Source organism: Strix aluco, chromosome Z, assembly GCF_031877795.1.
Source record: "Strix aluco isolate bStrAlu1 chromosome Z, bStrAlu1.hap1, whole genome shotgun sequence".
NCBI classification, from domain to species: Eukaryota; Metazoa; Chordata; class Aves; order Strigiformes; family Strigidae; genus Strix; species Strix aluco.
In genome coordinates, this window is record NC_133971.1 from 47,177,350 (window position 1) to 47,249,438 (window position 72,089).

General features: G+C 38.4%; 1 protein-coding gene across 1 annotated transcript; it reads right to left on the reverse strand.

The window, feature by feature from the left end:
- Nucleotides 1-579: 579 nt before the first annotated feature.
- Nucleotides 580-35,559, reverse strand: SNX2 (sorting nexin 2). Its single transcript, XM_074813826.1, has 15 exons — nt 35,405-35,559; nt 27,294-27,411; nt 18,678-18,841; nt 17,322-17,388; nt 17,076-17,119; nt 16,843-16,984; nt 13,457-13,535; nt 9,671-9,746; nt 8,270-8,383; nt 7,949-8,042; nt 5,971-6,176; nt 4,807-4,950; nt 2,038-2,118; nt 1,859-1,930; nt 580-1,064 (listed from the first exon to the last, which is right to left on the reverse strand). The coding sequence occupies exons 1-15, from the start codon at nt 35,510-35,512 to the stop codon at nt 1,014-1,016; spliced, it is 1,560 nt and encodes a 519-aa protein (XP_074669927.1). The 5' UTR covers nt 35,513-35,559; the 3' UTR covers nt 580-1,013.
- Nucleotides 35,560-72,089: the final 36,530 nt, after the last annotated feature.

Genomic DNA, 72,089 nt, shown 5'->3' on the forward strand with positions numbered 1-72,089 from the left:
ATTTCAGAAAAATGTTTTAGCTGCTCTGATTTCTTACAGAGGATATAATCAGTCCCCGCAAATGTATTTGCTCCAAGTAGAATGCTAGACCTTACAACTAGCTCACATTCAGCTGAATTACCTACTTTATTCTTCCCCGATTACCAGAATTATTGCAAGATTCTTTTTCTTTTTGTATCCTGAGACCATCGAAGACAATTCATGAAATTTATCAGTCCAGTAGGACATCACTGTGTGACCATGCAGGTAATCTTAACCCTTCAGAAGCTTTGTAAAACACCTCAAAGATATCTTGGTTTATGCCTGTCCACTGCCCAAGCACGAGTCTTTTGACCCTATGAGTATTAACGCATTACAGTATACCAAGGCAGTGATAACTTCAGGTGAAAAGACTACCCGTAACAGAGAGATTCAGAATTAAAACCAGAATAATTTACCACAAATACTCGTTTGTGGATTTTTAATACCATCTCCAGCATTCTTTACTAAATGTTGTTTCTGCCTTTATATAATCTCAATTTATTCTAAATTCTACTTCTGAGAACACCAGTGAATATCTACAGACACAAAACCAGAGCATTTAATGTTTCACAAGGTACATCCCTTTATTACTGTAATCACAAAAACATGATTTTGTACAGGAATGTTTAAGTGAACATTAATCGATGCAATTAAATTTGTTTCATAAAGATCAGATAAACATACTACAGAACATTGTATTGTAAAGAACAAAAATATCAGCTTTCTGGCCTTGCAGTGCACATTTTAGTGCAAGTATTAAGACACAATAGTGTTCAATTCAGCAATGTATTGCAGAACATCATGCCACAGTCCACTTCAAAGAGGGTCAGGACATGCAGCTTGTTAATAAAATGCTGTAGTATATAAAAAAGCCACATGTTAATTCATAAAATATATAGTGGTTTATTTGGATGATTTAAAATGATTTCACTGTGGAATTTAGTTTTATCCAGGACAAACATCCAGACTGTCTTGTCTTTTGGAATATTCTTTTAGGCAATGGCTTTGGCTTCAGGTAGGAATGCCTCCCAGTATTTTATTAGCTTAAAGAGAAGGGAAAAACACTCATTATTAAGTACTAAATGTTGAAAAAGAAACATATATACTTTCCTCCTCTTGTAAACTTGTCTCCACCAGACAAAGAACATAGGTGCTTTGTATCATCTATCCACATTATTACATAATGCAAGAAAAAATACAAATAATAAATACACAAATCTGCTCACAGCAACGGAGTTGTTACCACACATTGAACACAATGCTACAGAATACAGTTACACAGAATTTGTTTGTTAGCTCAGTTTACTATTCTTACCTCCAAGGTCACCTTTTTTTATTTTTTAATTAAGCAAAGCCAGAGGGGTTATATTCCCAGAAATGAACAAAGGAAAGACTCCAGACAGTCTATTGGGAACAAGGTTTACTTCTGAGTCACTGGAAACTGTTTTACTGCTTTAAAATATTCAGTAAAATTTTATACTTTTTAAAAAGATCAGTAAAGATTTAAGTATTCAAGTTTCTCCAGTAAGTCTAAGTACATATTCTTTACAATTTACTCCAATCTATAAGTGAAAGTATTACTTCAGTTTCAGAAGACAAGATCCTCCACTTGCCCATATACCTCAGGGAGCTTTACCCTTGCTTCCCTGAATTAGAGCTGTGCAAGGGAGCACAGCAATAGCTAGGAAACTGCAATCACTATGTTATTCTCCAATATAGTACAGACTAGAAATAGTTTATATAAGAAACTGCTATACTTAAATCCTGTCTTTTTTTAACTAACCTAATATTGAACATATTAAATATTAACTTGTACAAAACTTAAAATTTATCTTACCTGCTGTTGTGTTTGCACTAATGACTCTAAGTACTCGATAATAACAGTTTTAAAGTCTTTCACTCGTTCCTTCTGTTAATAAATAAATCACGGCATATTAACCTCTTAACCAATGTTACTTGGAATGTCAATATCATCTAAAGTAAAAGTGTCATTTACTTGGACAAAATTATACGTGCCTCAAATCTTCCCACTTCCTTGCGAATGGTTTTGGAGATCTGTTCAAAATCTTTTTCCCCTTGCTGAACTTTTGTCTCCCACTGGCAAAGGAAAGACATGCAGATATAAGACTTTGTGTTGTCCATTCAGTCTACCAGTATCTGAACTTTAGTATATCAGTGGTAGTCATTCAAGAACTGAAAAGGATCTATTTGGTTTTTCAGCATACTCAAGGGAAAATCTTACAATAACAATTTCAAAGTAACAACTTGCATAGTAGGATATGATCAGATTAGTTAAAATAATGGTATCTCTAAGGTAAAGCTATCTCTAGTTCAAATGTAAAAATATCTTAGTAATGCTATTAAGGAACACTTAATAACATTTTTAAAAGATTCTTTAGAAAAAGGATCTCTAAAGCTGTACCAGCTATTCGGTTTACAAACCCCACTATGAAAGAAATCTAAATCTGAAAGCTTTCTGTGACTACCTGACCAACCAAGTGTGGAAAAGTCTCAAAAGTTAGTTTCCTAATCCCAGAAGAGATGACTAAATCTTCATATCTGGCTATGGTAAAGTATATGATTATCTCTATCATATTTCTGTTGCAGATGATAAGCTACTGAGGACTTGTTTATTGGCTTTCCAGGAAGAACGAATGTTGCTTAAGTGAGCCAAAGCACATGCTTTCCTGTTCAGTGGGATCTGTTTTCATAGAAAGTGGGAGTAGAGAAGTTACTGCAGGTAAAATGAGCACAGAAGGAAAATTCAGAGGAAGCAATGTTGCTTGTGGGGTTTTGCCATATTCAGAGCATGGCATTCATGTAACAATACATGACACTAGGTTATGTTTCTCCTCAGTTTATGGGAAAAGATATCCAGCTATGCAATAATAGATATCATCATCATCTACATTATCTTATAACTATTTTACACACATTATATTGTTAGATTTAAGCTAGCTGTGTAGATATACTATGAAAAAAAAGCTATCAGCCTCACACTTCAGATGCGTTCAGGCTAACAGATATTTAAAATGCAATTTTATCTGTTAATCTCAACATACTGAGTCACGCAGTCAATATATCCAGTAACACTTATTTTTCTCAGAAAAAGGCAGCAGGGAAGCAACATATTTCAATATAGCATATTCCTGTTAGCAACCCAGTGGTGCTATTTACTCACAAAAGCATTTTGTGGTGCAGTGTCAAGTTACTATGGTGATAAGAGATGAACATCATCTATGTTCCAACAAATTTCTCTATATTTTTTAGTTGATATTTATTCAAAGTCCTCTTATTGCCTTTTCAGATACACATTATGAAGCTATCCAATAAGTCATAATAGGATGTCCTTCACAGAACAGCCCGAAGAGTTATCTATTAACTGAAACAATACAAAACTCAGCCAAGGGAAGGGTAGATTAAGACTGCCTCTGTGCCCTCCCTACCTCAGCAACTAGAGGTGCCTGAGACTTTAGCGAAAGCCTCTACAGGCCTAATAGATCTAACATCCCAGTTTCATCACGCCCAAATGCCAGGACCCATACAAATTATCACTGGATAATAGTCTGCCATGTTATAGTTTCTGACAAGGATAAATTCCTCCTTATTCAATAAGGTATTTCTAGGACTGTTCTTTGGCCTTTTATCTGCAAAATGCAAGCGAGTCATGGACAAAGCTCAAGCTGGGTAGGCTTCTACTCTGCAATTTCTCTGCCAGAAGGACTACTACTACAGAATTCAGCAACTCTGAACATGTTTCAATGGCAGCAATAACTTTCAATCACATTCAAATTGTGGGTTTACTAACAACCTTCTCTAATTATCCAATAAAGTAGGAAAAATAAATCCTTCAGGAACAACATAATTAATTCTTTTAATATTGGGACTGAGAAAGGATCACTATTTTTCTACTACATCCAACACTCAGGAAGTATTTTCAACAAGGAGTTCCAGCTCACTTGTATTGTGGATGGATGGGTGACATCAAGAGAGGCAACCAGCAAGAATGTGGTCACACAAGATTGACACTAAGTTTCCCAGTCAACAAAGGCCTTTCTTAAGAAAAAGAAAGCCAAGTTAATGAGTAACTTCAACACCAGATGCAAAATATATTGAAGGGCAGAAAGAACAAAGCAGCATGTGGTTAGTGATCAATGAGGAAGCCAAACAAAGTAACTGCGTAAGAGCTTGAAATCTACAATGATGTTCTCCCATTATTTAATGGAAGAATACTGGTGCATAATTAGAATGCATTAATGTTAAATAATTAAGTTGTCCTACCTCTTGAATTTCCTTAGTGAAGCATGATAGAAAAAGTGTATAAATTATGACACTTCAACATGTTAAGATTTATTTTTACTGAAATTACACCATATATACACTCATATATATATATATGGGTAGATATGCTGTATAATTAAGCAAAACATGGGAACAGTTCTCTATTAGTTGTCTTAGCTGGATTTTAGCTTTAGAAGCCAAGAGATGCTCCTCTGCCTACCCAAGTGATCTGTTAACAGTTAAAAGCATTAACTTGCCCGTGTTCCCCTCCTCCCATCTCCCAGACTCTGTAGAGACAGCATTAACTGCCTTACAGATCTTACAATGAGTAACAATTGCACACATTTAATATTTTAAATAAACTCCTTTTAACAATTTCAGTAAATATGGAAAACAGCAAATGAGTGATTTGTAAATAAAAATGGTATAAAGTAGTGCATTAAAGCAGAATGAATGACTTAATGCAGAAAGTCTGACCTCCAAAATAATGTTTGATAACATTACCTCTTTTATCTCATCTTTAGCTTGCTGCAATTTATCAGGTTTGTTGGCAAGTTGGAGCTTTGCTTCAGCTTCACGTTTTTTTTGTAAAGTGACTTGAGCATCTTGCCACTTCTGCCAGCATTTCATTCGGTGATCAAACACACCCTGTAAGGATACACAAACTTATTAAACAACTGGAATTGTTAGAGCTATCTAAATTTCTAGTAAGAAAAGGTAATTCTGGATAAAACTGGAACAGGTACAACTCAAAGAAACCTCACTGTGTCTACCACGTCTTTTTACATTTCATTTGACAGCATGCTTGCACAGCTCAGTATCTTTCAACAAATAACAGTATTCAAGAAGCATTTTCAGAGCAGACATCTTAGCGGCCCAAACCATTATGGTCCTCGTTTCATCAAAACACAACCAGAACAACCACTAGAAAGTGCTCTATTGTGCCAATACTTCTCTAAATGCAGATTCTAGCAAACCTTTCATGCATATGGATTACAGGCATATTCAGCAATACATTTTCATTAGCCATGGACTAAGGTAGTAGAATTAAAGTATAGATATTAAAATAAAAAGAAAGAAAGAAAATAAAAAGAAAAATATATACTCCCACCAACTTGGCAAGTTCAAAGATATTTCTGGATAAAATTCATAGATACCCCTTGCCGTGTCAAAACATAATTATGCTGTGCAGCATGACTTAAACCAAAACTGAGTATTTTCTTTAATGAGATGCAGATCCACAAACTGTATTTGTTTCTTATTTACAGAAACTACTGGCTATCTATCAAATATGGTCAAATTATGTTCTAAAAGATTGATAAGCATACTGTAAAAATAAGTAACCTGAAAGAAACAAGTACAGTATAGACACAGTAGCGTATGGTGTCCCAAATACTGTACACAATTAGTACTGCTCAAAGTAGATGACATTCACCATTTACATTTTGTCTCTTATACTAATCCATTCCCATTTTTCATCACAACCATTTTTATCATTGGAATAACTGATCATGGATACATTCATTTTACTCAGCTGGAACTTCAGGCAAAATCTTAGTCTTCTCTGTATTATGACCTGAAAATGCACACATTCATTTACACTAAATCTACAAGTTGAGGAATGTGACTTTAAATACAAAAATCAGTATTTTTCCTAGTAGTACTCACTTTTACTGCAGCAATGAGACGAATGTAGTCACCAAGCAGTTCTGAGAACACATAGAAATCAGCAAAAGCTTGTTCTTGATGCAATTGATCTATCTTCTCCTCAACCTCTGCAAGCTGAGACAAAGCTCTAGATAGAGCAGTGTGGTCCTCAGAGTTACCTAACATGGCAGCACTTTTAGCAAACGCAGCTGTGTTGGCTGAAAGCTCTGAAACACAGGAGTAATACTCAGTACAATGTAATTTGTTATGTTACTCTGCAGCACAGATCAGTAGAGCAGAGACCTCTGCCCTATTTCAGCCCTAACTTCACCAACTGAAAAATATATGCTGTATTTCCTAAAGCTCATGGTAAGATACACAAGGACATCACTGTGAACCCACATTTAGGGAGACAAACTCCTGCACAAAATAACCCTCTCCATCAGTAAATGTTTTGCTGAGTCTGTTAATGCTTCCTCTGTCTAGCAAAAGACATGGAAAAAACTGTCACTTCAGTATTATCCAACTGCCTGGTTCAGAGAAAATGCAAGCCCACAAAACAAAAGCTAAGTCACCTACAGAGCAAATTCAAAACAATTTTAACAGGTCTGTAGCACAGTTGTTCCATGCTTCAGAGTGGAAAAAACCCCAACTACTTCACAAAACCACCACCCCCATAAGGGGAATTTATTTCTGTTGGACTGCTCTGTTGACTAAAGTACCTTTAAATGTAATGTATTGCCACATTCTGACATGCCTTAAAAGAGGAATAAAACCACAATACACATACCAGTATGGCTGGCACCTATGAAGGTAAAGTTTTGAGCTTATTTATTAACAAATACTAGGGCAATTGTCTCATCAAATCCCATGTAAGTCATCCTGTAAAAAATTAAGTCCTATGAAGGACCCTTGAACGAGTATTTAATCCAAATTACGTCAGGATTAAAAGTGCAGATTTGTTTGGAACTGTGTCACTTCTGTGGAATCATCAGAACACCAGAAATGTTTGTAGAAGCAAAATGTCTTCAGATATTTAAAACCCTTACACAACTCTTTAAAAACAAACAAATAAAAACTTCTTCAAATCTATGAGCAGGTGTCAAATCAACAGTAAACGAACACTTCTGTTTTCCATTACTTCTTAAAATACTTTTTAATCTTGAGGACATCTGGCCAAAGATTTTTTTACTACAGAGAGTACTTCCTGATAGAGTTATGAGAAACCATATTGTACACCATCATGTACTTTTGAAAGTAGAGCTGAAAGGTGACCCCCTATTTTCACATAATACAGTAGTGTCAGAAGGCACATTTATGGTCTTCCTTGAAGTACAAATCAAAGTTTTGGTGTTTTGTTTTTTTAAAAAATCATCTGATGGAAAACAATCTTTGACAAAAGAGCAACACAGGTGACTAAAGTATAAACTTACAGGCTTTACTTCTTTCTAAAATAAGTAAAACAAAAGCTGATATCCTGAGACTATGTATCCTTCCAGAAAAGTTTACCTTAACAGTAGCTTGATGATGTATCATTATGTGGACCGAATTAAGAATAGTAAATTCCTGTTTAAGAGCTCAAACTCAGTTAACAGAGCAATACTAAGACAAAAGATGTTTAAATGGATATATGCAGCCACTTTTTGTTCAGGAAATAACTCTTGCCATGAGACCTAGAGATACATCTATGGATATCTACTGTAGTAGAATCACTTGCTATGTATGATATTCAATCTCTGCAAGAAAAAAAAATTATGATAAATCAATATGGTAACTTCAGGAATGATAGATATTCTGGTTAAAATTAAGATTAAAACCAGGTATACAAAAATGCTAGAGCAGTTTAAACTAAAAGGTACAATTAGAAGATTTTTGCATTAAAATATACTGTATAACTATTAAATAGGTAAGAGCTCTGGCATACTAAGCTCTTGTTTCACCACCATTTCCTAAAGTTCTAAGCACCTCAGTTCATGCAGCCACATAAAAGTAAAGTTACCTTTTCTGTGGCAGACTAATGCTTCAACACTGGCATGAAGTTTTCTAAGTTGCTGATCCAGATTCTCAAATTGTTGCTGTTTTTCTTCAAACCACTGACAAAAGATGAAAGACTCAAGCATTACAAATTAGATTACTGACAACATTTCTGATTTTAAAGAAGCAAATTATCCACATACTGCCAGGGTGGTCAACTGATATAGCTAAGAATTCAAGACAATAAGCAAATTAATAACCCATTTTCTACTTCTACAGCTTTAAAATGCAATTGTTGAGGTTCATTAATTCGTCTCATTATTCAAGCCAAAAAATCAGCTCTTACTGCATCCGATTCATTCATCTTGATTGTCATTTTGTTGACAGCGTCGGCAGCCTTGTTCACCATCCTCAATATTCCTGCTCCACTCAGAGCCTGGGTGTTAACCGCTCTCGGCAGCTGGAATTGAATGACAAATAAGGGCAAACAGACTGCTTAAAAGGATGGAGGTTTAACTGCGCACAAGGGGGAAAGAAAAGGATATAGTGTTTTCTTTACTCCTATGTGTTTCAATATAGTGGAATCTAATTTCTCAGATTTACTACTTTTACATTCTCAAGAGGAAAACTTAAAAATATAGACTATTTACTTTTCTTCTATATCCCTACAGCTAAATGGAACAAACAACCCACTTGTCCAAAGTTATTATGAACTAGCCAAAGGTCCTAACTAGCCACCTATATGCTACAGAGAACAAAGTGCCACTACAAGAACAGAAAAGCTTAGATTTACAACAAATTAAATGAAAGAAATTCTGCAAAACATTTAATTGTAATGCAAGATTTGCACTGTGTGCTGATTATAAAAGGTTGATGTCTTTTTGCTTTTTAGTATAGGGCAGATTTCAAAACCTAACTCATGCGTATCAAGAGAACTGTGTATTTGTTTAGGTACTTAGAAATCCTCTGGGGTAAGTTAACAAACTTTAAATTTAATTGATATTTTTACTCAGGCTAGTCTGGATATGTCATACAAGGTGGTCCCTGTGTCTGACCATCTACCCTTCATGTGATGTTTTGTCTGTCAGCAGCATTGACAAATCCACTGAAAGTTATCTACCAACGATGCTTTTGTCAGTAGTGAGGTCTCTGTGACTTATTAGTATAACCAAGATCTTGACATTGGTCAAAAACCAGTTCAGTATTACAGTGAATCCACTATGCACATGTATAAAGAGATATTATGTATCTTTAACAATATATTTAATACTGTGAAAGGTGCCAGATTACTAGCACGGATAGCTGAAGTTGTCTATTCACAAAACATCTAGCCTGACCACCAGCATTGCTAGCGTTTTCACATTATCCTACCAATACACCTCAAGTTGGACTCCTAGAGGCAAGAGAGATGCTTCCAAGCCAGTTTAATTCTGGATCTTACTTAACAATCAGTAACATCAATTATGGATTTTCACCATGTATGACAAGCTTCACTCTGAACTGGACAGACCAACTCACTGGAGAAGTCACTGAACAGCAAGCAATTAGGCTTTGGTCACTACTACTCTAAGTTTTATCAGAGGCAGTGGCACACCATTAAGTAGCCTCTGCCATTCTGTCCCATGAAAGGTACAATCCAATTTAATTTCATATGAATTTAGAGGATTAGATCTCAATACAAAGAGAATATATTGCTTTGTAGGTTACCCTATCTAAAAACAAATAGAACTTAAAAGAACTTAAATACCTCAGAACTTTCCAAGAACTGTCTTAAATCTGGATCCTGTAACAAAGTTGGGTGCTTTACTGTTCGCTGTAGATACCTATGATATTAAAATTAAAGTATTAGGTAACAAAACAGATTTAATATGACTGACAACATTGAAAAGTGTCCTTCATCTAAAGAACAGGTACAATGCAGCGCATAACCTCCCTCATTATCTAATGGGGCTTGAACACTCTTAAAAAGTCATTTCTGAAGGGTCAGATGATAGTTCAGTCTCCATACCCCTTCAATCCTTTGCCTCTCTGCTGACTCCTCAAACCAGATTTACGCATTCTGTCACCTTCCTCCAACAAACACTCAGGCTAAGTCTTACACAGTTACAAGCTAGGACCACTAAGTCATTGAAACATTCACTGAAGCCTTACTCCAGTAAGGCTGCCACAAAACCTGGAACTTCTGGCTGAAAGTAAATACCATGCGTACCATACCACAACATAACAAAGGTGTGAGCAGTGGTTTCTAACATCATTTGATTACACCAGAAACTCCTTAAGGTGGGACGTGGCATAACTGTACACTGCACAGTGATAAAATATTATACTTCATATTTTCAACAGCTGAGTGAAGTTCTCCTCCTCTAATAACAGCCAATTTACAGCAGAAAAAAAATAGATGACCTTGTTTAAACATTCTTGTACAGTGCAGTGGACAGGCTTTTTGTTACAGATAATTCTGGCTGACTTATTTTAAGATTAAAGAAAATCTTGAAGAGGTGAGCTGATTATGTTGTAGATATGACTTATTTGTTTGCTGGCTAGACTAAAGCCTTCAATCCATATTAATTCTAAAGGAGTCATCCACCCAAAAAAAAAAACCACCCCACCAAAAAACAATGCAACTCCTTCCCTTCACAATTTTTTATGTTTCTGCTTAGATCCAAAAACTGCTGATTGAACAAATATGGGTCAAAGAGAGAAATTTCAATTCCATTCTTCCCCTAAAAACTGCTGCAAGTTGGTCATAACTGATTTTAACATTACATATTAACAGAAAGTATGACATTTACATGAATGCTTTATAGAAATCCAGTACCTCAAAAGATCACAGGAATATAACAAAGTATGTGTTATTACCAGTTAAGATGCAGTGACAGAATACTATCAACAGCAAAATCTACTACTTGCAAAGCTTTAGTTTTGCTTAAGCCTCAGCTGCGAAATACCAGAATAGCCCTGTCACATTCACCAATTGCTTAGAAACTGTCCTAGAAAGTGATGTGGGCTGGAACTTTTAACTGAAAGTCTGAGTATATTGATATTGTAAATGTAATGTATTTTTTCCATCCTCCACTAGGTATGGCCACCAGATCCTTATTTTTCCTTCTATTCTTCTGAAACTATTTCATACATTAGATTGCTCAACTCTTCCTTGCTTGTTCTATACTCAGTAGCAAGTACAAGTTAAAGTTAACGTGGCAAGTAGCCAAAGAGATTTTTCTTTGGAAATCTGCCTTTACTCCAAGGGAGACTTCTAACTTTTTCACTGGAGACAACCGGCAATGTGCTTGAGGACAACTGGCAGGCAGACCTGTAGCATGCAAGTTCACTATTTTAGAGCATAAATTTTAGTGAACTCGATTAACAAGGTACGTTGCTTTCCTGCCCACTTTCCTCATAGTTCTCTGTTCAATAAAGAGCAAATTGAACCAAATTTCTTTGGTCTGACTTTCTGGGGAACATTAATATGTTTTCCTCAGGTTTAGGCAAGAGCAACAGGACCTAAAATACCTCTAAATACCATTTGACCATCTTGGTAGGTAGGTAATTTTTTCATTCTGAAAAGACAGCTAAAGTTGTCATGATGAAAAAGTTGCTCTTTGACAGATAAGATATAGTCTTTCTGAAAAAAACAAATGGAATATACTGTGAAGCCTTCCCAACATTGCCAAAAGTCCCGAGAGTTCCATTCCCCAGTATGGGAGGAGTGCTCAACATCCACTAGAAGTGGTACGCTAATGAACTCCTTTAACAAATAAATGAAAAAGCAGCACTTAATGCACGCACACAAGCTTGTGAATTAAACTTTTTCTAATTCAAGTAAGCAACCAAGAGAGAAACCAGACATCTCTATTACAGAAAAAGACCTGAAGTTCTGTGGAAGTATCTCTTAGTTATCTAAGCCCAATTACTCTAATCCCACCTGTTATTCCAAGCCTTGTATCTGACAGCACCACTCCTTTAGCGATAGACTTGTTGTATAACGAAAACATGTTTCACAGTTTCACTCCAAGTGACAGAACAACTTCAGTAACTTCCGTGCACAAGTTTAAGGGGCAAATGTTAAGCTATATGCCAATTTTCAGTAAAAGATAACTAAGACAGAATAACCTATCAGTATTTTGGGGTTCAATATAATTTCAGATGTTCTTCTGTTACTTAGGAAATGGAAAGATACTAGCAACGGAATTCTGAAGTGATATTTTTTGTTTAAGATTGGCTCTGGAATTCCAGAAGTTCAAGAGCTTCATACATTATCTGTTAGATACGTCTTTCAACATACAATCTAAAACCTTTGACTTCTGTTAATTTTCTAGTTTAACTGAAACTGTTATGTGGTGTATTGTTCTCATATGATGCAAGTGTATCACAGCAACGGGCATTTTATAAAATCATAACAAAATTAAGGCGGTATACTTGTGTAAGTTCTACTAGTTGCTTTCTAAAGGCTTTACTAGTCATGTCAACAGCAGGAAAAGATGTAGCATATCAGTGACAGTACCCTTCCACGGCAAAGATATTTGAACAATATTAGTTGTACGGCAGTGCTGGGTACAGAGATACATCTCTTGTATCAAAATTCACCTAGTTACATCAAGGTACTGTAAGACGTTAGAAGGCCATTTTACTTTCAAGTGACTAAAGGTCTCCTTCACCCATCTCCCTACCCAACAGCTGATTTTCTAAGGAACAGGTATACTGCTGAAGTGCCTTAATTCCTTAAACCCTAAATGCCCAAGTAAGCTGATGAAGAAATTTTTACTTACTGAATCTCTGCAATCTTAATTTTAAGCATCAGCCAGTTTGAAAAGAATTAGCTCTAGAATCCTCTCTATGAATAAGGCTACATTTCCCATTATTAATGGAAACTACTCAATTACTGTGTTCAGTTTTGGGCCCCTCACTACAAAAAGGACATTGAATGACTCGAGCGTGTCCAGAGAAGGGCAACGAAGCTGGTGAAGGGTCTGGAGCACATGTCGTACGAGGAGCAACTGAGGGAACTGGGGTTGTTTAGTCTGGAGAAGAGGAGGCTGACGGGAGACCTCAGCGCCCTCTACAACTACCTGAAAGGAGGTTGCAGAGAGCTGGGGATGAGTCTCTTTAACCAAGTAACAAGCGATACTACAGGAGGTAATGGCCTCGAGTTGCACCAGGGAAGGTTTAGACTGGATATCAAGAAGCATTTCTTTCCAGAATGGGTTGTTAGGCGTTGGAATGGGCTGCTCAGGGAGGTGGTGGAGTCCCCATCCCTGGAGATGTTTAAGAGTAGGGTCGACATAGCGCTTAGGGACATGGTGTAGTTGAGAAAGGTCAGTGTTAGGTTAATGGTTGGACTAGATGATCTTCAAGGTCTTTTCCAACGTAGATGATTCTGTGATACTCCGTTTCTACACAAATATTTGGCAGTTCCATACAGTCTCCAGAATTCAGCTAAGTCTAGATGACCCAGACACCAATTACAGAGCCCATGTAGTATATTACAAGTCATTATGAGGTTAAACAAGTTTTAGTGAGATACATACATTACCTTTCTAAAGCTGCTCTTCTTTTCTCTACAAATTCAGTAGATGAAGAATCTTCCTTGCCTACTTTAACCTTGGTCATGCCTTTGAAGAAAATAGCATCATACTGATTTTATTTTATCATAAATAAATCATTAACATAACTGATGTGATTAGAAGATAAAGCTCACCTAATTTTATGTATTCAAGTCAAATTACAATGAAAAACACTACAAAGGAATACAAAAAACATCAACATTACTTGCTGCATGGTTTTGTGGAAGCAGCTCTGTGAAATATGAAATTTCCTGTAATATATTAATTGTGACTAAAAGTTACACAAAACTACTTTAATTTGCATTTATGAAGATAATCTAAATGAAGATCAGAGTCTTACTGGTCACTCATGTTCAGAAGAAAGGAGTTACCCAAATAAAGCAGAAAGGAAAATTAATCTCAGGTTTTAAGCCTATGAACTGATAAGTTTATTACCAATATTTTCATTCTATTTTTTTTAAAAAGTTCTAAGACTAAGAGGAGGTTTTCAGTCAACTAAGGCAAACTAACCAGCTATGGAAATTCTGAAGCATACAAACAACTACAAACTGAATGGAAAATAAAATGTATGCAGCTTTATATCACTTCCTCTGTCCAAGTCAAGAGCAGCCAAAAAATTACGATAGGAGAGCCAGAGCTACATATCATAGTATGGGAAATAATTCAGCAACAGAATAGCTCTAAAACTGCCAGACTGAGGTCAGTATTTTTCACACTAAAGACCCAAACTTAAGGGATTTTAGGAACCTGAGTCCTATCAAACACACCATGAAACACTGAACATTCATAATCATTCTTATTTTCTAAAACATAGGAGAGGTATGTTATGATGCAGTCCAAACATCTTATTTCCACCTATAACATATTCCTGCTCTCTTAGTTCTGTGCCTCTGCAGCTAAAAGTCTGAGACGCTGAGTATGTACTCTGTGACCTGCCAGGTCAACATCCCCCAAAGTTGTTCCTCACCCGATCTCCCTTCTGTCTTTGGAAGTTTCACACAGTAACCCACGGAGGGGACAAACAGCATCTTTACAGGAACAAGGAGGGACCCTTAACCTCTTAGTGAAGTCTTAGTTTTTCCCTTCTCTGTAACGTGATGAAAATAAATCTGACCAGCATTTTTTTCAAAGGTATACTATACAGTCTAACGTAACTGTAAATCCACAAGTTTATCTGTAAAATTGAATATGTATTTAAGTACAAGGATTCAAGTATTCAAACAAAGGTGAGGTAATTCACATGCCTCATCTTTTTGCATTAGAGTACTACTACTCATTAATATTTCAATGCAGAAAGCATGAAATGCTGCAGTTTAAAACAAAAGATCCTTCACATTTGATTACTACAGATATTCATAGAGAAAAAAATGAATATGTAATCAAATGACCAATATGAGCAATTCCCAACTTGTCATATTGCCAGTTATTTCTAGATATCATGTCAGGTTTCTTTCTCTGCTAATATAAGCCTATTTAAAAGCAAGTGTAAAGGCACTTTCTGTAGCCCAAGTGCTCTAATCCTTCACAGGAAATGATCTATGACTTCATAGATTATTTTCTTAGAAACAGAAAGCGTGATTTTCCAGCAAACATATTAAGTAATGAGGCTGTTTGGATGAATGTCCAACTCTAGGTCACCACTGACTCAGTTTTATTCTGTTCCACAGTCAGTAACTGACCACTTCAATTTGTGGCTAGAGTCTGAAATGTCAGCTCCTCCCACCCATCACCAAAATGAAGTTGGACCTTAAAACTCCAGGTGTTATCAACAGTGTAACAGAATGAACAGACTAAGGACTTTTGTACAATACACACTGCATAACACTGAATGTATGATATTTTGTATTAAGACTTTAAAATAAACACATGTAATGTAAACACAATATGTCATCTTACTTTCAGCCGTTTTGACAGATCTCTGCTTTAAGATGCCTCATTTTAAATCATCCTAGAATCCCTTATTTTCTCCAGAATTAGAAATGTATGGACTACATATTTTTGGACAGAACTAAACGCCACCTGTGCAGTGAAGTTCAAGTTTAAAGCAAGAATTTCATGCTCTTTAGAAAATGTGCTACACAGTCCGTGAGTTTTCCCCACTTACTGCAGCTTAACTAAGTCTCTATGCAAGGATCTGGTGACAGCCAGTGCTTGCTTACACTGCAATAAGTCCCACCATTTCACACACTTCCAGGTGTATCAATATTTATGCTGTTTTTGTTCAAGTGGTACCTCAAACCAGTCTAAGCTTTGTCTTACAGATGAATTTGACTGTGATGCAAGTACTATATTTCCATGTAACTGCACACTGCCATAAATGTCTTAAATGTTGTATCATCCAAAAGACTTGACTAGAAGTCTCATTCTATCTTTATAAGCCCTGTTAGCATTTATAATTAAACTTATTTTTGTTACATGAAAAATTGGTTACTACAGAATCATACATTACTTTCAAGAACTACTAAAAATTCAGATCAAATTTCAATCTTACAGACTGAAAAATGCAGTGCTTTTTCACAGAATTAAAAGCATGATTTTCCAAAGCTTTCTGCTGCCTACATCTACTGCCGATGCCTACTTATATCAAAAGCTGCTGCTCTGATTAGCTTTACAGACTGCTAAACTACTGAAGAAAAAGTCCTGCCATTCCCTACATATCAAACAGCATTTTAGAGTCCAATCACTTATTCATATGGGTAAGCCATAAGACTTCAACAGGTTTTACTGTTTTAAATGTTTAGCTATTTTGAAAGAACCTCTACTACTTAGAGCTCATAAAACTGAAGGTCCTTCAGTGCATCAGGCATGCTTCTTACTTCATGAAGAAAGATTCTGATCCTTCACAGCATCACTCAAAAGTGTTTTCTGAATTAGAACTTCGAAGAATTGACTAGAGGTTTTAGTGTTCACCATGACCAAAAGAAACACTAAAGTATTAGAGAGGTGGAGTACGTATGAAGCTCTGTATATTGCAGGCAACTGATAACAGCACAAGTTAAAAATATGCTTTCATTTAAGTTCTTTGTTTTGATAGACTAATCAGCTCTTGAAGGGCAACAGTGAAGAAAGAATGACAGATAAGAAACAGAAGGCTATGTATCAAGACAAATGTCCTTCTTATTATCAACACTGGTTTGAGTTAGGAAGAGGCCAGTACATATGTTTCCAATTTAACCTGAACTTTTTTAAAATACAGAACAGGAAGAATATTTAATAGGTTGGACCAACAGATAAGAAGTAATACTTATGCAGAAAAGTATTTCTTTTACAAGCCAAACAGATATTAAGATACTTAATTTGTATTACAGTACTTAAATGACATGCTGAAATTCAACCTTACAGGAACTACACTTACCTACAATGCTTTTTTCTGGAGCTGGAGGCACAATGTAACCAATATGCATGTACTTTGTTGCTAATTTGCTGTGCAAACCAAGAAAATCACTGAATCTTCTTTTAACAGAGAATTCATTTTTGTGGAACATGGAAAGTGATGTCTTAAAAAAAAAAAAACATTGTTATGCATTATTGATCCATCTACTCAGCTATGATACAAAGTTATCTGTAAATATTTGTTGCACTAGTTACCTTTGTTGTTACTCTGTATGCCATATAAGCATTCATGCCATCTCCTGTAAGAAAATTAAGATACTTATCCTAAAGCAAGTTACTTTAATCCCTCCACACGCTTTTTGTTCCAAAACATACATTAAACAGCTTTCCATTTTATATACTAAAAACTGCCAAAAGATACCTAAATAAGAAATCATGCTAAAATAGTCTTCAAGGGAAAAGACAGTCTACCATCTGACTTACTAGGCTCAAAGAACTTACCAACTTTCTCTGGGTCTGATACATTGATTTCTATATCAAACAAATCTCCATTTGCTTCCTCTTCAATCTAGGAAAAAGATATGCCGTATTTAACATGGTAACATGCATTCATACTATGTATGGTTACAAGGGTAAGGGTATAAGAGGAAGGAGAAGGAAAAGTCAGTATGTTTGTATGATTAAAAACCCCTTTCAGACTCACCATCCAATGTTAAATGAATATAATATCTAACATTGATTGTCACTGCAACAAAATTCATGTGATGGACTTGGCACTGTTAGGTTTACGGTTGGATTCAATGATCTTAAAGGCCTTTTCTAACCTAAATGAGCCTATTCTATGATTTTAGTTTTAAGTCTTCCTGCAAAAGCTTTTAGTATGGCAGACTTTTCTCAGGACTTGCTGGCCTCAAAATTTTAGAAATACTTACCTTAGGGGTATGTTCATTGTATCTCCTACAATGCCAGCAGATACTATGGTTCAAAACCCACTTTCATTTGCAATGTTTCTATATGCCTCTAATCAAAGGATAGATATTCCTTTTTATTAATATCATCTGTAGCAGAAGAACTTGGGAACAGAAAAGTAACAGATAGAGAATTTTCTGATACTTGCCTGAGCTCTAATCATGCAGAGTTTTTAAATCTTTCATATAATAATCATAAGTTTGATAAAAACAGAGATCTTAAGAAACACCATGGCAGAAGGGACCGTGTACCAGGGCTGAAGGGGGTAAAACTCAGAATAAAATGCCATCTTGTGGTATCTGGGGAAGCAGCCATCGACTCACAGACAAGTCTTGTTTGCAAACTCATTTAGCAGAACCACTGTCTAGTAAGAGAACAGTCCAGAATGAATGGCATTTAGCAATGCCCAGGCTTTGAATGGAATGCCAAATGTAAATAGCAATGTTAAAAGTACCATTAGCCTCAGCTGTTTGTTAGCGTGCAGGATAATGCTAAAAACTGCTTTCTCCATTTACCTACTAACAACAGCTTCAGAAATCCAAGTTAAAACCTGTAACATGCTAACATGAGTAGTTATACATGATTAACAATTCTCTTGTATCAAGTTCACTGCTTGCTCCTACATACACTTTTACAGTATCTATTCTGAAGGAATGGAACTTCTTACTCCTTACACTACAGGTCTCCAGTATAATCACCAAAGTAATGAATTGTTATGGTATTTTCATGAGTCAAATTCACACTAAACTTTATACGCAAAGTAAACAGATTTCTTTTACATCCTTCTCCTTAGCAAAGGATGATCCCATGAGTCAACATTTAAGTACTGTAATTTTAAAAGAAAAAATTTCAAAAAACAAACAAGGAATTTAGAAGTTCACTACATACCTCTTCTCTGGATCTATCAAAAATCACAGGGGCTGTTACACTTTTTGATTCCATTCTGGGAGCTACTAACGTAGTAGGTGTTATAGGAGTGATTGCGGGAGTAGGTTCCGGTGAAAGTATTGGATCTCTCTCTGGACTGTCCAGTGAAACTTCTTCTGTTGCTTCTAGATAAACATTCTGAGTTAGCAAAGCAGCTTTTGTGCAGTAGAGGTAGATATGCATCACAAAGATAACAAACACACACAATAAAAGATGACAATATACAAGTTTAATAAGATCACCTGTAAATAGCACCCATCTGTGCCAGATAATTTCTTTCAATACATAGCTAAAACTAGATGTGACATTTGAGCTTCTAGCGCATAGTGGGTTAAAGTAAGATTAATATTGCCTTTTTTTTTAAGTATACTGTTTGATAAAGAGTCTTTCAAAGTAGTCATAAGTGATAAGTCATTTATTTCTGCATGTGATATTATGAAAACTAATGAAATTTCTTTTATCACAGCAGCTCTTTTTCAGCACCTGTACCAATTTTAGTTTTTGCACTCTGAACAACAGCTGATTCAGTCATATAAACCAGTAACTGAACAAACTAAGACATGTGTTAAATGAAGTTACATGACCACAATACACTCTCACCACTGCCAAAAGCCCACAACCTGTAAAATATTAGAACATGAGACACTCTGACTAGTAAGACTTTAGTCTCTATTTATCTTCAGTCTTTTTGGGGCTTAAAACAGTTCACTAGAAACTGAATACTTTGTTCAGATTGTAGCCAGTTGATCTATCATTAAAAGGGAATGTAAACCTCTGCTCTACAAATACCACACGCTTTCCTCCACTAACTGGTTTTGACCACTGGCAAACTACTTCCTGGGTATAGAGAAGTACCCATTCTAGTTTAAATAACAAATGCTGTGGTTCTTGCTAAACATGCATTTTCAAGAATTCTAGTTCCTTAATAGGTAACACTGACCACAGGACAGACATTTGATACCAAAATTGACTTCCCAACTGGTCTCACATCTTGTTACAAACTAGACTTCCCGTAGCAAGTACTTTACCAAGCAAGTAAAAAGGCACTAAAACAGATCCACTCTGAGTTATACAAAGTTACCAAAAACATTCACTACGCAATTTGGAAGAGACCTATGCTTGCAACTTCTGTCTATATGAACCGCTGAATTTTTGAAAGAAAATATACCATCTTTCTTCCAAACTTTTTAAACCCTGGTGCATATAATGAATGTAACTAGTCCTTACTCAACAGCTAAGAAAAGAGAAGTTTTAAAGATCAGATCTACTTTAAAATTTATGAAATAGTTACACTGTGTGTGAAAAAAAAAAAGTCTCATTTTTGTCCCATGTAGGATTGTTTGCTTCTCCAGAACAGCCTCTAATCTACTAGCAACATAAAAATAGAACTGGAAATAGCATCCAATGAACCATATCATTTACTGCTGCAAAAAGTAATATTATGATCTTTCATAAGCAACATATCAAAACCATTCAGCTTTATCCTTGCTGCCACTTAGAAATATTCTATTAGTCAATTCCGTTTCCCATTCTTCTATAAAACTTTTTTTGCCAACCCTTGATGTTTTTCATAAATGAACAAAACCACACTTCTCTACCTCAGAGTTGAAAATGACTGTGTGCCTAAATTGTTTGATACTGCAGCTCAAAATAAATTGAAAAAACAAACTTCAAGGTCACTATGCCTTAACCTGGTTTGAAGCCTCATTCTGGCTTGAGGCTGACCAGGTTTGCTGTTATCACATGTTCTGGAGTGTATCACAGAATTGCTGAGCATCCAGATGGGTTTTGAGCATCTTCAAGGATGGAGAAAGCACCTCCTCCTTGGACAACACATGCAGTCCTTGACCACCCTCACCATTAAAATAAAACCAAACCAACACAAACCTCAACTTTTTTTCTGTCCTGGGTTTGGCTGGGATAGAGTTAATGTTCACAAGAAGCTGACAAGGGGCACAGCCAGGATAACTGACCTGAACTAGCCCAGGGGATATTTGATAACATATGATGTCATGCTCAGTATATAACTGGGGGAACTGGTAGGGTTGGATGCAGAGGGATCACGTCTTGGAAATGGGCTGAGCATCAGGTTCCAAGCGTTGTGCATCACTCGCTTTATATACTCTTTTTTTAGCATTACCATTATTATTCTTCTCTCCTCGTGTTGTCTGTCCTATTAAACTGTCCTTATCTCAACCCATGAGTTTTTACCTTTTTCTTCTGATTCTCTCCCCAACCCACCAGGGCTGGGAGAAGTGAGTGAGCAAGCAGCCATGTGGTCCTTAGTTGCTGGCTGGGCTTAAGCCACAACATTTTCTTATATATCATCTGTATTTTAATTTGTGCCCATTGCCTCTTGTCCTGTCAGCTGGCACCACTGAGAAGTCTGGCTCCTTCTTCTCCATTCCCTCCCATCAGGGAGGATTCTGTAGGATTCCCTCCAAGCCTGCTCTTCTCCAGCTGAAGAGCCCCAGCTCTCTCAGTCTCTACTCTACTCTATATTGTACATTTTATGACCTTAATCATCTTCATGGCTTTGCACTGGACTCAACTGCAGTCTGTCCATGTCTCTTGTATTAGGCAGCTGAGACCTGGACTCAGCACTCCAGATGTGGTCTCACCAGGGCTGAGCAGAGTGGAATGATCACTTCCCTCAACCTGCTGGCAACGCTCTTCCCAATTTCAAATTACAGATTTCCACAGTATTTTCAAACTAAACCTAAAAGCAAGCACTTTTTGGTATTTCCCATTTTTAATATGAACAAAGATTATCTAAAAGCTTTCTTTGAAAACTTTTTTTCCTACCATTGCTTTGTTCTTAAAGCTAAATCTTTCTCAAGAATCCTGATGATGCCTCCTGCCCTCAAATGCCACAGGAAGGATACTGCATCTTAAACTAATAAAGATCTTTAATTCAAAACCTCAGATCAGGTGGGAAGTTACACTGAGGCAGTTGCAAAAAAAACCCTTTTAGATTGGTAGAAGAACAACATAAACATGGAAAAGAGGTAGTCCTCTCCTTCAGTGGCTAACAGCATTCAACATGTATGTTATATGTTACACAAATGACTATTTCACAGAAATATTTCTCAGAACATATATATACATATGTAACTTAACATGATATAGTATAAAATATAAAAAAATTATAAAATGAAGCCACTCCGATCAATTATTAATTTTTCTATCACCAGCTATATTCCAGCACATGTGTTTAGAAAACAAACCACTAATCATCATTAAGCACTTCTCTGTACCTTCAAATTTTAGACAGGCTTACAAAATAAATCATGAAACAATTCAAAGCACACAGTTTTCTCTTTCATCAGCTCAGAAAACATTCCTGTTACCACAGAAGTATGAATTCATGAAAAAGGTGTGAATTCAACGTAAGAAACCAGCACTGCTATCAGATGAAACAGGAGCCTACTCCTTCCCAGCACTCCTCTTTTTCAGGCTTGTATCCACACATCCATTAGTATCATGAACTCCAACCAGGACTAGCCCCCTTGCTACTGTTCAGCAGATATCTGAAGCTACTGCTAAGCTGGTGCATTATTTCTGTAGAAGAGAAAGCAGCAGGAACAATCAGCTGGAAAATCAAGGAGGTTTCCTTTCAGTAAAGCCAGCAACACTAGACTTCATCCACACCAGTATTTCTAAAGCTGTGCAACCTCAGGTTGGTTGGACATGAGCAAATTTTTAAAGGTGCTGCCTACTAGCCCTCCTTTTCTACTTTCCTGGAGGAATTTACCCAGAGAAAATAGTATCTGTTTGATAGCAGCAGGTCAGTTCTTTTAGGAAGAAAGGACAATTTGTGCCATCCTCCCTCCCACTACCTCTCACCCTCAGCTTTGCATGCATCCTGCACATTACATAAATCTAGAAGAGTGAAAAGGAAAAGACAGTAGAAGGGAGTGATGGGACAGAGCAGAACAGAGACAAGGATGTTGTACTTTTTATTTAAAACAAAAGTATTTAAAAAGAAGTATTAGCTTTACATAAAACAGCAGGTTCTTACACTTTCTAGCTATTTTTCTCCCCTCAGAAAAGCAGTCTTTGATTAGTATATAAACTGAAGATCTATTTCCCAAGAAACAGATTTGTGCTGATGAACTCTGGCATTTATGCTTCTCACATACATTCTTTCACTTTGAGAAATCCAATGACGTGGTCTAGATTAAAAGATTCATTGACAATTCTTCTGTTTGTTTTGTGGCTTTTTTTTCATGGAAAGGTTCATTTGCGACATTTCAGAGTAGAAACTATGGCACTTTCAGAAACATTTACTTGATTTATTCATTTTATGTTTTCCCCTGAAAACTTAGGTAATAGGTTGTGGTTCTGTGTGAGATTTTTGGTGGGGTTTTTTGTTGGGTTTTGTTTTTTTTTTTTTTTTTCAATATTCTGTAATAGTATTTGTATGAAAAATGAAATCTACACGTATTGGTTTCCTGGGAAGTTCTCAAATGCATAAGTTATTCTTGCACAAAGAGAGGCAACTGCTCTGCCCAATTTTTAGAAGGAAAACATTGAGATCCAACATTCACATCAGCTAAGGCAGTTACCAGTACATATTAAGCACTCCCACCAATCTAATGCTCTAAGACTTCTACACATAAATACCTACTTTATAATCCATAAACAGTCTTTGTTATGGATCACTGTCAAGATGCTTAACTCCAGAAGAACATGAAAACATCTCATCCTGCTGCCGAAGACATTTATGCTTAATTAACATTCTACAGCCAACTACGCAATGTTTCTATCAGCACTAGAGCACAGGGCTCAATCTCAGCATTAGACAGCTCTTGTTTCTTTACTTTTCACTACTAGCATTTGTCAAACATCATCTTAGAAAGTGCAAGTTTGCAACTCCTCACTAGCAGCTCACTTCAGCTGAGTAAGTTATTTTTCTAAATTTCAGACCTCTGTAACATCCTGACATGACTTGAGTGCTTAAATTGGCTTATCATCTTTGAAAGTTTACTCAGGTAATCACATAAACATGGAAGTAAACTAAAGTAGAAACTGCTGTCCACGACAGGGATCAAACTATTAAAAAAGGCTTCTCCAAGTGTAGCAGTATTTCCGAGACAGGTACCCTAACAGAACTGAGAGAACTACTACACCTAAGCCAAAGCCCATGACCCTTACTGTTATACCAGCAGTACTAAGAATACTCTTAATGAGAGCAGAAATAGTTTTAACAGAACAGTCAGCCACTAATAAGGCCTTCTTCTGACTTCAAAACTGTAGGTTCACATGCTTTTGTGCATTTGTTTTTTGCAGAAGAGACTCAGAACTGAACAATCAGCTTCTAAAAAGCAGCAAGGCATCTGCATCAAACTCTTCGGATCAGACACACCACATGACAACAGCCTGACAGACACCATCAGCTGGTAACTTCTGCTGTTCAGCTAGGCTTAAAGTACATATCTTGTCTGGTCCACAGAATTAGCATCTCCTTTTCTGTATCAACTCCCAGGAAAAAAGTCTAAGACGAACCTATCACAACATGAAGAAAAGCAAAACAAAAACCCAATAAAAACAAACGTCATGCCCCCACCCCTCAATGCATCGATTTTTCTCCAGGACACAGTAGCTAGATGCTTGCATAAGATGATCCATTCCCAAACACCTTTCAGAGCTGAAAAAGCAAAAGAATATAAAAAGTAATCTTTTATCAGACTGAGAGGAAAAATTGTGATTTTTCCATTTTTCTGAAAATGGTGACACAGCACTGATACAACTTCACAGACATGCTCATCATCTATGAGCACTAGAGGCAAAGGGCACAGATAGCTATATCCTACACAGGCAGTCCACAGCACGTTTCTGCAGCTACACACAGAATTTTAGGCCAACATTTTGGAAGACTAATTCAGTATCTAGTTCTTCACTCTACAGTAAAAGCTTATGGACAGGCAAGTTTTAAGACACACCCCAAAGCTCCTCAGGATACTCTTAATGCTACCCAGTTTGGAGCACTGACCATTATGGTCTCCACACGCAAGAGTTCTACAAGGTAAGATAAACTAATTCTTTTTTGGCCAAACAATCAACACACTGACTTCTATTCTAAGGGTGAAAGGGCTTAAGCGGGTTTAGCAAGACAGTTTGCTTTTTTACAGAACCAAGAATCACAATACTAATGACTGCAGCAGCAAAATTTACTGGTCTCCAATGACAGCTGGTAAACTCACGGACTTCCACCTTTGAAACCCAGTTTTAATAGTTCATTTATGAGTCACCACAAAGTAATGAACATAAACTATCCTGTAACTGCTGCAGAAGCACAAAGAGGTTTTAGGTATAGTCAAAAAAGCCTAAAAAACTCCCAGGTTCTGAACTGCAGTAAAACAGCACAGGAAATCATACAATTTGTTCTCCCTCACCTCCTTTTCCATTAGGTTGCATTATTAGATGGAACAATGAAGATATATCAAGCCTACAATAGGCACACCATCACAGTTTTTACAAATATGTCTGGAAAACTAGAATTGTTTAAGGCCTCCTCCTTTCAGAAGCCACCCATAGGATTTCCTTTACCTGGATTTTACAGTGTCTAATAATTCAACATAGAGTAACAACGTAAATTAGAAAGCTGTAGAACTTCATTCTCTTCCTCTTCAGTTAAGTGTTCTTATAAGCTGTGACAAGATAGGTTTCTTTGGAATTGTAGCATGTTGAAGAAAAAAAGCCCAGTCACACTCACTTGTAAATTAAGTCCTGCTTTCATAGAAAACCAGGCTTATGCAATCATGCTGGAAGCAATAAAATAGATATCTCATGTTGCCTTCTCACATTTTCTATTTATTGCAAATCAGTATCAGAAAGTTAATCATATGGATTAACATAATTGTCTAGCAAAACAGTCCTAAGAGAGAAAAAAATAATTATACTTCTGAGTACACAAATCAGACATAGTACAAGAATGCCTATGCTGACAGCGATACAAAGACAGAAGTTCACCAGTAGGGTACAACTGTATTACGCAAACTTCCTGTGTAGAACAGGACACTGCGAAAGATCTTGTCTTAGGCTCCATAAATCACACTTTTTTTCCCCCTATTTGAGTTTGTACTAGCCTCAGTCTGTATATAAATTGACCTTTTAAAGACCAGTATTAGGTGTGTTAGACATGCAGTATGTTAGATGCTTTCAGTTCAGTGCTGCATGCATTTAAGAGAATGTCTTCCATAGCAATACTCAAACTCATTAAATCAGTTCTGGGTGTTTTTCTCACAGCATTCATTTCATTTGAAACAATCTGGCTGCTAACATTTGTTCCTTCTGTCTGGTTCCCCTCAATATTTACTCCAGCCACCTTTTTTCTCAATATTATCAAAAGGAGAGTTGGCTTTCCTAAAATATCCATTCCAGATAGCTCTATGGTTACAAAAAGCCGCTTTATACACTGAAGCTAAATAACCAAATTACTAGAACTAGAAAGCTTCATTACTAAAGCACTGCTGGTCTCTATAAGTCATAAGATCAGGTAATACAAATACAAAAAAAGAAAGACTACGTCTCTACTCTTTATTCTCTCTCTTCATACACTTTTAGAGTTAGTAAACTAGTCAATACATTCTAACACTGTCATGAGCAAATATAAGTTCAAGTATATGCAAACAGAAATTTAGCAAATTCAGAACAAATGTAATGGCCATGCGTATACATGTATCTATACAAAACAGTCCAGAACTAAAGGCTATAAAGTTTCTTTTTGAATGATTACATCAGGGAATCAATGAAGATGAGATGAGGAGTGTATTCTAAGCAGACTGCCAGCTGCCAACTCAGTATGTGGCAATAGCAAAAGTGTTAGTATTAAGAAGCAGCATTCAGAACCACCTTTTGATGTACATAATATACTCCAAATATTACACCTCCTTTCCTGAATAGTTAATGCTCCTACATGTGTAATTGACAACAACCCTAACACATGTTAGGACAGTCAAAAACTAACAGTGACTGATTAATGAAGCATTAGAAATCTGTCACCTATTGACTGATTACTTATCAGAACTTTCACACACCTTTCTCCAAAACATGCAGTACTGTCAAGTATCAGAGACAGAATCATTCACTAGTGAAACAATAGGACTGGTCCCATGTGTCAGTTTGTTACCTTTTCATTATGACAAAAGAGTCTTAAGAGAAAGGAAATACCCTCCAGCTTGCTATATGATCTGAATTATTTCTCCTTATAATTGTAAAAGACTGGGACAGCTTATGTATGGTTATTGAGTAGAAAACAAGGATGCAACTTAAATCATGTTTTTATACACAGATTTGAATATTGTTAATTACATAATGATAAATACTGTTATTACTGTCAGCAGAACACGTTACTAACCAGCTAACACTGCCACACTATGCTCTGACAGTACACATCACTAAGAAACTTGTATTTAATAAACAAACTTATGTTATACAGTACCACAACAAAAACCTGTACATAACTGTCAAACAACTTAAAAGGCTTTAACCCTCCTTCCCAGAAAAGCAAGTTTCTTTCAGCCCAAGAGCAAAAGAGTTTATGCTGACACATTAGAAGAAGAAAGCAATTACCAGCAAAGAGGTCTTCTCTGTCATCATCTAACATGATTTCTGCTGGCTTTGGACCATTGGAATTTGTGCTGAGGTCTTCTGCAGGAAGACTTGCTGGCTCTGGAGATGAAGGACTTGACTGTTAAAAAAAAAAAAGTGAAATAATTAGCAGAGAACCAGTTGCCATGTGTCATTATATAAGAATTATTGCAACAAACATTCTTTCATTGCAAAGAAACAAGGCAAGATATACAGAAAGGAAACCCTGTCAGCTATTCCATTTCCTACTCCTAGCATGGGAACAATGAACAAAGGATACAAGCTAGTCAACAGCTCTTTTCATTTCTTTGTCAGAGAAAAAAAAAGTCATCCATTTCCTCAGGTTTAATTAACATGAAAACAAAAACTGCTACAGAAATACCTAGAGTAAGTTTATTAGTATTGCAAACTGTAATTTGATTATTAAGTTCCTTTTGGAAAGGCCTGGATTTAAATCTGAATTTGTATACAGAAAAAAAACCTAACAAAGAAATCTCCAAGTGCTTTATACTAGTTTTTTCAGAGATTAAAAGAATGCATTAATGCTATCCAAACAATTCAAGGCTGCTTGCAGCCATCAGAAATTTTGATAGCTTTGCAACAGGTTGAATTTGGAGATTATTGCCACAGCGGGTCACACTGTACTGTACATGGAAGCTAGGCTTGCCATAGATACAGTTTCTTTAGTTTACTGAAGACTGAAAATTGCCCTGTGAAGGAGAAACACTTAAAGACACTCAGGAAAATTAAAGCAATCTGAAACTGGGCTACCAAATATACAGCTCACAAAATAAATACACACCTAACTGAAGATCAGTGCTTCAGCTAGAAAATCCTTGTTGAGTAAGTATCAACTATGTTTACTGCCATAGTACTAGAAAATTTGCAAGACTCACTTCTCAAAGTCATCCAAAATACCTAGCTAAGCAGTTTTCAACAACAGCATATTTATTTATGAATGCATGCACTTTAAAAGGAGCATCTGTAAATTGTGTCACTACTTGCTTCCGAGTTTTTGCATACAGTCATAATTTAAGTTCAGAACCACAATTCAAAACAGATAGTAAACATTTCAGGCTACATTTCAACAAATGCCACAGGCTACAAAAGACTTTAAAAAGCCTGAAAAATACTCAAAAGCCACTGAAAAAGACCATCCAGATTGTATTTTCACATTCATAAATGTAGCAGAGGCAACAGTTCCATGGGAGAAGCCTTCCTTATAGCTTGCTTTTACTTCAAGCAGCACAGAGCAAGACCCCAGCTCCCATATCTATCCACACTTCAGTCACCTGAAATTCTGGTACAGAGGAAGTAAGCAAGAAACAGTAAAAATGCTGCCAGACAAATTCAGACACAATACAAAATAGTTTTTCAGGGGACATATGAAATCAAGACTCTCTCGACCCAGAAAAGGTGTTAGCTCAAGGTTTTCCCTGCTGAAGACAGATGGAAGATGAAAGCAAATACAAGAATACTAAAAATTTATATTCCTATAAACCAGATTATGGTTGCAACAAGGAACTGCTCCATTCAGATGGCAGAATAAGTTATATCCCCTTCACTTTGCCAAAGACTGTCACTCTGAAAAGGCCACATATAATGTGGGGAAACCAATAAACAAACCAAAGTGATGAGCAGCAAAAGGAGCAGCCTTTCAAAGTGCTTGTTGGATTTTGCCCTAGAGCCTGCAGAGAAAGTCAAAGCAGAAGCACTCAGGAACTGTATGCAGGTAGCAGAGTTTATAACCTTACAAGGAACCAATCCGCTAAGTCACACGTACACTTCTCATCTCATACTAAACCAATGCCAAAATGATTCCACAGCAAATAAAAGTGCCCAGGGGTAATAAAGGTGTACTTGTTCACTCTGTGAAGCATGATCCTGAAGTTGTATCACAAGACTTGCAACTAATTTAGACAAAATTAACTATGAAATTTAAGAAAACCTCACTGCTTGACATGCTTCATTCTTCTACAAATGATAGTATAGACAGTATGTGTCACACATAATAGCAATTTTAAGTGATTTCAGAAGTAGCATATGCTGGAAGAAATGGTCTGTCTCTCCAGGCAGCACTGCGTAGAGCTGCGAGTTCAAGATCCTTTACTTCAGCTAGAAGAGCAGAGCACAGAAATGCTTGATAAGGTTCAAGTAGTTTAAAGTTTTGTCAGCAAAAGCAATTCTTCATGAAAATACTACAGATACTCATTCCAAAACATTTTTGCTGCTACTCAACTTCAAACAGCAACCCACTTACATTTTGATAGATCTGAGGTTTAGGACATAGTGAGGAGCCCACAATACCACAGATACAGAATGGCACGCAGTTCATGTTTTCAATTCACCTCCATGAAAAACAGCTGTAATATGGCCAGGTACAGGGAACAAAAGCCTTCCAGAACATTTGCTGCACATAGCAGAGGGCTTTCCACTTTATTCCTTAATTGTCCTCTTGGTTAATGAATGAGTGGAAAAGAGCTCTTTGAGAATACTCACATCTTCAAGCTATTTCCTCAGTCTATCTTCTCAGTTTTATCTGAGGTAGCTAATTTAATTATTGATGGTTACTTTTGACTATACCTGGCTTCGAATCACAAAAAGAAACCCTACCAGACACAAAATTCACCCTGAACGCTTAAACCTGATCAACTTACATCATGATATGAAAAACCAAGTACTTACATGCCCAGAGCAACAAGTTAACCAGAAGTCAATACAAAGCTATTCCCACTTTGAAGAAAGTAACAGATTCTTCCTAGGATAGCTATAAATACATGCCATCAAGTCCTAGTAGGATTATGGATCTCTTCCTGAGCTGGGAAAGATCCTGTCCATTGCCACTGCTAAAGAAAGCCAAGCACTCTGCACTGGATAACAACTTTCACAGCTGTAGTTAGAGTACCAGTTACAGACAGCTTTCTCCAAATTTCATATAACCTGGTTTCCACTAACCACAGCTGGAGAATACCTGCAAAAGAAGACTCAAACAAACCTTAGGGGCACCTCAGAAAGCTCAAGAAGCAAAGTTTATTCATGCAGGTGGTATAATGTGTATACAAGACACAGAGTCTAGAAGTGACTCTTATAGGAAGATTTCCAGTGAAACACAAGTTCTGTCTGGGTGTTATTTTATAAAGATATAATAAAATCATATTTACTATAAATGACAAGTTCTATTTTTAAGAACGGTTGAAATTAAAGTGAAGTTTTGTGGATGATTTACAGGTAAAACGTCTTTTCTTTAAAATAACCTTTCAGCTATGTGCTGGTTTGGCATTTTCTTAATAATGGGTTGTATAGTTCCATGGTTTGGATTTGTGACCAAAACAGTGTTGGCAACACAGGGATGTTTTAGTTATTGCTGAACAGTGCTTATACAGCATGAAGGCCTTCTCTGTTTCTCACTGCCCTGCAAAAAATCAACAAATTGTCCAGACACACAGACAGCATAGCTGTTCAGAAATTTTAAACTTACTTGATGTCAGCAATTCACAAAATGTCACAAACATGTCCGTTTCCTGAAAGCTGTGTGCCTGTGAAATTTCTGAGTGACTTCTAGGCTGAAAGAGTCAGGCAAAGCATCCAACAACCAAGATGGTCAGGACATTCAGGTATGCAGGATAGTCAGGATTCTGCTTTACTTGTTTTCTAAAAAACAAGTTTCTGATGAGAGGCCTATGGGTCCATTTTAATTTGCAATGGCAATAACAAGCTCAATTTTCTCCTCTTTTATTGTGCATTATGTTTAGTGGCAATAACTAAGTATTTCATAGCTTTGATTTAGGAAGAATCAAAAACAAGTTCCCATGTTTTCTGTTGGCTGAAATTATAGTCCTAGATGTTTGGACATCCTCCCTTCTCTTAATAGTAGGGTCCCCCCCAAACCAGTTCAACTATTTGTCTGAGCCCCTCCTAGCCTCCTTCAGTCAGAATACAATAGGTTGACAAAAGTTGACCATCAAGTTAACCCAGCTAGTTGTCTGAAATAGGGTTACAAAATCTCATAAATCACAGCATGGGCAGAGAGAATAGACTCAAAATAGGACAGTAACATTTCCAGCAGAAAGTAAGAGGACACAAGCAACCACACTAGAATGAACATTCACATGCTTCCATTACAGCCTGGATTTAACACCAAGGAACAAGACACACATTTCCAGTAGAATTACACCAATTAATCTTGGATACAGACTTAGTTTTCTGCAAAGGTGTAGTACAACATAGAAGGACTTAATATTTTCCTCTCAATGGGCTCTTTATTGCTTCCTCTATAAATGTCACTGTTAAATTCAATGGATATCATTAAAGACATCTGGACTTCTGTGCCTATCTAATGTTTTGCCTTCTGTGTAAAAAACAAATGCATATTGCAGAGCTTTGACATAAACTGATAAACTGGCAATGAGATTATATACACACCCTGACCCAAATGACAGTCTTTACTACATTACCTCATCCTCTGCTTACTCATTGTTTCCAAGTGCCTCCATGTATTCTTCCATTACAAAAAAAAAAAAACCAGGAATATAAATACTGGTTGAAATGAATAGATACTTTTCATTAGCTACATGTTCACACGGCACCTGCTTTACAAAACACAGAGACAGGCAATACAGAAATAAGTGAGAAGTTTAGGGGAAATGAAGAAGTGGCACAACAGATAAACAAGGAAGGTGGTAGATAAACAGACTAGGGCAAGGAGAAAGGAGGATGAAATGATGAAATGAGAGTAACACTAACCATACCATTTTTCAGAAAATCTAATGTGCACTTTTTTCATATATGTTGCCAAAAGTGACTTTCATACAGTTGTTTGCAGTCTCCCCTAATAGAGGCAGAGGACACCGACAGCAAATTAGCAATTCATTGATTACAAACTTACAACAAGGGAGGATTTGTCTCATAATGCACAGTTAACTTCCAGAACTTCTTGTTGTGTGTATCAGGGACACTTTAAAAAAAAAAAAAATAAACAAAAAAAATGCATTTGGAAATTTAGCAGCTAGCTAAGTCCACAGAAGATCATTCATACTGTAATGATACCTAGAGCTCAGAAAGTCCTTGAGCTACAAAAACCTGGTAGCTGGGAGAGCACTGCAGATGACTATCAGCACACAGATATAATCATCAGCAATATTAATCACACAGCATCCACCACTGAGTATAGCTGTAAACGCAGTCTTGGCTTAGACCATTTGTCTGATTCAGTCTGGCTGTTCTCATTGATGAAAGCAATTCTGGCAGCCAAACGGAGACCACTCAGTGACCATGAATTTCATGGAAGCAGCTCTCCAGACATTGCAGTATGGTTGGCACAATGAAAACAAATAATCATTCTACTGCTCTCAGGCACTGTGGATATGCGATGAGGAAATGAGCACCCCACTAGCTCAGACAAACTGCTGCTCAGCCCAGTGCCCAGAGTTCATAGGTGCCCGGTGCTCACAGAAAGGGCAGCATTCTCACTCTCTGCCACCCAGCAAGTTTTCAAGTCCTAGAACGTGTTCCCACCACACCCCAGAAATGCTAGGTGTTACAGTTCAGTGTGATCTTTTAACATCCTACATTCTAGAATTAAAAGGGCTTAATTCAAGGCATTAACTGTATGTGCACAAAGAAAGTTAAAACTCCAGCTTCTTCACATCAGAGAATTCAACTTGAAATAAACAGTAGTCTTAATTTAATTATACAGATAAGTCACTGAAGTCAGTAAGCCTTCTTGTATTCAAATATTTCATATTTGTCATTCATAATATACACTGAATTTATATTTTGTCAGAAGAAACTTAGATGAGTTAGCATGTGTTTTCTAACTTGAGACTTTGTTAACATGGAAGCTATTTGGAAGACCTATTAGAAATCTTACAGCTTCTCCACTGCACAATCAAATCAAAGGTAGGAAAGGTATAGCACGCCTTTTGTGAGTTGCAAAGAGAATGAAAGCAAGAAAAAATAGGAAGGACATTGAAATTAATCATGCAAAAAGCAAATGGACAGCTCCAAGATAAAGCAGTTGGGAATGCTTTCAAAGTACCACAGCCTCCGTAAGTTGGCTTTGGACCTCACTGTCCCTTGCTGTGCTCTATCCTCTGGTATCAGCAAACAAATACATGACCAACTATAAAAAGCATGAAGCCATTCTATTGTTACTATAAAACTTCCACGGGCATTTAGAGACAGCTACTTCATAACTACTTACAGGATTAAAACAATACTCACGACAAAAGTTAACGAGGCCCACACCATGAGATAATTGTTCCTCTCTGGACTAAGGTGTCCTATACACTTGAGTTAAATGATCTATGTTCAAGCTAGTGAGAAGTTCAAAGTCAATTTTCATGACCTCTTCCTTCCAAGTTTGCAGGAAAATCACAAGATTAAGGCTCCTCCCTAAATGCTGTAGCTGATTAGATGTCAAAAAAAGCTTTACTTGACAAAGCTTTTCAAAGCTTCTCTTTAAGCAAAGAGGCTTCCTCTTTCTACTTACCTACTTTCTTCCAAATAGACTGTCTACAAAAGCAAGCAGAACCATCAGACAAACCACCCCTTACAAAGTTAGAAGACTTTTCAGTAAATATTTTTAAGCATTAAGGTGACGATTTCTTTTTGTAACTGTGATTTAGACACTAAATCTATTTCATCTCTTGCAGCTTTAATTCTAGACTGTATCAGTAAAGACCTTATTTATGTTATACTGCAGTCTTTCTTAGTGCACAGAACAAGACTCAAATAATACACACTGTATCACACAGAGATGCCCAGAAGTATATTAATACAATTCTCATCAACTGTAGGTTCACATCATTTGCTATTCCTTCACAGCATTTTTCCACAGATCTTTTTCTACCAATGCCCAGATTATGCATCTATAAAAAGAAAAAAATAAAGTGACTCAAGAGAAGGCAAATGACTTTAAAATACATTTAAGAGCCTCTTTGTACACTGGCCTTTCTTGTTAAGGACAAGCAACAGCCAGAGCAAAACAAAGAAATATGCACTGATCCTATTACCGTAAAGGTCAGGGACAGGAAAGTCTTCAGGGAAAGAGGAACAGGAATAATTTTCTTTTTCAATGCGTAACTGTGTACAGGAAGAACAAAGTTCTTCCAGAAGATACTGACAAAACACACAAGTGAAACATAACGAAAACAACGCAGGAGGAAAAGCTCCCACTATAATGAATGAATACATAAGCATTTTTCAGAATGAGGGCCTATTTATGCATTCAGTTGTTCTGGGTTTGCGGTTTGTTTTGAGTTGGGTTGTTTTTTGTGGTTTTTTTTTTTTTTTTTCCCCCATTAGACTCCTGACATGAAAAGCAAGCACGGTTTAGAGATGTATCTCCTACAAGTTTTCAGATCCTCCAGACTCTGATTTCTCTGAACAACTGCAGGTTTCGCAACGCCTTGCACGCATGCATGCCTCCCGCCTTCGGTCGCCCGTAACTGCTCGTCACGCTGGGAGGCGAGCGCCGGACGGCGCTGGGCAGGCAGGGTCCCGGCAGCCGCGGGGCGCCAGGAGCCCCCCGAGCCCCCGCAGCCGAGCACCGCGCCGGCTCCGGGGGAAGAAGGCTTAGAGAGAAGTAACTTTCTCAAGGTTTTTGCAAACTAGAAGGGGGTGAAGCCTCAGAAAGAGGCCAAAGAAAGGAAAAGGGTTGTTACTTATCTACGCAAAGTCTAAGAGGGGGAGGACCAGCGAAACTGGCGTCGTGACAAGACGAAAGGTGTAAATACTTAGTACCCCGGCAGTACAAGAGGGAGGTAAGACGAGGGAAAGCGACGACCTGGTATAGCGGTACTTGGAAAAAGAGTTTTCGGTTTCTTTTGGCAGGAGAAGACCTCAGGGCAACCACCAAGCCCCCTCGGAGCCGAGGCCACTTGCCCGTCAGGAAGGAAGCGCCGAGGAGCCGTCGCTCCCGAAACAGAGGCAGGTGGCGGGACCGCAGCTGGGGGCCGGGCCGCTAAGGGCCCGCGGCCGGGTGGGGGGCCGGGGGCCCCGGTCAGGAGCGCGGCCTGGCGGGGAGGGGAGGGCCCGGTGAGAGCCGACCCGGCCGCGGGGCTCGGAGCCGGCGGTGGTGGGCGGGCTCTCACCTCCAGAGTGGACACGGTGCTGGTGAAAAGGTCCTCGCCGTCCTCCAGCTCCTCGAAGTCGGCGGGCCGCGTCTCCCCCAGCGGCGGGGGATCCCTCTCCGCCGCCATCTTACCCTCCAGCCCGGCCGCCAGCCCCGGCCCCCCGCACTCACGTGACGACCGCTCCGCCCTCTCCCGCCACGTGACTGGAGGGGGACGGGAAGGCAGCGGCGGCGGCGGCGGCTGGAGCGCGCGCGCACGCACCCTGCCTCGCCGCCGGTTCGAGGCCGGGCGGGGCCGGTGGGAGGGCGGAGGCGGCGGCGTCCTTTTCCTGGGGCACTGGGGCAGCGTGGCGGGGCCTGCCGGGAGGTCGGGCCGCTGCGCCGCTGTTGTCACACAGTTCAGTGAAGCCGGTCTATGTCCGCGGACCCCCGCAAAGTCTTCGCCCCATGAAGGCAGCGTCCACGTCCACGCGTGTCTGTGTTTTAGGCAACCCGTCCTGGCGTGGAATGCTGGCTGTCCCGGGGGTCTCCCTGCTTGCAGCGGGGTGGCGTGGGTGCAGCCTCGAGTGAATGTCAGCCTGCGTCCTGGATGTGAAGTGCCTGCTGCGAGCGAAGCCGGGGAACGTTCCGCTCCCGCTGGAGGAGAAGCCCTTTGCGTTCCCCGCTTCTGGCCCTCCCATTTCCCACCTTTTTCCTTTGAAACATTGCGCGGCGCTTTACCTTGTCTTCCTTGCGCGAGGGGTCAGCATGGCGGGGCTGACACTCGCGCCCTTACAACCCTCCACCGTGTGCCTTGCACCGTAGAGTTGGGAGAAACTTCAAGAAATTTTGTTTTCCGTTTCATGTCAGTCGTTGAATTAAGAACTGTTTTTCTGTGAGGAAAATCCACTCATTACACTGTTTCTTCCTCAGGGAGTGAGGATTAGAATTAGCATGCCCCACCCTTGCAGAGCAGTCGTTTGGTCAGGTGCAGAAGTATTCATAAACATTGAAGTCACATGTCTCCTGCAAATAAAATATTTGCAGGCCCAATTCCCTAAGTTATTGTCTGCAAATTGCTTTTGTTCCCCTCCCTCCACTTACTCCTTTCCCCTTACTCTATTCCTAAACTCAGTCCCCTGCTGTATATCACATTCAGATGTCTTTTTAAGATTTAAAAATGCAGAGTAAGAAACTGAAAAAATCAGTTCAAAATATGCAAATATTTTCTATCCAGAAGTGCAGTTCTCTGGCATCTACATTTCTGTGGATGACACTATCATTACATTCTTACTGTCTTCCCAATTTCTTGTAGTATTCCCGTTCTGCTATGCTATTCCTGGAAACGTTCTAAATAACAGGCACATGCACGCTTTATCTAGAAATTATGATTCAATCACCTCAGTGATAGTTCTGTGTCCTTTGACATTATACATTATGATATCTCATCATTATTTTATTTGCTGTGATTAGAAAGATCATATAAAATGTATTAATTTTTTTAGATTTCTGTCAAGCATGCTAATCTAGCATAGTTCTTAGGTGTTTAATAATTTTCCACTAGACCATCAAGATTCACACCCATGCCTTTAATGCTCATGTGGCTATACTATAAATCAGGTCTGTGAAATATTTTAAAGTAGTCATCTATCACACCAATCGAGTATGCTACAGAAGCAGAATAAGATGAAGAGCAAACAAGATGTCAGCTGTGATTTTTTTTTTTGGTCATTCATTAAGAAAAGTATGTAAGGATTTTAGCTTCTCTGGTTCAAAGTAACACTGTATTTATAGGTTGGGTTTTTTTTTACTTAACTTTCCAGTGCTTCTGAGACCTGTGGCCGCAGAAATGTATTACAGATATTTTTGTGGCAAAGGGGTCAAGGAGTAATACAAAGGTAACTAACTACAGGACCTGGATTTTTAACTAATTGAGATTTCAGTTTGAAAAACTGTGGATTAGTAAATCTGAGTGGAAAAGCAATCCAAAATAGAGAAAACCAATCAAGGAAATAAATTGGAAAGCCACTAATGCTGCAGGAAAACTTAGGATGATTGCAAAAAGCCAAACACATATGAGATTGTGATGTGTTACTGCAAAAAACAAAACATCAATTTAAACCCAAGACTCATCACCGTCAGTGTGAGTATTAATATGTGTGTCATTCAACAAATATGTAATAGCTGTCAACTCTACCTCATGCTACTGAGTCAGAATCTAAGGGAGAGGAGAGGAAGCTACTTGCATATCCTAGTGGAAACTGCAGCCACCTCTTCCTTTGTAGCCAATAAATCCACCTCTGTAATGCTATGTGAGAATGATATTAAGGTGCAAAGTCAAGAACCTGAACTTGAACCTTGAACCATGAAATACCAAGGCTCAGTTTACACATGGAACTTGTTTCAGCTCTTTGTGATGTGCCTGCTTTAATTACCTGGTTACATTCTAACATTTCTTATAGGATCCCTCTTCCCAAGGAGCATTGACCACATGGTTACTGTTTTTCCTTACTGTTTCCTAACAATTATCTCTGTACTTATTATACGCACTTCCAACCCTACTCTGAAGACAAAAAGATGCATCTCCTCACGGGTTTTTTTCTGAGCCTCATCACTACCTAATCTAGGTGTTTCACAGGCACTGATTAATTTTATCTTCAGAGTATTTCTGTGGGAATATGTTGCCCATTACACAGGCAGTGAGCAGAGACTGGAAAATTAAAACTTAAAGTATTTACTCACTTGGATGTCCAACCTGAGGCATCTAGGATTTGGTTTTTTTCTAGAATACCTAACATTTCAACAGTTTCTTCACCTAGGCAGCAAGCCTCAATATCACAGTACTAGCCTTTCCTACACCCATTTTCAGGGGTGGACTTTTATTTCTTCCTTTCTCCATTCTGTCCCTTCCTTTATTTTTGTCAGCCCTTGTCAGGTCCCATACTTTCCTGATTAGCCTTGAGAACCCTCCGAAAATGGTAATTTCTGGTTTTGGCCCACCAGCCAGCAGTTCCTCCAGGACAATACATTTGCTGCACAAAACTTTCCCTGTACCTCTCCCATGTCTGCCCACAGCGTCTGTGAGCTCCACAAGCCTTTGCAGTCCAGATCTTCAGAGGAGACAGGGAAATCAAAAATATCTTCTGCATAAACACTACTGGGAGTTGTTATGCAATAAAAAAACTTCCTTTTATCATGCAGAAACAGGTTTCACTAAGGATTATAATCTTGTCGATTTTAAATGGCTTTTAAAAGGAACAATACCAACAGTGCTAGGGCTCCGTGTCATTTCCCTAGTTCAGGTTACAGAGGTACTGAAGTGTTGAAATAGTCACTAGAAGTTATTTGGGTATGGGCAATATACTACTTATTACTTTGCTTGGATATACTTCTGTCTATCTGTCCAAAACCAATTAAATTAGATGCAAAATAAAGATGCCAAAGCTCTAAGCAATGTAAATCAAGGTTTTCTAATCAAATATGTCAGATTTTTGAAACTTCTTGGATAGGTCAGACTTCACTGACTCTATCTTAATATTGTACTAATGTAATAGCCACTGCAGTATTATGTCAACTCAAGACTAAGAAGCAGCTATTTTGGAGAGAGTGATAGTGAGTTACACAAGTTCAAGGTCAACCCCTGTGGTTTGGATAGACAGGGAGCCACAGGAGGTTATCTAGTCCATTTGCTGGAAGATATTTGTCAAACCTTTTCTTAAACATTTGTGATGATGAAGACCCCAAAATCTCTGCAGGCAAGCTGCTTTAAAGCTTTGCTATCTAGCACCAGAAAAGATATTATTCATGCCTAACTTAAAACACCATCACTATCCTGCCAGTTATATATCGTCGTATGAAGTATGACTTTGTAGCAACATGGTGCTGTTGGGGCTCGTTCAGTTTATGATCATATTCAGAACTGATAGGGTCCTCATTTTGGATCTCTGAAGTGGTTTAGTCAGACTTTGGAGTAAAATCTCACATCCCCTGCTGAATTTTGTCCTTCTTTTTCCTGACATTTGCTCAAGTCTGTTTTGACCATTTTGAATTCTCTTGCTATGCTACAGCTGTTTGGTATCACTTGCAAATATAATATGCATTATCCCTGTTCCATCCCTGATGAGAATATTAAATCATATCAGGCCACTGTCATCTTTCATTCAATGCCTCCTTCCTTAAAAATGGTAATCACCAAAAAATAGTATTTGATTTTGTTTTCTAACCAGTTTTGTACCTAATCTATATTAGATTAACATATAATGTTTCATTAGCTTCCTTTTGAAAATGTCATAAAAGATAAATGTTAAAGAAATACTGAAGGAATATTTCCTCACAAAAAGATATTATAAGAAAATGGCTAAGTACAGAGAGGGAACAACAACCACCAGAGTACTTAGATTTAGAGTAGATGAGCTTTGGAAATTTGATTTTTGCCTTTTATAAAATGTTAAAGAAGGAATAATGTGCTATTGTGTAGTGCCTACACCTGCACCCAGAAGTAAAGCTCTGCAGTGAGTCAGCCTTCCTAAGAAAAATTACAAAACACAAATATTTACGAAATCTGTGCATTTGACACATGTGCCCACTCATCCAGTCAGCCAAATGCACATTACACTTCAGATCATGATGACTGTTCTTCTGTGAAACATATGCCTTCTTTCCATCTGGGTATCTAATTTCATATTTTCAAAAAATTCTTGTTATCTTTGTTTTATTCTTTGTCAGTGAGTGGTAAATGTTTTCATTTATTAGAGAAAAATAATTTTTATATATGTGAAAGAGACCAGTTCTTTTACCAGTTAGATACTTCATTTGCCTTTGGAGTAGTAACAGATACTGCCCTCAGTCAATTAATGGAATGAGAATTTCTGTTCCCCAGTTCATCTAACGTTGCAGTATACTAAAATATAAAGCTCTAGGAGCATTAGCTGGGTACATTTACCCTGTTACAATAGTAACATGATGCAGGAGAATAGTAATTTTTTTTATCTTCATAAGTACTAATGGCAGGTGAAAACTAAGCAATAAACATTGATTACTGTGATATGCATTTATCTGCTATCAGGATTGTCTTCTACTGCTTATGCTTTACAAGAGAGAGAATGCCTTCCAGCAAAGCTTTGCTTTTATTTTGGCACTACTAGCCTTAAATCTAAACTGGGCCATTGCAACTTGATGAGAGACACACAGCAACCTCTGAGATATCCTGATTTGCTTTGGGCTTCAGTCACCTTTTCATTGACCGCTGTCTCTCAAATCTCATAAAGACGTGTCCCAATACAGGAGTCATGCTGAAAACAAGTATAAGGATGTTGTTAACAGGTGGTAGACCTGAAGCATCCCTTGCCAAAGTAGAAGCCATGCATCTAAAAGGCCCAGAATGATTGGGGGTGGGACAATAATTGGAAGAACCATCATAGGCACTTGCCTGAAGCTAATCCTTCTTCAAGCATCTGCTTATGGCCACAGAGAGGAGCATAGCCTTAATCACATTAAAGAGAGCTAAGGGTTCATAAATGCTGAGTAATTATTTGTTCAACTACAGTCCAGTAAAACTTGTGGGTTGTGTAATCGCAAGCCCATGGTCCATGACTAAGTCAATTTCATTCATTTCTGTCTTGACCTGCTTTCCTACTTTCAGAGAAGGTCTGCAGCTGGTCCCATATAAGGTATGAACATTTGCAGCATTTTATTAATCAATTTTAACTCATTTTATGAGGGATAAATTTTTACAAGATTTTTGACAACAAATCAATAAAGTCAACATCCATTTGTTACTATTCTCTATCTTGCTGGGACATTCAGTTAGAGGTAGAAGCATCAGAAGTGATCAGTCTGCTTAAAGACTGATATATAATCTTAGCTGCTGAGTGATATTCATAGCAATTCATTTCAGTGCATATTCTTTGACTCCCTTTTTAGAGCTATCTGTTTATATCTCCTTTACTGGATGCAGAGGGAAACATAGTAACAAAGGATGAGGAAAAGGCTGATGTGCTCAACGCCTACTTTGCCTCAGTCTTTAGCAGTGGAACTGGCTGTTCCCTGGACACCCAGCCTCATGAGCTGGGAGATGGGGAGGGGAAGCAGAATGAGGTCAGCACGATTAAAGAGGAAGTGGTCAAAGACCTGCTACATCACTTGGATGCACACAAGTCAGTGGGACCGTACGGGTTACACCCAAGGGTGCTGAGGGAGTTGGCAGATGTGCTCGCCAAGCCTCTGTCCATGATTTACGTGAAGTCATAGCTAACTGGGGAGGTCCCATTGGACTGGAGGCAAATGTAACACCCATCTACAAGAGAGGCAGAAAGGAGGATCCAGGAAACTATAGACCTGTCAGTCTGACCTCGGTGCCAGGGAAGGTCATGGAGCAGATCTTCCTGAGTGCCATTACAAGCCATATAATGGACAACCGGGGGATCAGGCCTAGTCAGCATGGGTTTATGAAAGGCAGGTCCTGCCTGACAAACCTGATCTCCTTCTATGATAAGATGACCCAACTATTGGATGAGGAAAAAGCTGTGGATATTGTCTACCTGTATTTTCAAAAAGCATTCAACACAGTTCCCCATAGAATTCTCATAGAAAAACTGGCTGCCCATGGCCTGGATGAGCGAACAGTCTGCTGGATCAAGCACTGGCTGGATGGACGGTCCCAGAGAGTGGTGGTCAATGGGGTTAAATCCAGCTGGTGACTGGTCACAAGTGGTGTTCCTCAGGGCTTGGTGTTGGGACCATTTCTGTTTAGTATCTTTATTGATGATCTTGGTAAGGACATAGAGTGTATCATCAGTAAGTTCACAGATGACACCAAGTTAAGCAGGAGTGTAGATCTGCATGAGGATAGGGAGGCTCTACAGAGACAGTTGGATAGATTGGATCAGTGGGCCAACGTTAACGGGATGAGCTTCAACAAGGCCAAGTGCCAGGTCCTGCACTTGGGCCACAACAACCCCGTGTATGGCTACAGGCTTGGGGAGGTGTGGCTGGAGAGCTGTCTGGAAGAGAAGGACCTGGGGGTTCTACCTGACAAGCAGCTGAACATGAGCCAGCAGTGTGCCCAGGTGGCCAAGAAAGCCAACGGCATCCTGGCTTGTATTAGAAATAGTGTGACCAGCAGAAGCAGGGAGGTGATAGTCCCCCTGTACTCTGCACTGGTGAGGCCACACCTGAAGTATTGTGTCCAGTTTTGGGCACCTCAATATGAGAGAGATATTGAGGTGCTGGAGCGAGTGCAGAGGAGGGCAACGAAGCTGGTGAAGGGCCTGGAGAATAAATTCTGTGAGGAGCGATTGAAGGAGCTGGGACTGTTTAGTTTGAGGAGGAGAAGGCTGAGGGGAGACCTCATCACTCTCTACAACTATCTGAAAGGACATTGTAGAGAGGTTGGTGCTGGTCTCTTCTCACAGGTAATTAGCAACAGAACAAGAGGGAATGGCTTTAAACTGCAACAGGGGAGGTTTAGACTGGACATTAGGAAAAAAATTTTCACAGAAAGAGTGGTCAGACAGTGGAATAGGCTGCCCAGGGAGGTGGTGGAGTCACCATCCCTGGATGTGTTTAAGGGTCATTTGAATGTGATGTTCGGGGATATGGGGGAGAACTTTGTAGAGTAGGGCTGATGGTTGGACTCGATGATCCCAAGGGTCTTTTCTAACCTGAATGATTCTGTGATTCTGTGATATTGATGTTTTGAGTTGTCTTCATTCTTTTAGCCAAAACTGGATGTTTAGGGGTACCTAGAAAGGGTACCTAGAAAAACAGAGCAATGTGGGGAAGGAGGCTGGACCTAAGGCACAGTGTCAGAGACAACTAAGTGCACAGTCTCTGTTGGTGCCATCCCTGTGTGGCACACCAAGAGTTACCATTTGAAAATCCTTCCAGTCAGAAAAAAGGTTTCATGTAGCTATTATGCAATTTTTCTTTCATAGATTCCAAGTTTCTTCAGCTGTGGACCATTTTCTTTTCCTCAGCTGGGAGGCACAGTCAGAGGTGATCCTCTTTTTCTGCGGCTAGTTTCTGGTACTGCATTAGGAACTGCTCAGGAATGCCTCCTAACTCTTAACATCACTGCTTCACCAGGGGAGGATTTAACATTACCGTTTATTTTTATCTAATTTCTCTGGGAAAAATTTAATCTAGTGAGAATCTTAGGGTCAGAACCATAATGGAAACAGTTTCAGGGGGAAAAAAAACCCCAACAATCCATTTCCAAGTGTCCATTTTTAGAAGAAAAAAAAAAATCACCTGCTGAGAGCATACACTTTGTTAAAAAAAAATCTTCTAACCAGACCTGCATCTCAGTGTATGTCTTTCAACCAACAGTACTATCTCTATCTAGTGTAGGACTTTGTAAGATGAGAGCTCAAAGTAGTTTTGTGTTATCACTTGGTAGGTGAAGAAAGTTTATATTGTCTTTCCCTTTCAAAGAGTTACAATTCCCAGGTTAATCTTAGTTTAGAAGATTTGAGGAGAGAGGGATGGAGTAAGGATGAAGAGGAAGCTTTTCACATGTGTGAGAACGTTATGGAGAATCATGGCAAAAACCTGAAGGTAGAGAAAATGGCAGCATGGAAGAAAATGGAAGAGATGTGCAACAAAGGTCGGTGTAATAGACTCTCCAGTTCACCTAAACCTTGGGAGCACTATATAGTTCTGCCAAGTCTTGAGCCAGTGGGAAGGAAGCTTATTTCCCTGCTTGCTTGGCACAAAGCAGAGGCAGTAATACTCACATAAAGCAGCCTTATCCTGTGCTGTGGGATCCCAGTGATGGGGGCCTTGCTATATCCTAAGGTGATTGAGAGTTTTCAGTTGTTACTATAAGAACAAATGCAGGTTTTACTGATCACAGGATTTTTCTGAAAGAAAATCTGCATTCTTAAAACATTAAACTACAGTTCTGGCTAATTCATCCATTTATAAAATGTGGATAAAGGCAAGGGTGACATTACAACTTGTTCTTTGTGATGAATAAGGAGTGGTATTTGTTATTTATATTCCAGATGCTGGAGACAATGTATTTGGTATGTTCTCATAACTTTGAAGCCATTGCTAGGAAGTTGCCAAAAGGGTCTCTAAAGAGCTTGTGGAGGGTCAGGGTTTTGGGTTCCAGCAATTCCTCTGCTGCAATTACTCATGTGCAAAAGGAGGGAGGTGTTGCATCTGCTCTTACATAGGTGTTCAGTGCTTTAAAATAGTTTGTCCCTCTCAGCTTGCTCTGTGTGGTTGATTTGAGATAATTCACTTTGATTTTAAAGCAGAAAGCAAGAGAATGGAAATCTGCTCTCAGAGACCACTGTTGGAATTTTAAGAACGTGCATATCCAACATATACCTTCAAAACCCTGCGCTTCACTTCTCTCTTAACATTTTCATATGCATTTTGGGTACAGTTTACCGCTCACAACTTTAGCTGGCTAAAAGGCAGGAATCTAGTCTAAGTTATTCAGCTTAATTTGTAGGCTATAGAAGGAGATGGTCATAGGAAAAGATGATTTCTCTGGAATCCTACCTTTCTTTAACTCTTATGCTAGGATGAATTGCCTGATGAGTGTCTATTTCCATTGACTAGAGAGGATGCTTATACAAATACATAGATAAATGCGTGACTTTAGGACAACTGCAGCTAGGTGACAAAATCTTCTTCAGGAAAGCATATGCATATATTCTGAATTATAAACTCTCTAAATTATTGAGCTTTAATCTTAAATGTGACTTGTTGGCTGATTATGGTATTTATCATCATAAAAATTATAAAGTGGCTGTTGAATTAACCTGACTCAAAATACTATTAATAATAATCCAAAATTAGTCTGAGAAGAAATTACTTCCCTTCCCTCCAGATGCACTGACACATGTACTGCTGTTTCTTTTTAAAAAAAAGAGCCCTAAAATTAAAGAAAACAAAAACCACACCCAACCTTAAAAATATCTCTCAAAATGTTTGCATTTGCATGGATTAAGAGAGCTAGGCACCAGAAAAAGTTGTTTCAAATGTCTCCAGTCTTTTTTTTCAGGGCATAATCCACGGAGATTTTTTTCCCACTTTGTGAACATGTAAGGTAAGGGCATATGAAAGCAATTCTTCATTGAAAATTGCACAGTGAGTATGCATGAACCAGTATTTCCTTTTTTTTCAAAGTTCCACAGCCCAAATGCAGCTGTAATTTCCATCATTTGCAATTTTGCTGTAAACTGGCTTGGGGCATCTGTCTACATTACATCCAGACCAGGCAAAAAATAAGTAGGAAAAATGAAAAACTCCTAACATAATTGATTTCTACCAAATAGCACTGTCTCTGGTTGTTATAACAATTAGTTTATCAATTTAATGTTCATTATGGCTTTCCCAATAAGTAATAGGAAATCTTGTGAACATCCACTGAACAGCAGTGCAGAAGAAGAGTCTGGCGCTGATGCCACTAGAGCTAATATTTGTTTATCTAATACAGTATTTATTTTTCTTTAAGATATTTTCAGATACGTTAAGCCAAAATCTGTCTATACAACATTGTCCTTCTTTGGCAAACTTTATTTCATTATGCTCCAGCTAAATTTATCCTGTGGAGGCGTAAGTTTGGGCTTGCAAAAGATACCTATTTCCTTCAAGTTTGTGCTTCAAGTGATAAGATGCTAAACATGGAGTAAGAAGAAAAGATTAATCTGTCAAAAGCATTGAGAAAGTAATCAGCATATTGTCTAAATAAGTTAATAGTCACATTCTCAAATTTCTTTGTAAGAAAATCGCTTCAAGAGCTCAGGAAAGTGATTAGAGGAGCATGCAGTCATAAGATAGTGAGGAATCCATTGATAAAGGGATGGGAGCTCCAGAAACAAACCACTGAGGTTCACTTGATGTCTTAGAAGGGATTTTTAAAGTGCTTGACCTGCATAAACTAGAAATTTAGCTACAGAAAAGTGCATGCGGTTTTCTAACATTTTATTTATTTAGTTTATGTTGTATACTACAATATATTTTCTTTTCTTTGATTAACCCAGTATTGTGTATGTCAAAAACCAGGGCATCAAGCATCTTATTTCAATACTGTAGGTTACAAGTATGATTCTGCCAGTAAGTTTGTGTAACCACTGAACCTGTTCAAGGTGAATTTAGTGTGAACTTAAAGTGATACTAATTAAATTCTTCATGAGCATTCCAGAGTGGCACATGGTGGGATTGTCTTAACTACATCTAACCACTCCTCCTTAAAAAACCTAGTGCTACTGTAAGGAGGGACTTTCTATCCTAGGCACATTTTCCCTTTCAGATAAAGACAGATTGTGAAGAGCTTTGTCCTACCTAATTTTAAGCATGATATTAAATTTTCTTTAATGTAAACATCCTAATTTCTGTGTTCCCTAGTTGACAAGAGATACACACCATCAGAGAGAAATTCCAATTTACTCTAGATTATCCCCAATTATTTCCCTTATCTCTTTCTATTGACCATACAGGAAACCTATAGCAAGTCTTACCTTTCCTTTGGCCTTTACCTTGGGCAACTCAGGTGGATGTCCTCTTTGACACAAGCTATCTTTTAGCTTTTTTAGCTTTGATCTTTTACATACAAAATATGCAGATCCACATGGAAAAAGCCACTATAAAACAATACATAGAGAGTGGAAGGGTGGGAAGAATATATATACATCTGTGTGTATGTAGATAGTTTTTCTATAGAGAGATATATATGGTATATAGAGGCTACGTATATACTCTATATGTAGACTATATATACATATATCAGTGTGTATATACATATCTCAGTTTTTATATATATGTATCTTTCTCAGTTTTTATATATGTATCAGTCAAACGTTTGAGAAGCAAAATTTTAGTGTATAACAAAAAAAGTTTGTTTTTCCTGGAGATCACTAAGTTGTCTCCCTGTGGCTGCTAGTATACTGGCACATTAATATAAAGATAGTGGACTGGTATCTCAGTTCCTCCTTCTTGTTTGCAATTTTACAGATTAAAATGGAAGAAGGAAGAGCAGCCTCCCACTTCCTGCCTAGAATAGAGATCATAAACAGCTGACAAGCTGATTTATCCAGAACGACACACAACCAGTCCATGGAATTAATTATTTCAAGGTATCTGAGCTCTTTGAATTATTCTGAATAACTTCCTCCAACAAACATACCCTCCTTCCTCTTCATAGACTAATTCAGTTTCTACAAAATATATGTTATTTTGAAGCATTCATTTTCAAAAGATATTCAGATCTGTGGTGTTTCAAAGCTGTTTTCCCACCTGCTCACCTGGCTGTCCACAGTCACTACTCACCACAGCAGACCTGCCGGCAGTGCTGGTGGGAGTTATTGCTGTTGGAAGCCATAAGATGAACGGCCAAACCAGTAAGATCAACAAGGTGGGAACTGCCTGGTGCCAACAGGCAGTTGAAGGCGTGGGTTGAGAGCAGGACCTGCTCTGTGCAGATGGGTCACCTGGCTCTGGCCAGAAGTCTCGCCCTGTTCCCTCTGTGTTAGCAGAAGAGGCGATTGTGCTCTGTTTTTTGTAGCCCTGTCCTACAGGAGATTATCACTGCACTGATCCTCCAACCAGCCAGCTGAGATGAGCAGTCAGAAGTGATTTTGTCAGTGCAGGCAGGATCCAGCTGTGTTTGCAGTCTGAAGGAGCCTGGCTGATTTTGTCCCAGGTGGCCTGGAAACAACTCCTACATACTTGGTGACAGAAACACATGGCTAAAAATATTAAATGTGTCTTGCATGGCAAATAAGTAATGAATAACACATGTGAGAAGTGGTGAAGAAAACATGATGATTTTGGAACAATAGTTAAGAATTAAGTTTCATGTTTAGAGGATATTTGTTTTCTCATACCAAATGATTGAACTATTATTCAATTGCAGTACTTTTTGATTTATAAAAATTAAATAAATCTGGTTCAGTACAAAAATCTGAACATAGACATGGTAGCTGAAATCTTGAGAAAGGCTGAGACATTCATATGGTGTAGTGTCACCCATAGTTAAACTAAGTTAAACATTTATAAGGTTAATTAGCCTTCATGTTTTAAAATATAAATTATCTGCTTCTTGACATTTGGAAGATTTACACTATATTCATTTTATTATGTGGGAGGATAATTTTTTTAGTGATTGGGATAGGACCACAGTTCTGCTTTGTTGTGTTGATTATTCTGTTCCTACTTTTGGTTAAGTTTTGTCAGCAGAGTAGGTAAGAAGGCAGTGCATACAGCTCTGATTTGCACAGGCATCCAGTGAGACTGGCAACTGTCTGCATGCTTTTCATTATCTAAAAATTTACCTCACATCCCCCAGATTATTCAGGTGCCTGTTTCCTAACGCGATCAAAAGGGTTGCACACTTGCACACCTGTGTGGATAGAGCTTTAGTTATTCTTTGGCTTTTACTTAAATACTCCAGAGACTTCCTAGAAGTGCACGCTCCTGTGCTAGCAATAGGCACCTGCTGGGAACGTGCCTGCCTCCATCAAGGAAAAAATCCACTTGGGGCTCTCAGTGCAGTAGGAGCAATGACCAGAGTAAGCAGCTGCCTCATATATGCTGTCCAGAGCAGAGGAGATGTCCCACCCCTTCCCCAGATGACGGGGATGGTAACATGGAGCAAGAAAGGGTGGAGCACAGCCCATGCAGTGACAGGACACTGTCTGCCCCCATGGGAGAAGGTGCTGGTGCCTGTAGGTGGGTGGTCCAGAAACAGACTTCGGGGCAGTCTGTGTGGTCCTCAACACCACTGCTGTCTCTGACAGCACATTAACAGGAGTATACATCTGGCAGTTACTGTTTATTCATTTTCTGACCCTGGTATGTGCTCCAGCACTTACTATCATCGAGCCAGTCTGTGTGCCAGCTTGACTGCTGTGTACCTATTCATCAAGGAAAGGCTGAAAAAATTGTCCTGGCACATCCTTTTTGTGGAGCAGAAAGCTTGTAGCAGGGCTTGTCGCAAAGGCAATATTATCTGAAGAACTGGTGGAGACTGGGAGTACTGGGAGAAACACAAGCGCAGTGCTGGCACCAATGCTTTTCCATTGTTTGCAGGTGTTTAGGCAGCAGGAACCTGTGAAGACAGATGTTTGCTGTACTGTCTGGTACATGTTGCCAGGTCCAGGCACTGACTGGTCATGGAGAAAGGATGAGAAAGGCTGAGCATCTCTCAAAGAACTGGATCTGACCCCTGCTCATCAGTCTTCCCCTTCCAAGCTCCAAGAAACAGTCTAGCAGTGATCCTTACATCCTTTCACTGGGTACAGAGGAGGGGATGGGGATTGGAGGAGGGTGGCATATATTGAGGAACTGTGTATCCTCTCCCCTGTATTTGTGGCTTGCTGAGGATGCAACTGGAGCATTCAGGAGGTACCTTGAAAGCTGGAAAGGAGATATTTAAAGATATGGCCATTTGCTTAGTTTTTCCATATGCACCAAGACAATGTGGGATTCAGGGTAGAATTAAACGTATTTAATATATCTTCATCTTTCAGTATAATCTAAACAATTTATGCATACAGAGTCAAGATCATGATTAGTGTAGCCCATTTTAATGTTAGATGGGATAAATTCCTTTACATTTTTTTCAGGGTCTTATGCATTTTTACTTAAGCCTTTTAAAATATAGAGGAAATTGAAGTCTTCTCTGAGGTTCTGATGGATGAAAAACTTAAATGCTGACATAGTAGTGCTTATTAGATCCAAGAGTTAGAATATCCAAATTAAATCAAATGGAAAACATTAGTGGATTTGTAATTATGACTTCAGTATGATGGGAATGCTTTGTGGGTTTTCTGGTTTAGAGAGCAAATGTTATTTAGAAGCCACTTCTCTTAAAAAATCATGAACATAAACCATCAACCTTAGGAAGTTCCCATACTGTTATTTAACCAGAAGTATAAAAAAATGAAGCAAGTGTTATTTTGGACTAGTGAGCTTTTTGTTCTCCTATAACAGCTCTAAGCTATTGCCAAGAATATATTTCTCTTCACTAAGTCAGTATGTTGACACGAAACCTATTATTTTAGATGAGCATGTTACTTCTGGAAAAATTCGTTGGTCTCAGTCAAAGGATTTTTTGTTTTTTCTTCCTCTAAGGAAAACAATGGATTGGATTTCATTTTTCCCAGACATTTATGTCAAATCTGGCATAAGCAGCATGTTACTTTATGAATTCAGTAAATTAAGAGACTTCTTTTTCTAACACAGGTATTTAAACTACACTTGGAAACGCAGTTTATACCCAGAACATACTTCAAGATTGCCACTCATGTCCTCATGTTCTGTATTCTCAGACTTTCTTTTAAAACTCATGGTCTGAAGTAGTCCTTTTCTTGTGAGATGAGAGTATTTTGTGTTACATTTGGAGCTAGGTAGACTCCCTCTGGTGGCTAACTTCTAACCTCGACTGTCCAGGTAATACCATTTCTCTAGGTTGATTAAATAGTTACATTGGCAGAGAACTATGTGCATCAAAACTTAGTGTGAAAGTAACGTGACACGAGCCTGTCTTCATGTTTCTTTACAAAGTGGATAGCAAATTCAGTCACAAAAGTCACAGGGATGTACACCAGAAAAACATCATAACACCTGTGCGTCAGTTATCCAGATAAAAAATGCTTCACACATTGTCCATCCAAGAAGATGAGGAATATATGTACGAACAATGGCTTGCAATATTGAAAAATGCTAATCTACTGAATTAAAGCCATTACACATCACTGACTGGCAAGCCTAAGTAGTTTGTTGTCTTTAGAAAAACTGTTTCACTTGATAGCTTTGAGTAATTACCGTAATATGCATTTTCAAAGACACATCTGCTTCCCAGAGAAGCTATCTGAAACTGATGGGAAGTGGCAGCAAGTTGTTGTCTCATCCATCTACTACAACAGGGAGTCAACAAGCCATGTCAAAAAGGAATAGTCAATGCTTCACAGCCAAAATGCGAAGATGATGTAAGCTGATACCACAGGTATCTGTTCTGGGTCACTCCTTCAATTGTGATTTAGTTGATGAACAGACTGAGATTTAATAAATTTGTAGATACTTTATAGATAAGTGAGAGTAGCTGAAAGAGTATTAAATTCTGAAATTAAAGAACTTGAGAATTGTGTGTTAGAATTTAAAAAATAAGTATTGCAATCAGGAAGCAAATATGAAATGCACAAATACAAGACAAGAACTAACTGATGAGGAAACAAAACTGCATCAGGAAATTGAGAGTGTGGAGCAGACCACAAGTTGATCCTGAGGTCATCACCTGCAATATAGGCAATTTTAATTTTGTGAATATTAACAGAAGCATTTTACATGAGGCATGAGAGACAGTTTTTTGGTTTAGGTTTTTTTTTTTTTTTTTTTTAACTCAACTCAAGAGGTCAAGAATATTGTGTCTGCAGAGCACAGTAAGAAAGATGTATACAAACTAAAAGAACTTCAAGGGACAGCAGCAAGAAGGATAAGAGGTTAAATAACATGATCTGTGAGGAAAAGCTGAGAAAATAGTGAGGGTCATGATACTAATCTAATATATGATAAGAATGGTGGAAAGAAAAGTGACGGTGAACCATTCTGCATTTCCCTCATAATGTGGCAAGAAGTAAAGGCTTATTTGCATATGGAAAAGTTTGGGGCAGATAGTAAGAAAACTTTTTAATACGTGCAGAGTTGATCATGTGTGGATCAACTCTTTCATGAGACACTACACAGTAGTCTGAACAATGTCTTTCAAGGGTGGTCTATGTATATGTGATCTTAGTCAGAATAGGGAGCAGATTGGGTTACTTCCTTTCTTCTAGGTTGAAGGGTGGCATCTGTTACCTCTGGACCTACACAGCTTCTGCAGACTGATTCCTTTTGCTCAGTTTTAGACTGTAGTCATAAATGCAAGAACCAACATTTGGATTCTCTCATTGCACTGGAGATATCCGTGTTTTATGGATTGTTGAAAAATGCTTATCAAGAGGCACAAAATTAAACTCTTATTTTTTCTTGCCTCTAAGTTTTCTTGAAAAAGGTGACTAGTGCGTAAAGCTTCTTGTAAAACATATTTGTTATGTTTGGCATCTGGTGCCACTGAATGGTACCAGGGAGTCTGGATCTGTTGTTTTTCCTCCTTCATCCACACTTCACATAATTTTTTCAACTTTATTTATATCTGAAAAAGAAGTCACAGGGAATTTTTTGAAAGGGAAGCATCCAACACAAACAAGTGTTTCAATTCATGTGAAGTAAGATAGTAATCCTGAAACATAAACCAAAATCACTTAGATCATTATGTCACAATATAAATCCTGCATACGGTATTTTCTTAAGAATTCTTTAAAAAAATCATCTTGTCTCTCACATTTGTTCAGCCCAATCATTTATTTTTGCCAGTTACATATCTGTCTGTGATAACGTTCTGCCTTATCATGGAATCGTAGGAGATGGAATTGGAATGAACTTCAAGAAATTTCTGGTTCATCCCACTGCCTTATGCTCATGTGTCTCCTATCTGACAAAATGCAGGGTTCCATTTTTAGAACATACAATCTTTGGTTTTTCATTCTAATTTTTGGAACAAACTGAGATGAAAATTTCAAATTAGAGGGAAAAATACTGAATGCCTAAACAGAACCTGGGACAATATTGTGATTCTCCCTGCCTGCCTTCCAACATTTTCCTCTCTTAACTATGTGATTTGTTTTCCTTTTCCTCCTTTTGCTATTTTACAGCTTATTTTTCTAGAATTGTTGCTTTTTAGCTTCTGCCTTTTCATTGCCCTTATTTCTTCTGTTATCTTCACAGATGATGGTGCAAAGAGAACTGAATGAAATGACTTGCTATAGAAGAGCCATCAGCAGCACGGTATCTTTCCATTGAAGAAAATGGAAATGCAATAAGCACAGAAATGATGCTCCTAATTGTTGATTATAATCTCAAGACTTTCCCAGTCCATATTTCCCTGCTCTGATTACATTTATGTTGTGGACTGGACATGCTACATAAGGACACAATGATTACTCTATGTAGCATCCAAGCAGCTCTTTCCTGCCTTCGGTTCTCTGGCAGCTGCTTGTTGTTTCCCCTGGACATCAGATTCCTTTCTCTGCTCATTCAGCATGGACCTGATGCCAGCAACATGACTGAAAGCCAGGCCAAAAGTGATGGCTGACCTCCCACCTGGGTACTTCTTATGGGAATCTGATCTGTTGGTAAAAACCTCCCAGAGAAAAATCCAGCCTGTTTCTTGGAAGGTGCTCACACACCTAACGTAAACCTGAAGGCAGAAAATAACTCTGTAAAACAGAATGTTTTTTAAAATTAATGAAAACTGTCTGGAGAATGGAATCCCATTTTTTTAAACTCCATGATGATGCAGTACAGTCTACCTATGTGTTACCAAAACTGTTTAGATATGCTAAAGTTGGATTTCAATAATTTAAATTCTTGCAGAGTTTCTTGTAATCAATTTTCAACCTCCTTTGTGATATTTTGTTTTCTCTTACTCTCTTTCAGTAACTGTTCCTACATCTGCATTGTTCTGCAGCTAGTGCCATTGTCAGGTTAGGGATCAACAGGAAGAACCTATGACAACCTCTGCTCCAGATGACCTGCTCTCCTTTCCAGTGCTGTTCCAGAATGGATCCCCAAGGCTAGCAGCTGGATTGTGAAACTCCAGTTTATAAAATGATTTAAAATGGAAAAGAAGAAAAAAATTTTATGCACAAAGAAGAAATGTCAAACACTGCGTTATTTGTATCATAACTCATTAGGCTTGGACTTTTATGTTTAATATTATACTGTATTTGCAAGAAAAAGAATTAAAATAGTTGAAAAGCATCTTGTATTTCTGAATGTCTGATAGCAAAGATTTCTTTTCCCTGAAAAGAGGGAACAAGAGAGTGTTTAACAAACATATAGTAACTTGCAATGTGACATTTGCTTGTACAAATGGAAGATATATGGTGATCTGCTCTGAGCAGTTTTCTGGGTGACACCCATCTATTTCAGTGAGGAACCTGGGAAATCTCCCCAAAACATTGGGACTTATGCAAGCTACCTTTCTTTTCTGTAGGCAAGAAAAGTGAGCTGAAGGGAACTCCAATAGTTACCAGAAAGAAAGCATGCAGATCCTTGAAGAAGACAGATTAAAAAAAAAAAAAAAAAAGTTTAGCATTTCCCTGATTTAAAAAATTCACAGGAATTCTCTTTATATGCAGGGGCTCCCATCATTCCTAGGAGATGAATCTGTTTCAGAGCTGTTAGTCAGCTTTGATGCTAAGGAAAGGATTCTTACCAGTCTTATACTGTTTCCACAACATCCATCCCAAAAGATCTTTTAATATACGTGCTAAAACAGAGGTGAAGATGAGTAGCAGAGTCTAAGGCTCAACTGATGGAAGTAATGAGCTAGTCATCAGAGAGCAGCTAGAAATACAATATTTAGTGAGCTTTTCTCTAAGAAGCACCGTGAATTGACATGGAAGTATACTCAGGACATCTACACCAGTAGTGCCTGTGAATCAGGATTTATTTCATTGATGCTAGAATTAAAATTCAGTTAGGAGAATGGCTCCATCAACCTCTCATTGGACACCATGGGAAAGCAGATAAACTTGATAGATTTTGTGTTGTACAAATAGTAACAATCTCCAAGAATTCATTAACTGATGACCTAAAGGTTATGAAGAGAAACATTACATTGTAATTCCCAGAGCAACAGCTGATGTTATGACTGTGCAAAAAATAAATTCAGTGAAGTCCAAAACTAATGGCAAATTTGGCTTTCATGAGCTGATTTTCCCTAGCCACATTCTCATATCAGTTTGGGTTTATTATTCCAATCCTTTGAGCATGTCATCTCTTTGCATGGCTTCAAGTGTTACGAAACACAGAAGGGACTCAGGGGGGACCTATAGGCTGTGTTCTGCAACGTCAACTGTGTGGTATCTGGGATCCCAATTCACTAGAGAATTCGGAATTGCCTGGATGACTCTACTGGTATTGAAACTAGTCTCCTTTCATTCCTGCAAGACCATCATAAGGTGAAGTAATCTGCTGCTTCTTGTTACTGATTAACAGCATCCTAAGTACTTGAGAGTAAGGGTTGTGAAGACTGGGGGCATACACAGCTTTTTTCTCACCTTCTTTGCCTTTGACTTATGTGGCTTTATCCCTGACTCAGTACTCTCGGTAAGCTTTTTTTTTTTTTTATTAGAGAGAATTCTAAATCCTTCACTTACTCTTTGATTTTGTGAAAGCACTACAGAGCTGAATATTTTGCTTTTGTTTCATTTATGAGGAAAAAGACTTGGACTGCATTTCGCACTATGAAATTTTGTGACCTCAGATCAAGAAATCAGGAAAGCACATGCAAACCATATTAATGCCCTGTAAACACAAAGAGAAAAGAGTACATTAACAAAAGGGGAAGATCTATTCACGTAAAATGAAATAATGCAGTGCTTTCCTGGAAGAGTAATAGTAAGCACTGTCTGAACATTAATTAGCAGTACTGAAGAAAAAAAATTACAGGATAGCTGGAACAAAGGGATATTTGCCACAAGGGTGCTGCGGGGCCTGCTGAATGAATACATGTGCAGTGTTTTCTGATCCTAAGCTGCTGGGTGCTTGAAGAGTTAGAGACTTTCTGCAAGTAAGCCTATTAAGTAAATAAATCTTTTCCTACCTATAGCATATATATTTCATAAGAATAGATCTCTGAGCTGTCCTATATAACCTGCCCTGTGGATTATACAAAGGCAGCACATACATGGTTGTTATGGCACTTGGCATGAAAGCAGCATATTTGTCATGTCTCTAGATGTTCACCTGCCAAAAGTTGCCCATATCCTGTTACCTGATTATGTGTCAATAATATACCTACCTTGGTTGTCTACAGTTAAATGAAGTCAGTCAAGTTTCCAGGGAATATAGCACTGTTTGTATGCTATGAAAAGACTGAAAGGAAATTTGGGTGCATTGAAAGGAGGTGAATGTATACTTTTAAACTAAGTCATTCAAGCCTAATAATGTCAACAAAACATGCCCGTTATTTAAACAAAAGGACCTACAGATAAGAGGAGAACTCACACACTGGGCAACATCTAAAACACAGAGTGCCTAACAAGATTAGTATTTTTATACATGTTCCATTTTACTTTGTATAAATATCTTATATGTGGGAATGTTGTTTGCCACAAAAGAAATGAACCTGTTAAAACTCAAGAAAACCATCTGATGCCTGGAATTACACAGACATATTTAATAAGGGCGGTACATTCCAGTAGTGAGAAACTCAGAACTCAGACTGATATCCTAAGATGTTCCCAAAATGGTATCTGAAAAAAAATCTCAACACTGGTTTTCTGGTAGTCCAAGCTGATAAGTGTCAGGATGCACCATGCAAGGACAAGGGCTATTTGCAATGGCTGTGGGAGAAGTTCTGTGGTCTCCCCTCCAGCTCTGGGCAAGCACTGCAAGGTCAGCAAGGCAGAGCCCCTACAGTATCTGGAGACCACTGAGATACTGGGTAGTGCTCTGGACAGATTTGGCAGTGAGCAGTTGAGCTGGGTCAGTGCAAACACCTGCACTGTATCTGATCTGCTAACTTCTGAAGAGGAATTTCTCCTAATTGGTCTGTGTAAAGAAAACTAATGCTGGGTGGGGAAAAAAATATATATTGGTCAGAGAGCGGATAAGAACCTCAGTCTGACCCAGCTGTGTCTTGTCTGTGACAAGGAAAAGAGAAATAAATTGCAAGGTCATTGCACCCTGCCTGTATCAGACTGTCTTTGATATTCAGTAAATGATGTGTGATTACAGTAAGCAGCTAGCTTTGGGGGAGTATATTTTGGCAAGGCCTCTCTCCTCACTCTTCAGCACTGGTACTATGGCTTAGTGCCATGGTATCCTCCTACCTGTCAAAATACTTCAGTCTGAACGCACTGGCTGCTACTGAGTGAGGAGTAAGCCTGGCGTTAGGCAGCCGCCTCTGGAATGCGTCTCACCAGGGCGAAGTCTCTGGTCAGAGAGGTTGTTCCACCCATACCCACAAGGGTCATTCTGATATCAACAGGACTTCCCTCTCCAGACCAGAAAGAGGAGCTAACAGGTTATTTTGTCTAGGTCTGTTTGTGGAGGATACAGCAAAGTGATTGTATCCTTTGTCTATTTTCTCTTTTTCCCTCTCCAAAATGACTCTGTCAAGATGCGGTGGGTTTTTTTGTTGGTTTGGTTTGGTGTGGGTTTTTTTATACTTAAGGGTTGTTTATTTCTCATTGCTTTCCCTCAAAAGCTCAACATTTAAATTTGTTTCTTTTATGTATAGCATAAACTGAAGACAGATTTTGTTTACTTCCCTTTACTGAACTTCTCTTGTTAAAAATGACGGATGTTTGTTTATCCCCCCTTTTGTGCTTTGAACAGATATCAAATCCCATGCTTTGAGAAAGGAATATAGAAGGGGATCATGAATTCATCATCATTCATCATGCACTTCGATGTGCATGTGTGTGCCTGCACTGCAAACTGAAACCACAGATTAATTTGTTTGCTTTCAATGAGCTGTAATAAGACTTCTGACTAGCTGGAAAGTCACTGTTCATTACACTGCAACACTAGAGAGTTAGATTAACTTTTTTGGAGGCTTTTCAAAAGGACCATTTGCACTTTTTGGCATCCACTGAATAATAATAATAATAATATAACCAAATAACTTCTTAGTATTTTGTGATGCAATAGCATATATGAGCCCATGTCATCAACTGGGAGCCCACTGAGTTAGGCCCTGTACCAACACTGTATGTTTTGGCTCCATCCAAAAGGTCTTATAGTCTAAGTGAGCAAGGCTGAGCCAGAGAGGACTTTTTCTGAGGCTGTCAACTTCCCATGTAACTCTACACCCCCTGGTACTTGCTGCATAACTATGCCCCAGAACGTAAACAGCATTTGAGACAAAAAGTCTCATTTCTCCTTTACAGTAGATGTCCTTATTGCTCCACTCCCAGTGCAGTTGGCTTCCTAAAGGCAGATTTGTCTGCCACAAGTGGAGTACCCCAGTGTAAGCACCATCTGGCAACACAGAGCCAGCAGAGCAGCTCTGGTGTCAGCTTCTGGCTGACTCCTGGCACACAAGGATGGCCACTGTTTGTGCCCACAGCCTTTGGCTACTGTATTCATCCCTAAGGTCTGCTAAGAGCTAATTCATCTTCAAAAAATACCAGGAGAGAAGACTGTTAGGTGCCTGGTCCAAAACACGAAAGTGTAGAAGCCACTTTAATGAGACCACCAGCTCCTTTGAACCAGTGGGTATGGTCTTCAGCCGCAGTTGAGGATTTAAACCTGACTGTCTAGTCCTTGAAATGGCATAGATAACCTTCCAAGCCTGTGCTGTATATAACAGATGCAAATACGTACTCCTCTGCAAACATCTTGCAGCAGGAATTCTTCTAAGACAAATAAAGTCCTTAGCAGCCTTTAATTGGAGGGGTATTTACCCCTGTAACAATATCAAATTCTTACCTTTTAGGCTGAAATATGCTGTTTTCTTATGAATAGTCAGTTTTTCTTGGAAATTTGAGCAAAATCAACGCAAGCACTTTTAAGAAGAATACAATAAAATTGTATTTCTGCTGCTACTGTAGAGAAAACACTTTGATGTTCTTTCTTACCAGCTTTAACATGAAGCCTAGGAAGTCAGAAAATGTACATCTAGCATAGGAACACCTTTAAAACACCAGTAGTCTACTTCAATGATCAGATAAAATTCTATTTTCATCACTAGAGATATCATATTAAAAAAATTCTGTGTATATGCAAAACACAACTGCTAGGAACTATTATTTAATTCTGATTTTCTAACAGTGCTTGTTTGTATAGATACATTGAATGAGTTTTGAATCATACTAAAAATCAATACAGGAATTTTTGGTTCTCAGTGTGTAAGAATTTGTGTCTGTGTGTGAATAACTGAAGGGATGTAGAGAACAAATCAGTCTTCCTAACAGAGGGAAACTGGACAGTACAGCTACAATACCTTAAACAAAGCCTCAGGTTTAATAAAGTCTACTCTTCCTCAGAGCTGACCCTTTACAATTTCTTTAGCCAGAAATTATGTCTACAGCAACACTAGCCCCTTGACACCATCCAGAGGTGTTTTTGATGTCACAAAGACCTTCAGAAAAGCAGTTTTTAATGCTTCTATTTCTGTTTTAATGTTTCGTGTCTACCAGGTTTACTGTACCATTTCATTAGCCTTTTCCATTTGTTTAAACCACCTATTTTTACTTGTCATTTTTAAACTATAAATGTCTAAGGGCAGTGGATATCTTTCTGTGCTGTATGTACTTATTCATTGCCAAAAAAGCTGTGACTTGTTATCTGTCACTGGGCACTCAAAATACTGTAAGATACCTTTGTGGAAGATTTGCTGATTCATATAGAAGATACCTGGTTGTTACAGAACTTGCTATTAGAGGGACTGTTGTACTACATCATGGTAATGACTCCTTCCATGCTGAAAAATAGTAAAAGTATAATGAAAACTAGTATGCTGCTCACTTTAGGATATGAAAAATGAGCTTGAAATCCAGAAGAAAATGTGTATAGATGCTGTGATTTCCACCGGAAGAGAAGAACCTACTATGATATGCTTGCATTTCTGTTGTTTAGTATGGGAGTGAAACCCTCTGACACAGAATAAGGTATCTGCCTACAGACAGACTCCTTAATAAAAGGTTCTTAGAGAGGCTGGATGTTGTAAAGCAATCTAGAAATATCCTCTTGAACATTTTTGAAAAGTTTGGCTATACTGGAGAAGAACTTGGGATGTACACACATGACAGAGAAAGGAGGATCAGCATGAAGGACCATGCTGAGGAGCAAGTGGACACATCGGAAACTACTTGCCGTGTCCCATGGGAGCTACAAAATAAAATGCTCTTTTGAAGTTTAGAGGGGAAGATCCTCAATCCTCTTCTATGAGTGGGCCAGGAGCTGAGAGCAGCTACAGCAGCAGCAGCAAAATGTGGTGAAAGCCTGCCAGGAAGGGCCAGACCTTACATGGAGCCAAGAGCCAGTGAGCTGCAAGCACCTACAGCTGCTATTAAGTACTCCTTGATGGTACAATGTATATGCATGCCTCCCAGATGACTAAGGGAGGAGTGACCATAAAAGCATTGCTTATTTCATGGAGTTTCCCATAAATCTACTTATGATTCAAAAATTACAAAACTCACTCAAGTAGGAAATTGTTGAGTTCAGTGTTTAAGATGCCACAGATGGAGCAAGTGGCTGTTTGCAGTACAAGTGGATGTAAACAAGCTTTATCCCGCTGATTAATTATCTTTGAAGAACAATGGTAATTAGGCCTAAATTTTATTCCTGGATGTCAGAGATAGGAGGAATTAACATGTCTTATTTCTTTTGTTATAATAGGCTAAGTAGCAAAATCTAGAAGTTCAAAGTTCAGTATCTATACATTTTTTCCACTGATCCTAATGGGAATGAGTTCCTCAGTTTTAATTTTGTCATTGCTAATGACTTACGCTGTAGTTAGACTTCACATGTCACCTAAGATAATTTTACACCATGCCATCACTGTAGTAGAGGTACCATTCATTCCTGTCACTCACAGACATTGCTAGTTGTGCAGCTGCAGCATAAGTCTGAGCTCAGTCCCATGATATACTAATCTGATAAATCACTGTATTTGGTAGTAAGCTAACATGCTTGCACTGAAGCAGGGTCTAAACACTAAGACAGTAAAACACTGTTCAAGGAGAGCTCAGGGAGCCCTTCTTGCCACTGCTGAGCTGCCAGCTGCCTGTGCAAGAGACTGCAGCTTGCCGGAGGTCTGCCAACCCCGTCCTCTTTGCACTCTCACAGTCAGAACTGAAAATTTGGTTTCACAAATGGATCTCTAATTTTAAACTCTTTATGTACAGCTTTTTTGCAACTTAACTACAGCTTACACACATACAGTATATGATAGATACAAGGCTTGCAAATGTATTTGTACCAGAACATGCTGACTGCTCATATGGGAATACCCTTAGCAGATCAAGTAACCAACAATACTTTAAATAAACCTTCTATGTCATGGAGCTGGTAGTGCTGTTTAGGCATTTCAGTGAATGTGCCCTACTTATTACTATTTTGCTTCAGTAGTCCCAGAAAAATCTTTGTATATTCAGGGAGGAATATTAAATAGTCTGTACCAAATAGAAAATGGAATCAATTTACTCCATAGTTAATTCAAGCTTTTTCATTTGTCCAATGTGTTTTATTGTGTATCAAATTATCTTCATCTTATCAATATAAGAACAAATTCTGGAGAAGGCATATAGACAAATTCTGGAGAAGGTTCTTTGGGATAGGACATAAAACATGACATGTGAACAACAGGTTTTTCATCTGTACATTCTTTTTCAAATATAATTTCATTTTTCCTATTCCCAGGAGACTTTGGAAGGGGTGGTAGGAAGTTCCTTAAATATTAAACATCCCTTCCATAAATATTGACCATCCCTCCATATTGAACATCCCTTCTATAAATAGCCACAAATGAGTATGAAAAAGGAGTGCTGAAACCAAAAGAGCTGGTTTTGTGTACACACAGAGATTAAATTTTTGTATGGCTCCTAGACAGGCCTGTGCTGAAAGATAAGATTTAGATTGCTTTAGATCTACATATGTGGCACTTTGCTGGACATTTTATATTTGATTCTGGAAGATTTAGTACCTTTAGATCTTTGAAATACCAACTGATCTGAAAGAAAAAGATAAGATTTTAAGACCAAATATTAAAATTGTGAAAGCATTAAGCATGAATAAATCCATACCTGTAAACTGAATGTAGGTATTAAATTATTTCAGTTGCAGTGAAATCAAGTATTCATACAAGCTAAACACCAGAAGAACAATCTGTCCCACATTTCATACCAGAAGAACAATCTGTCCCACATTTCATAACCCAAACTTTAAAAATCCTAAAGTTCTTCTTACCTCTAACTTTCACAGTCCCCAAATTTTTGTTACCTAATTTAGATAGTAATCGATTTTCAAAGAGACTTTGTCATCTTCAACAAAATGACTGTAATGTGATGGTTCATCCACACCGACTTCATAGGGCAAGCACTGATAACAATAAGTCATTGCAGCAGCACAGTCTTAGTGTGTGCTATCAGAAAAGAAACTCTCCAGGGACCCTTAATTAAATTAGAAGCAGTACACTAAGATGTGGTACAACTGCACTTTCCTCGGCAGACATATCTTTACTTTCTCATCAAAATCACCAAGAAGGTTAAGAGCACAAATCTTTATTGACTGTCAGTAAAATTTGTTATACTAACTCATTGGGGCACTTCATAAGTCTTCCTCTAACTTATCTTTACAGGTTATACATATAATAAATATTGTCTTCTGTCCATCTATCAATCAATCAACAGATGGGGTTGTTTGAGCTAAGGATGGACTAATGGTATACTCATGGTTCTCTCTGGAAGAATAAAGCATGCTTCAGCTTTGTAAAAAATAATGGTTCCTCTCTTGCTCTGAATATGATAACTAGGTAAAGCATACTATATGATACCATGCTCTAAGAAAATACTATTAACTACCTTTGTATTAATAGGGGTAGCTGTTATCAAGAATCATCTGCAATCATCTTTCTTGCTACATTTCATTCTGCTGTTATGAGAGCCAGACATAAATTGCTTTTTATTTTATGGAGAGCTTGAATTTGTGTGTATGTATGCTGTATTAACTTTAGAATAACTTCTCCAAGTCAGTCAAGTATGCCTTCTTTTATGTACATAATCTGTATGGCCCTGAGTTCTGTTCTTCTGTTCAAATAATAATTTGTTAATTTCTCTTCCCGCTGAAGACTTACAACAGCTCACAAAACCTGACATGAAAACATATTTTAAAAGCTCTCAGTAATTACTGATCTAAACTCCAGAGAGATTGAGTGGCATTCCTGTAGGAATCCTCTATTGCAAAGGAATTGTAATGTAGAAACCCTTCAGGTGACAAAAATAGTATTTTCATTCTTAAAAAATATCTCTAGATATAATGCATAGGCTGCAGACATGCAGAATAATCCTTAGAAGATCTAGGGAGTAACATTTTAGACTACACACCTAAATGAAATAGGATTTCACATTCCATTGCAGAGCTGATTTAAGAGCTGATGGTTTTGTCAAGAACATGCAGAAAAATCAATCTGAATTAACTTTTAAAATGGATTGGCTAAACCACATTAAATTTCTGTGTAGCCAACTCTCATTTAGAATGTATTAATTTACTTTGGAAGTAAATGTAGTTAAATCGAATTAGGGCCACTTTAATTTTGAATGAGAATGTGCACATAATGCAGTTAAAGTAATCACAACTTTAAATTCACACCTTTAGTTAATTTGAATTAGTTTTCTTGAGTATTCCCACACATATAAACTCTAAATCTCACTGAAGTCAATAAACATTTCTTCAGATGTGCATTCTTATGTATCCAAATAAAACAGAGCAAGCAAGACAGCCTAAAGGAGCATGTTCTTACAGCCAATAATGCTGCAGATTCAGGGTAAAAGTAGAACTTCCTATCTAGTAAAAGCTATGGTGAAAACAACTGTCTCTTGTGAGTGGTATCATCTGGTACCCGAACACTGAAAACATTTAAAACCACCTACTGTCAACATTTCATTATATCTGTGATAGCCAAATTTTTGATAGGGAAATAATGTTATCAAAATGGGCTGCAGTGGGTTGCTACTACTTGACAGGCAACATCACCTATGACAACCGAGAGGCATTTAATGAACCGTGGGTGTTGATTACACATGCCAAGTTCCCTGCTCTCCCTGAAAACTGCAGATCTTAATGACCTGGTTTGCTGTATTCCTGATGGCCACCCGCTGCTGGGTACGCTTGCACTATGTACAGCTTGCTGCTTCTTCAAAGAGCTTCAAATGAAAGAGGCTGAAAGAGCATTTATTTGAGCTATTGAAAAAACAGTAGGAGATATGAAGAAAGAAGACAGGGATAATACAGTCTCTAATAAAACCATCTTTACTCTTAGAATGCAGATTAAAACTTACATAACAATAACCAATGTGCCAGGTGAACTGCAGGATTTCTTTCCAGAATCTCTGTTCAAAGGTAACAAAGTGCAATGGCTGCGTGACTGAGAAATCCCAAGGTACGAAGGTGAAGAGAATCACTTGGTAATAGCTGCATATAGATGAGCAGACTACTGAGAAGTGAGAGAAACAGGACGTCTGGCCATCAGAACTGGGCTGATTGAAATTTGCTTTTGTGCAGGTAATGCAAAAATACTGCCAGACTATAAACCTCAGAATTTAAAAATCAGAAAACAGGATGACTTGCAATGAATTTAACTATTTGTGATATTTCAATAAAAGAGGAAGTTATCTAAATATGTTTAAATAAAAAATTACCAGGTTACAAACACTGTTATCACAGATATTTTTTGGAAAGGAGAAGTTGAAGGTATAAGCAATTCTGATGAACAAAATTTTGAGCAAAGTTAATGTTCTTCATTTCTGCATCATCTTACTTTTAAATGTGGTATTTTAAAAAGTTGTGTTGAAATAGTCAGACTATTTCTCTTTCCAACAGATACATCAGATTTATAATGAAGACAGATTTTTAAAACTGTATTAGCTTCTATCCTAATCTTACATAATAAGAAACATGACTCCTGAACTTTCACATTTTTAACACATACAAGCCACCTGACAATTTCAACTTAACTGTGCACCTACAATGAAATGAAAATTTATAGCAGGTTCCCATATAAATAAAGTATAACATTCTAAATCTACACTTAGACATTTAAATATATAACAGCCTTGCAACATTATTATATTTGTTAAAAAAAAAATCAAACTGTTTGGTATTCATGGGCCTATGGATAATGACTTGTAAGTACATCAAGCTTGCTCATTCACAGAAGTTGTTAGTGAGAGTCAGGAAAAGAAAGAGAATACAGCTGATAGAAAATAGAGTATATACATATGATGCAATGCATGACATTACAGTTTTGCATTTGTTGTCACAATTTTGAATTTCTGCTGAAGTATCATTTTAGTTATGCTCGGATTCTAACAAATTTCAAGCCAGTAACAAATTTCACTCATTAGCATGAAACAGGTTCAGGATATGGATGGCAGGCAGCTTGCTGCTGATTTTGAATGTTGTAAATCTGTGATCCTACTTTATAGTTCTATTCCAGTTAAAAACTCCTAATGAATCATCAGGAGTTTCTGTCTATGAGAGTATGAGCACTGGACTGTGCTGAGCCCATGGCATCCTTTCACAGGTGTGCCTCCCACTGTCTTCCACAAGAGCTGGCCAGTTAGAATCAATGCTACTGAGTTTCAGTTCAGCTGTAGAAATGAAATACATTGTCACAGAGATTTCCCCTGATTTGACTAAATGTTGTTTATGCCATCTTCCTCTTGCAAGCAGTTTATCAAGAGAAAATGCTCAGCAATCTTTTAATTCAGAAGATGCATCTCAAGGTAGAAGAACCTCCATGTACTCCATGGCAAATCATAATGAAAATTCCAGGTTTAACAACATCATTTTAATGGTAAAATACTGGTTTTATCCTTCTGAATTGCATTTAAACCATGGGCTTTCTATTATGATTATTTATGGTTATCATTTTGGCTGCTCTGAGCAGCAGTGTCTTGGCTTAGTTGTCTTCTCTGCTGAGGATGAAAAATGAAGTTTGAAAGAATGTTCATTACCTTCACGGCATGTGTTGACTGCACTGATTCTTCATCTGCCAAACTGTATATGCTGGCTTCTGTCTCATCTGGAGACCTCTGGAACTAAAAGTAATTGATCAAATTAATTCTAATATAATCCCACACAGACCCTGCTACCACTGCAGCTTGTTAACCTTATATGCAAACAGTTTATTTAAACTATCTGGATGACATCATGAAAACTACCTTCAATACATCAAAAAAAGTATGAAATGAAAGACTGTTTCAACATTTTTTCCAAGATATGGCTTGGTTTTTACTATTTTTTTCTAAAAAACAGAATTTGGAACCTCAATACTTTCTGAATTAATTTCAATTCAGTTGACCATACCTCCTAAATTACTGGATTTTTTCCTGCTCTTAAAAAAAAATCCCACAAGAACTTTAAAATCATCAAGTTCATCCCAATAGCTTTGCATGTAGTACAAAGGAGCAATTGAAGAATCTTAGTAGCAGTTTTCTGAACAGTGCACTCCCTTTTCTTTCATGCTGATGATTCTTTTTCTTGCATTTTGTGGACCCTTATGTCTAAATCAACTCACTGAGAGATTTCTATCATTCCTTATGGACTGCACTCCACCTATTGCCTCCCTATAGCAGCTACAGTTTTTGGTTATGCAAAAAATTAAAACAGTTCTGATCAACTCTAATAAACCGGGGAGGTCCTGACAGACTGGATATCAGCCAGTGTGACGCCCATATATAAGAAGGGTTAGAAGGATGATCCAGGAAATTACAGGCCTGTCAGCTTGACTTCGGTGCCTGGGAAACTGATGGAGCAGCTCATCCTGAGTACCATCACACAACACATGCGGGACAACCAGATGATCAGGCCCAGTCAGCATGGGTTTATGAAAGGCAGGTCCTGCTTGACAAACCTGATCTCCTTCTATGACAGGGCGACCTGCTTATTGGATGAGGGAAAGGCTGTGGATGCTGCCTACCTTGACTTTAGTGAGGCCTTTGACACCGTTTCCCACAGCATTCTCCTGGCAAAACTGGCTGCTCGAGGCTTGGATGATCGCACACTTTGCTGGGTAAAAAACTGGCTGGATGGCTGGGCACAAAGAGTTGTGGTGAATGGAGTTAAATCCAGCTGGCAGCTGGTCACGAGTGGTGTCCCCCAGGGCTCTGTTTTGGGGCCACTCCTGTTTAACATCTTTATTGATGATCTAGACGAGGGGATCGAGTGCACCCTCAGTAAGTTTGCAGATGACACCAAGTTGGGTGGGAGTGTTGATCTGCTCGAGGGTAGGGAGGCTCTGCAGAGAGATCTGGACAGGCTGGAGCGATGGGCTAAGGCCAACTGGAGGAGTTTCAATAAGGCCAAATGCCGGGTGCTGCACTTGGGCCACAACAACCCCCAGCAGCGCTACAGGCTTGGGGAGGAGTGGCTGGAGAGCTGCCAGTCAGAGAGGGACCTGGGGGTGTTGATTGACAGCCGGCTGAACAGGAGCCAGCAGTGTGCCCAGGTGGCCAAGAAGGCCAATGGTATCCTGGCTTGCATCAGAAATAGCGTGGCCAGCAGGGACAGGGAAGTGGTCTTACCCCTGTACTCGGCACTGGTGAGGCTGCACCTCAATTAATGAGTTCAGTTTTGGGCCCCTCACTACAAAAAGGACATTGAATGACTCGAGCGTGTCCAGAGAAGGGCAATGAAGCTGGTGAAGGGTCTGGAGCACAGGTCTTGTGAGGAGCGGCTGAGGGAACTGGGGTTGTTTAGTCTGGAGAAGAGGAGGCTGAGGGGAGACCTCATCGCCCTCTACAACTCCCTGAAAGGAGGTTGCAGAGAGCTGGGAATGAGCCTCTTTAACCAAGTAACAAGCGATAGGACAAGAGGGAATGGCCTCAAGTTGCATGAGGGAAGGTTTAGACTGGATAATAGGAAGATTTCTTTCCAGTACAGGTTGTTAGGCTTTGGAATGGGCTGCGCAGGGAGGTGGTGGAGTCCCCATCCCTGGAGGTGTTTAACAGTTGGGTTGACATAGCACTTAGGGATATGGTGTAGTTGAGAAGAGTCAGTGTTAGGTTAATGGTTGGACTGGATGATCTTCAAGGTCTTTTCCAACCTGAATGATTCTGTGATTCTGTGAAACTCCTTTACATTTGTTTCCACTGTCCTGTGTACTTCCTACTTTCATACTGGCTGTCAGTGGTAGGGCGCTATTGACACCAGTAGTAAATGGTGCCCTCTGCAACAATCTGGTATAATGTGTGAAGACAAAATGTCTCTGATTGCACTGTCACATCAGAATATATATATTTGCTATAAAAGTAACTATTCATAAACCATCAGAAATGCCAGGGGTACCTAAAAAAGCAGAAAGTCAGTCTCATAACAAAATAAGACTGAGGACATAAGTGTGCACATGACTGGTCATGATTTATAGGTACAGAATGTTCCCCACTGCTTCAGGGTCCCAGCTTTAACTAGACACAACATGGTGAATTAAAGATAGCACAGCAGTCTGAGCTTCAAGATTTCCTATAATTTATCATGTTAGACCAAGCACTTAGCCATGATGATGTCATATATATATTAAATTACTTTGCATAATGAAAAAAAATGAAAAGCAAGATTAAAAGGTTATAAAGATATTACCATGATCATAAAAATGTAAAGTAGTATCTCACAATCATTTGCCCTCATCACTAGTGTTTAGCTAAGTAGTAGCCAAGAGCTGTTAGACTTACCAGTATTGACTACCTCAGGGAAAATATATTTAATACTTACTAAACATGGCTTCTGAATGGGGATGATGAAGACTGTCATGAGAGTGCTCCTAAAAGGATGATACACTATCATCATGTCTTGTGATTATTATGCTAATTAATAAGCAAAAGTGTCCTTTTCAGGTAAACCGGGCTGGTTCTCATAGGCTTTCATGACAGCTTTATAAATTCTCTGGGCTCTAACCTAGCAGGCAGTTTTCCCAAAACTCCACGGTTGTAGTAGAAAGGATATAACACTAATTAGAGTCAGTTTCTTCTAAAGTTGCTATGCTATATAGTCTATTCTGTATTCTAATTAGGGTTAATTCACAATATTTCAGTAAAAGGTTTTTCTGAAGGCAGACACCAAGATGTGAACTTTTTACAAAAACATCAGTTTTTCAGTTCTAGGATAAATTTTACAGTCAAAATGAGAGACATAATTCTGAAATTATGCTGCTGTTCTGGGACATGGGAGCCCTAAATTAAAGCCCCACCCTTGCAGTAACTTAGGTGACTAGTTCCACCATTTTGACAACAAAGGAAGATAATATCATCCTGGTTGAAAAAATACATGATTTGTTAAAAAAAAAAAAAATTGTCTTGTTTCTGAAGTTGTTCATGCAAATAGCTGGAAAGTGAACACAGATATCTGGCAATAATGATATGCATAGTGCACTAGCCAATTTTTGAGGATATCAGGATGTGAATGTGATGTAAGGTGGTTGTTTTTTACCTTACATTAAGCAAATATCAACAGTGGGGAGATACAGCTACATTTCATGTATCAGAATTCCCAGATCTGGTTTGTGTGCTGGAGTGCTACTCTATTCTTTATTTCTGGTTGTATCAGCTTATCTAGTAAAAAATTACGACATTATCCCACAGACCTTCCTCCAAATACAGACATTCAGAGTAATCCAGTGATCCTTTAGACTGTTACACAGGGACAAATTCCCTATGACAGTATCTTAAAAACAAAGCATATCTGTTGGCAAGCATAGTAGTTTGCCTTCTCTTAAGCTTTCAGTAATCCCCAACAACGATCATCTGTTGCCTAAAGAGGGAAGTGAACAATGCCAGTTAGAGAGTTAGAAAAAGATATCCCTCAGGTCACAAGCCCAAGGGACTTGTGGTGAAATTGTGGGTGGGAACCACAGCTTCCACCTCAGAGGTCCATACCAAGGTCCCTGCAACAACAAGGTTAAAACAGGCTGATGTGTAAAGCATGGAGCACACCAAAACTAACTAGCCTGTAGGAGAAGTAAACCCAAGTATTTTCAGTCTTACGAAGTCAACAGGTCACTCTATCTGTTTTTCAACTGAACACATGCACAGGCTAACAAGTTGCTACTCTCCCAATGTTTCTTGATTTCTTTTCAGACAGCTTGTAATTCTATATTAGTCTTTCATAAACAGTTCATGGTAGGAACAGGCACTTTCTGTTTATAGCTAGAGATGCTTTAATGCTGTGTGTGTGTATAAATTCCTCTCACTTTTCAATTCTGAAAGGAAAGCTAATCCTAACTGAAATTATTACTGCAATCAAAAAGTAACAGAAGACTATATTTATGGCCACATCAGTTTCAAGTTTTTCATAGATCAATCAAGAAAAATGTTTACAAAACCTGCAAGAAACAAATAAGATTACATTTTAATTTTTTGTTTAGAAAACAGAAGCAGTATAGACTACTGTTTCTGAAAGTGCCACTGGTTTATGCATCATTGCAGTTAATAACTTATTCTAGGTATTAAATCTGTCACATTCCTTTGACTTAGAATAGAATTGAAGAATTTACAGCCAGAGACCCAAGTCTGACCTAGCAATTTGAAAGCATAACAGAGATATGAATCCAATTATTCTCTGTCCAAACACTGACACACATACCTTGTATCAGAGAGACATCTGAACAAGTTGTATTTAATATCAGACTGAAATGATTAAAAAATGAGAGCATGAGGATTATTAAATACTTATTTGCTGAAGAGACCTCACTCCTGAAAAAAGACCATCAACCAGCTTTACTTGATAATGTTAAAAGTCTCTTCAAAGAACAATAAATTTGATCTGCTCTTAATTTCTCACATTCCATGCCCTCACATTTTTAAAAACACCTGGTTTTTTAACTTAATTTAAAAAAAACAAGCCCTCATCTTCACAGATATCTTTGTGACAGCAGCAATATTAGCAACCTATTAGTAAGATCCAAAGGATTACTCCCAAATTTGGGAAGGTTGTTTTTTGTTTGGTTTTGGGGTTTTTTTTTTATGCAGCAGATAGAAAAAAAGTGAAAACACAACTGTGGAAATCTCCTTTTACACTATTTTTCCAAAAAGAATTACAGAGCATCTTTTCTCCTGCTGGGTTATACCAAATTTTGCCAGTTGCAAGAATGACTTAGATATTATGAAACACTGAGAGCCAATGGCTTCTCTTGAAGATGTTAAAACATCAGACAAGGGATGGAAGACCTTCCTGCATCATAATACCACAAAGAGGTGAAATTAGACATGTGTGCAGTTGCAGCAAGGCAGGGGAATAACCTACCAAACACACTTGTGGTCATCGGGGACCTTCTGCTTGAGCAAGCAGGAACCAGAGGAGTGTGATGGAGAAGTACATGTGTGGGTTGGGAAGCCTGGTGAAGGCTTTTGAAGGTATGAGCTCACTTCCCAACCTTTTTGTCAGGTAAGATTTTCCATTCAGGAACGTGGAAATGCTCTTGTAACAATAAACACAGGCTCAGGTCCTCACCTCCTTCCCAAACAGCGGTGGGAGATAGGGCTATGGCAATAGCAGGGAGCATCTCCTCCCTCTGCATACTTGCTGGGTAGGTCCCAGGCTGTTATCTTGTCCCCCAGGCCATCCATGCCATCCATCAGCCCTTATCTCCCCGTGGGCCCAGCACCACGTCACGCCCTGGACAGTGCTGCTGTGCAGGGAAGCCAGGGCTCTGGGTCAGCAGTGCCGCATAGGATGGTGGGGGAAAGCAGATGGAGGGGCGCTTCTCCTTGCAGCGGTCTCCCCATGGCTTGAGTCAGCTTAAATGCCAGTGCCCATGTATGGGATGAGCCCCCTGAGAGGGGACAGAAGCTGAAGACTTTGACATGTTTCAATCACATTTATTTTCCATTTCTCTGAAGCTCAGATGGGTATATCTAATCTCTTAGGATGTCTGCACATTTTCCCCCAGCAGACAGATGCTTGCAGACTAGTACAGGATCTTGTGTCACAACAGGGAT

Coding starts and splice junctions, on each gene's coding strand:
- SNX2 (XM_074813826.1), bottom strand. CDS start 35,512: ATGGCGGCGGAGAGGGATCCCCCGCCGCTGGGGGAGACGCGGCCCGCC. Junction 13,536..16,842: donor TCCAGAAAAAAGCATTGTAG/GTAAGTGTAGTT, acceptor TTTTCTTCAAAG/GCATGACCAAGGTTAAAGTA. Junction 2,119..4,806: donor CTAAAGATGAGATAAAAGAG/GTAATGTTATCA, acceptor TTCCTTTGCCAG/TGGGAGACAAAAGTTCAGCA.